At 35.8% G+C, this 72,089-nt stretch overlaps 1 protein-coding gene across 1 annotated transcript; it reads left to right on the plus strand.

The window, feature by feature from the left end:
* Window positions 1-2,252: 2,252 nt before the first annotated feature.
* LOC149797996 (uncharacterized) lies at window positions 2,253-40,996 on the plus strand. Its single transcript, XM_089960824.1, has 24 exons — window positions 2,253-2,344; window positions 2,636-2,938; window positions 3,968-4,116; window positions 4,815-4,967; window positions 5,796-5,954; window positions 6,456-6,569; window positions 6,888-6,992; window positions 9,327-9,525; window positions 10,194-10,283; window positions 10,865-10,978; window positions 11,483-11,760; window positions 12,035-12,111; window positions 16,514-16,921; window positions 22,912-23,219; window positions 24,040-24,179; window positions 24,589-24,726; window positions 25,188-25,292; window positions 25,629-25,736; window positions 29,946-30,050; window positions 30,556-30,687; window positions 31,643-31,865; window positions 35,029-35,124; window positions 35,846-35,962; window positions 36,598-40,996. Exons 2-24 carry the CDS (start codon window positions 2,654-2,656, stop codon window positions 36,871-36,873), a joined length of 3,879 nt encoding a protein of 1,292 aa, XP_089816950.1. The 5' UTR covers window positions 2,253-2,344; window positions 2,636-2,653; the 3' UTR covers window positions 36,874-40,996.
* Window positions 40,997-72,089: the final 31,093 nt, after the last annotated feature.

Below are 72,089 nucleotides of genomic sequence, written 5' to 3' on the forward strand. Positions count from 1 at the left end.
AGGTTTATTCTATTTTTGTAACTTTAACTTGTAAAACGCATCACCATTAGATACAGTGTTAGAAAATTACAGATATTTATACCTACAAACTTTTATATAAAAAATATCTTCTGTACCTAATTATTTCACAAAACTAGAAATTAGTGAAATTGAATTAGAAAAACACACACACACACATCATGGCGTCCAGCTGACAGACACGAGAGATTTCCGATTCCGCATTTCCCGTCTAATGGTTAAGGAAGTATCACGCGTGGTCCGCTCCTTACAGCCTGCCAAAGGATCCCTTGAGAACCTCCTTATCCCACAGACTCGCAGGCCCAGAACCTTTGGATCCTCACACGCAGCATCCGGGTTATACAAAATCCCGCGTGATCAATGACTCCCCGTGAAAAGCTCAGCTTAAGAACGTGTCCGTTAAGTGCAGATATTCCCGACAAAACTCTTCTGCCTTGTGACCGTACAGAGAAATGTTTGGGCTATAAAAGCGCTCGTGATGGTCAAATCCATGACCAGAGAACTCGAGGTAATCGGGTTTCTAACTAATGGCACTTTGTCCGTGCAGTAAAGGGGAACCGAACTCAGTATTTTGAAATACCAAAGGCTTCAAGAATACACCCCAGGGCAATGCTATACGCAGTATAACATCTCATGCACAATTCCGTTCACATAATATGCAAACTTATATTCTTGAAAATATTTGCTAAACATTCAATAGTGTTTCAGACTCGTCTCGTTATACAATGGTTGCGAGCTCGATACCCAAGCCAGCCTATGTCGGTTGCCTCAGTGTTTATTTGGTAACGGTACTTAGCTCCCATATCCCCAGCATGATAAACTCACGTGGGTTTTAAATGCTTGTTAAACCAAGCACCCCAAAAAGGTAATAATAAACAACATTCAATAAAGAAATAATCATTCTTGTTTGTTGAGTTACCTCCCTTCCTTCACTTTATCTGGCGACATTTTGTAGCTAGAAAAAGGTTAGCATTTTATTCATTCCGTATTTGTATGCAGATGTAAATTCCTAGACAAAGCACAGGCAGTACAATTGTTTCTTTATTTTATGCCTGTGGCAACCTTAAAAGGAATTTCTTGCAATTATTATTCTTATTATTAGTAGTAGTAGTAGTAGTAGTAGTAGTAGTCGTAGTAGTACTAGCAACAGTAGCATTAGTACTAGTAGTAGCAGCAGTAGTAGTACTAGTAGTACCTATTTTAAGACTTCACAAACAATGCAATTTCCTCACTTTTTGTTTCAGATATCCACGTAAAGAACAAGAACAGCTAAATCTGGATGGGATTATGCATATCTGCAACACCAAAATACCTGTATCAAATCTCCTCTTTTGAGATCAATATGCATGAATAGATAGTTTCTTTTGATATTAAATGTAGCCCACAAAGTAAAACTTAACGAAATCCCAGATTTTTTACATTCATATTTTCCCTACACCAATGAAAGATTTCAGTCATACTTGGCTGTTGGAATTGCCCTCTCTTACAATGTGCAACCATGAAATGGTAACACAATTATAGCGAAAATACCAATAATTTCTATCATGATATAAGCACGTCTGGTAAGTTTTGAATTTCACTTCCGTCAAATTGACTTTTTGTATCAAACTTTAAACGCTGATTTATTACCCACCTCCCTTAATCACACATCTCTCTCTCTCTCTCTCTCTCTCTCTCTCTCTCTCTCTCTCTCTCTACAGGACAAAACAAAATTCAGATGAGGATGGCTGGGTGGACACAGCTTCAACATAGAAGTAGAATTTGTCAAGACGTGATTGAAATACTCGAGGGGAATCGTTGGCTGACACCTTTGTATTATCAAAGGGTCTGTGCTATTCATACACATTCACGTTTTGTGCTACTAAACATATTTGTATTTTTGTTTTATTTACTTTTAAATTTTTCGTCATCAACAAGTACAGTCTTTGTAATAGATAACTAATAATACGGGTTTTGCAGAAAGTGACATTACCATATTAAATATTGAGAAAACTCATCGCGGGGAGGTATCTTTACAGGGAATTCACGTATTCATGCTGTACGCCAATATCTATTCAATGCCTCCTCATATCAGTCCATTGTTTGTGTGTACACTTCGTTACTCAAGTCACAAAGTAAGTGAAAAACCATTAAGATTTATTCAAGAATATACAACGGAAACAAAGGACCCACATAGCATACCTCCAAAAGAATGCAAACAAATATCGATCTTTCAGTTACCTTACTTCAATCAATATGGCGATATATGTCGAAGAAAAATAGTCGTCTTTTTAATATGGCGCAAGTATAGTCTGGGATATGGCTACGTGATTACATCACATCTAAGGTAAAATTACTTTCTAATTAAATTAAAGAGTAGGCTCTTGCACCTAACAAATGCTTAATTTGTATGCCATAAAATGCAGGTAGCTAAATGATGTATAAAATAGAAAATATAATTAGTGCAGTGATCACGTATTCAATGCAGTGTGATGTTCATATCAGTTTACAGTACTTTATGTTTTTATTGATACTTCATTAAAGCAAAGTATATTCATGATTATCCTCGGCATAAGTAGAATATGCATTCTAAAATAAGCAAATATTAAGCATTTGGTTCATACTACCTTTGTTTCAGTTCAGTTGCTTGGAGACTATGGAGGACAGAATAAAAGAAATAGACGGTATTTTAACTGACCTGGAAAAGAATGACTTCTCAAATTTGACTTCATTTCGAGTCGCCAAAGCCAAAAAGGGATTACAGTTCATTTCAAAACCTGATATTCTACCCCAAACGGAAAACGTTACCTTTATTGTGGATTTCTTGCAAGAACATTTGAAAAAGAATGGGTGGAAAGACGAAACGGAAACTATTAATCATGTAAAATTTGATTTTCTGGAAGGAGCACGGCAAGAAATAGATGCATGTAAACTTAGATTGGTATGTTATGTTTATGTAAAGAGCTTTTCTCAGGATAATTATGACAAACACGAAAATGACAGCATTGTTCTGACTGCCATTCAGGCCAGATTTTAAAAAATATATATATTGAACTTATATCAAATGTTAAATCCAATTGAGAAGTACATTCAATACATTTTTATCTTAAATACACAACTACACTGAATACACAATTACTTCGAATATAAAAGTACCTTGAATACACAAGTACTTGGAATATACAATTACCTTAAATACACAAGTACCTTGAATACATAAGTATTTTGAATACACAATTATTTTGAATACAAAGTACCTTGAATCCACAAGTACATTGAATACACAATTACTTTGAATACACAAGTACACTGAATACACAAGTACCTTCAACGCACAATTACCTTGAATACACATGTACCTTAAATAAACAATTACTTTGAATACACAAGTACATTAAATACACACTTACCTTGAACACACAAACTAATTACAACAATGCGATAGGTGACATATAAAAGAGAAACAGTGATTCAAAATTATCAAACCTCGATTCCATTTTGTACATCTCTATTTAACTTTTGAATTCAGGATTTCGTGTTATCATAAAATGCAATTGCCTGGAATTAATTGTTATTCAGCAGCTAGACCGATAGATTAACCGAGAGAGAAAATGAGAGAGAGAGAGGAATTAATGATGCTATAAACAAACGGACGACTAAATGAATAAATAGAGACCTCGATACATTGCAAACTATTAATGAATTCATTTGTCCATCCTTGATTCTATTCAATATATATATATATATATATATATATATATATATATATATATATATATATATATATATATATATATATATATATATATATATATATATATATGTATGTATGTATGTATATATATATATATATATATATATATATATATATATATATATATATATATATATATATATATATATATATATATATATATATATATATATGCATGTTAAGAATTATATAGTCAGCGCTTTGAATTTAACGCAGAAAGAGCTGAAGGAGCAGGGCTTTTCTTCGTTTGACAAAGGGGACACTTCCTGGCGATCGTCAGTTGAGAGTCTCAGTCAGTTTCCGACACCTTCCATGCTAAACCAAACAATTACAGAAGATGAGGGAGATTCAGTGGGAAGAAACAGGTAAATTATTAAGAACATGGTTGTTTGAAAAATTATTACAATAAAAATCATAAAGCAATGATTTTAAACATCTGTCATGGGTTCAATTCCAGGTAGAATAATATTTTCGACCAGAGAGAGAGAGAGAGACAGAGATAGAGGGAGAGAGAGAATATATTTATTCCATGTTCGTTGTCACATAGACGAGGGAAGGGTGGAGGGGTGAGGAGAAATGGGAGAAGGGGATCTGAAAGGGAAATTAATTTGAAATGGTCTTTTTCCAAACGACTTTTTTGTTATCCATACTAGGTTTTAGGAGCTACATTTTGATTAAATGTATAGTAAGTACCATCCTCTATATCTAAAGTACAACTGAAAATAGGACGTTATCTGTGGGAAAGAATTAAAGACGTAAATAGCCAACGCCTGAAGAAGCAGGATATATAATATTGTTCAATTACATGTATATTTATTTCTACATGTTTAAAATAATTCCATCTCAAATAGTTTCGTTAATCCTTTCCAAATCTTACCATGTCAGTCTTTTGAAACAAATGTTAATATAAGAACATAACATAATGCGGCGAGTGTGTTGTCCAAAGCCAAGTTGGGTTTGACTGAAATGTCCAAACTTTTGACCCTATAACTTGTCACCAGAAAGTATTGCTAAGAACGCAAGTTTGATATTGAACATTCTGATTTTCAATTATCTCTTGCAGCATAAGAGCACAGCAAGGCATATCCCCGTCTAACAACGTTGAGGAAACTACAGAAGAACTTAAAAGAACGATTCGGGAAAGAGATCAAACTATTAAACATTTGGATAAGAAGCTAAAGAAGTACGAGGAACAAGTGACACTAATGAATGGAGAGTGAGTATACTCTCTTTGTACAACATTCTTAAAGCTTGTCATCTCATATCAACACAAAGTTTTAAATATCACATTTTAATTCACAAAATATCTGTATATGCATCTATATGACCGTGATGTGTTGTGTTATGTGTATGCTTGTGTGCAGTGACATCGACTGTACAGAAAATACAAATAATACATAAATACGGTACCCAGTGCTTATTTTGAGCACATAAATTGCAGTCACATAATGAATTCTACTTAAGAATTTACAATGTTCTTTGTTCCACTACAACTCAGTCTAACTCAGCTGTGTATTTTCCTTACATATTGTTGTTTTGAAAGCTGGGACTGCAATGCTACATGTTAGAATATACTCGAATCTCTAGCTGTAACACAGATGCTAAGCAGTCTACTGCGTACATAAGTAAAGTCTGGATAAATAAAGCCAGACTTCAGTATTTGTGAACATTTTAAAAATTGTTCTCTTAGTAAATCTTTTCGTATATATATATATATATATATATATATATATATATATATATATATATATATATATATATACCGCTCCGGTGGCCTAGTGGTCAGAGCGTCCGCCTCGGATGCGGGAGTTCGTGGGTTTGATCCCCGGCCGAGTCATACCAGAGACTTAAAAATGGTACTAACAGCTGCCTCGCTTGGCGTTCAGCATTAAAAGGTTAGTGTTAGGACTGGTCGGCCTGGTGTCAGGAAAATGTGACTGGGTGGGACATCATGCTACATTTCTATATTGAGATAGACAGAAAGAAAATCAAGGATGAAAGAAGGAAATCAGGGGTTTTGAACTCCGTTATGCTCTGTTAACAGCCAAGACAATACGAAGTCGACGCCACTTTCGAGCTACTCGAAAGAAAACGAAACAGTGAACGAGCTGAAGAGGTTGCTGGCGGAAAGAGATGAAACAATTCGACAGCAAGACAATAAAATTCACAACTATGAGGATCAAGTGCTACAAATGACTAAAACGTGAGCATTGAGATCAATACTATTTGACTTCTGCATTATTATATAAACACAAATAAATATTTACAATAGCTAGACCTGATTATTCGTTTACTATGGGCCAATTGGTCATAATAGCTTACAATCTATATCATAACTTTTTCAGAACAAAATTGATTTTATTTAATAATTTTCGGTATCTCATAAGGCATTAAATTACATTAATTTTCATTACAATTTCTATATTAATTGTCTTCCCGTCTCTCCCCCCCCCCTCTCTCCATATGCAGTGAGTACTTTGCAATTCCTTCCATAAACTAAATTAAATACAGTCCTCTCGGAAGTGGCAAAACGTAAATCAGCATCTTGCTTAGAAAAAACTATATTTATGCAATATTAAGACCTCACATAAAAATGGGCGGTTTTGATATGTGTCACCAAAATAGGGATTGCTTTTAATGCAGGTTTCGATTAAGATCCTGTTACAACTGACTTTCTCACTAATATTGTCTATCGTTACTTCAGAAATGAGGGAGCTATTCAAACTTTGATGAAGAATGTTAAGGACAGAGACGAGAAGATCGCGCAACTAGAGAAGAAACTAAACACCTACGACCAGTTTGAAACTGTAGCCAGAAGGTAAGATAAAGTACAAACAGATAGAGTAACATACAAACAAACATTAGGGCGAATAGTTTCACGAACAAACGGACGGACAAACATACACACCAACTAAGATCGATTCCAAGCTATGTTAAACTGATAGTGTGACTTCTTTTCTCAATATGATCACCTAGTTGAAATCAAGATGCTATGCCGATATGCGTGTTCTTGAATGACACACTGTCAGGGTACCAATATAAAATTGTTTTTTAAAGCAAATTTACATGACAGACTACATATAAAGTAGAATGCACAATTTGACATCTGCATAAGATAGTATTAATCATTTTTCAGTACAGTTAGCATGCGTGCAACGGTTGAAGAGGTTGAGAAAACAGAACAAGACCTCAGAGAGGACAATAAAAGACTACAGGAAAAGGTCGAAGAACTGAGTACAAGGTACAACAGAATAAATGATTTCCATCATCATATTAAACGAATAAATATTCCCTTAGTTCATAAAACTTTTTTGAACATCATTAAACGTTTATGAACATATGTCCAAACGGTCATTATTTGGATTCTTGTACAAGAATCAGATACTTAATATTAGACTAACAAATCTGATTATATCCAATGAATAAAACTGTCGTTTATAATGAGGATTTATCATCAACGCCCAGTTGGTGTTTACATGCATTAGGAATCACCGGCAGGTCTGTGATACGACCGGATACATTGCATTTTCAGCCAATACGACAAAACACGTTCACATGGATGGTAACATGTGTAGCTATGTCTGTTTTATACAATTTTGCTCAGAGAACTGAAACAAGTGAGGCTTTTTTCTCCATTTTGCGAGCAAATATAATTTTACATAAAAGTTAAAAAACAAATAGAACATATGAACTTGGACGGATTCGAGACCTTTGATATATTATCCGTTCACTCTTTCTGGCATGTAAAACTGAAATTACGGCAACTTTCCAACCCCATATCTTTATTATTAAACAGGTACTTTTTCAGGTATAACAATACAACAATACAATAGTGCTTCTCTAGTTTATCCATAAAATAAAAACGTGTAGCTATCTTATTATCCGAGTCTTCAGAACCGAATATATATATATATATATATATATATATATATATATATATATATATATATATATATATGATATGGAGAATAACAGTCCTTTCAAGTGCACTGGATCCAGTGAAGGATCACGTGTGTCAGAGATTGATTAAGATAATGCAATAAACTGACAACGAACATTGCAGAACTAGTTTCTAACTAGCCCGAGTGATTTTGACAACAAATGAGTCTTTTTCAAAGGTACACACAAAACAGAGACATGACAAACAAAAATCAGAATATTCGTTGAGGTTACAAAGTTTTACATTACTATTTGTATAGGAATATAAGAATTCAGTTTGTAATCTTTCAACTAGTTTACTTCAACTTGATGCGGATGCTGAAAAAATATTTTACATTGACCAAGAAATCGATGAGCCATATCGCCATCTGTTATTTTATGTTAATTTCTGTAAGCGGAAACTATATCCTGGATATTTATATTGGGTGACTAACAAATTTTTTTAGATAATTATTTAAAAGAAAATGTGCCGCTTCCAAAAAGATGATTTTATTTGTCCGTGGCTGTCTTTTTTTTAGTCTTGTGTGTGTGTGTGTGTGTGTGTGTGTGTGTGGTTTGGATTTTTAACGTAGCTTTAACAATTTTTCAGTCATATCGCTACGTTGTCTGCAGTGTGTCAATTTATAGTGATGTCTAGCAGTGGTGCATCATGTAGCATGATATCCCACCCAGTCACATTTTCCTGACACCTGGCCGACCAGTCCTAACACTAAACTCTTAATGCTGAGTGCCAAGCGAGGCAGCCGTTAGTACCATTTTTGTAAGTCTTTGGTATGACTCGGTCGGGGATCGAACCCACGAACTTCCGCATCCGAGGTGGACGCTCTAACCACTAGGCTACCGGAGCGGTTTTCTAGTCTTATTATACAATTTCAACTCAAACTGGTCACAATAAAACACCTTTAAGTGTCAATGGTTTATAGCCCAACTGACTAAAGTCTCTATGGTAAAAAAATATACACTAATTTAAGACGCAAAACAGATTCCCGTATGAGGATCACATGATCTTGTTTCTAGAACAAGATAGAAGCTTTTAACATGCCTAATATCACGTATTCCCTTTATGGCTTCGACTAAAACCAATGAATTTATTCTGAGAAAGAATAATAATGAATATAGAAAAAGTTGTTTACTTCTTCCCTTACTGAATCTGGATCAAGGTCAGGAACTAGGTCAGCCTTAGATACAATGTTCTATTATTAGTGTTTATGAAAAAAAAAAACAGACAGGTCAACCTGAACTGAATATATGGAAAATGTCAAATCCAGTAAATTAAGTTACATTACAATAGCATGTAATGGAAATTATATTTTAAAAAAATAACAAACGAACAATTAAATCAAACCAAATATAAATTAAATCAAATTAAATCAAATATACATACATACATATATATATATATATATATATATATATATATATATATATATATATATATATATATATATATATATATATATATATATATATATATTCTCAAGATTAAATCTGCAATCACACTATTATTAAAAATATAATTTTATCTCCAGCATATTGGGTAATGAGAACAAAAACAAACACAAGTATGCCTTAAACATAAATCGACGACAACCTTCTTAATGTATTCGGATATGCACAAAGTTAATTATCTTCGCAGATTGAGCAAAATTTCGAACGAAGTTATGAAGTTTGAGAACCCGCACATAACAGACCTAATAGATCCAAACAGGCCTCAGATTCTGGTCGAAAAGTTCACCGACCTTTTCCACCATGAGTGGCAGAATGCACGTGAGAAGTGCATGAAGCAGAAGTCATCCGAGGAGGAGGTCATTTCATCTCTTCTAAAGATCCTCATGGTATTTAACCTCATCTTTCATATGTATATCTTTCTGTCTGTCTGTCTTTCTGTATGTCTGTCTATCTGTATGTATGTATGTGTATGTATGTATGTATGTATGTATGTATGTATGCTTGACAACCTGAGTCACTATATCTATGAGATTACTTCTTTCAAATGAGATATTGCTACATGTTTCTAAGTGGCAAGTAAATTAATCTATTTAGTCTCTGTGTATATACGTCTGCCATTCTTTCTGTCAGATTTGGCATTCATTTGTGCTTATGCTACCGGACTAGGACTAAGGGACACATTTTGACAAACTTTAGACTTCGAGGACACACTACTCTTAAGAAACTATCATTTTCGTCCTTAGAATGATGCCAAAAAGACTGTTCTCCTACTCGTAATTAGATTTTTTTTCAAAATATCTTCTAGTTTTTATAATTGTTCTCACTCTCACATGTCTATAAGAAAGAGACCCGCCCCAAACAATGTGTAATAAAATAAAGCAAACATGAAACTGAACACTTCATAATCCAAATATCATAATTGCTCTGAAAACGATGTTTATTTTCTCAATAGTTTGTCCAAGGCAATCATTCGTTTTCAATGTGTAACTTTTTCATGAAACCTTTCAGTAGGTTGAAGTTCATTAAACATTATCTTCTTCCTATATATTTTCAGATCTCATACACAACATGTCTTGAAGCGTCGGAAACACAGCTAAAACATTTGAAGACTACCCTGGAGAAAGAGATGATTTACTTACATAAGGTAAGTGGACTACTTTGCCTTGAGTTGAACTATTTGGTATCAAACATGAGGCCTTAGGTCCACAATATGAGACATGAATATAACAATGTTGTGTATCTGTCTGTACCTCCTGACTTGCATGTTTAATCAAATGGAATTGTTCTGGATTCTGCTCAATGCTTATTTTTTTTTACAGGCAATGACGGCTACATTATTCTAGCATAACATGCCAAAATATCGTGATCACGGTTAAATGGAAAGAAATGGAAAATGATCATTGTAGTAAAATCGAAATTTTATACCATTAAATTTCATAGCCAATGGACAGTTGTTATCTGCATATGATATTTACCCAAGGAGTCTGAATTCTCAAATGTCTCATGAGCTTGATAAAAATCCCAAAATTCCAGTCATGGACACCCCTACGATGGAAATAGCTAATACCGATATTCTAATTTTCGAACAATATTCATATGTTAGGAGTTTAATGCTTATTTGTTTCTTGGTATTTTCATTTGATTGAATCTCAAGACTTAAATCGAGTGCTTTATAATCAAAGTTTCAAATGTCATGTAAATGCGTAAACACATTTGCACTTTCAGGACATAGAGATGAGCCCTGTCCCACACCAGCAGACAATCCTAAATGATGCCTCTCAGAATGTGCACGAGCTACGGAAGCGCGTTGCAGTTGTGTCCATTCCTATGTTGAAAATGGTTGATATACGTTTCCATTAATTTTCCAGCTCATATTAATGGGTGTGCGCGTGTATGGCTGTATACGAGAGAGAGAAAGATAAATACACCCATACATGTACTGAAATACACATCGTTTGAATTCTTATGGTAAATTCCACCCAAGCTGTGTACCTTAATATGCCGTGTATTTGTATAGTTCTCAATCTTTGGGATACTTCAATTTTAGATTCTCTCTCTCTCTCTCTCTCTCTCCCTCTCTCTCTCTCAAACACACACACACACACACACACACACACACACACATACAATGGGTAAATAGCCAAGTAGATATATACGATTTCTCCTAAGTTCATATAAGTAAATCATCATTATCGACATCATCATCTTCGTTTTAGTCAAAATCATTTTCATCATTATGCACGTCATCTTTGTTAAAGTCATTGTATCATCATCATCGTCGTCGTCGTCATCATCATCATTATTATTATTATCATTATTATTATTATTATTATTATTATACAGTCCATAAAGAAGCAAATAGAAGGAGACCCGAAACTGTCGTTTGTACCTGACAACAAGGTTACAGATTATTTGGACCGGTGCATAGAAGTTACTTGGATGATGTGTATACTGAACCCGCCGATAACGCTCACAGTCTGTGAACCAGGCACAACACTCGATACTGAAATATTTCAACCTTATGGAAATTCCGGGACTGTCGTTCGGTGCTGTGTTTGGCCAGCCGTGCATCTTAGCAAGAAAGGACAATTAATAACAAAAGGTTTTGCACAAATGAAATAGTTCTCGTTCAATGCAGCTGCGACAGACAATAACGGGATTCTGTGTAGTGTGGAGCAATTGTGTACATATTAGATTTAGAATCCAGACCAGGATTTCTACGTAAAACACACACCGTCTATACTCGCTTATTAGTCGAGTCAAACTGCAAACGACAAAGATCCTGACCTGCTCTAGCATAATGCTCATGCATTAATGTTGCTTGTTCTACCTAACAAACTGTACCGACTCAGATCTGCCGGCGCATTATGCAACAACAGATCTGGGTCTTTGCAGTTTGCAGTTGGACTCCACTAACGAACGAGTAGAGACGGTTAAAGGTTTACAAGCCTTGAATGATCAGTTTGAGCTCCGTGCTTAGTAGAAAACGAGACATATGATTCTAGAATTTCAAATACAAGAAACAATACTCAATAACATATTGATTTTCACTAAGTACGATGACAGGCAAGCAAATGGTTTGTGACAACTTCAACATTTCATGCTTAGAGAAGTACAATTTATGTTTATGTGTGCATATATACATATGTGTGTGTGTGCATATATATATATATATATATATATATATATATATATATATATATATATATATATATATATATATATATATATATATATATATAAAGAGAGAGAGAGAAACGCTTCTCCTGTTTGAAAATACTGACAGTATTTTCAGATTTATATTTTCAAAAAACACAGATGTATTAAAAATGTAATAGAGTGGATATTTCGCTTGCGCCTCTTTTCAAAATAACTAAATAAAATGAATCCAGTGCAATTGTTTTTTTCTTTCCCAAAGACACACCGAGGCAGCCGGCCAAAGAACCCCAACCCTTAAATTACGAATCAGTCACTCATCTAACTGTTTTTGCACGAAATACAAATTGAGCATTGTTGAACTTTACTTACTGGCATAATATTTGCTGACTTTGAAGAGGACACTTTGGTAAAGACCAGGATAGTTCGATGGTAATGCGCTCTCTTTTTACCTTTGTGGTTACACGTTTGATGCCCTGTGCAGATAAGTGAAATTGTACTTGTCGTTTATCCAAACGCAGTTCTTTCCACTTGTATTTTCCAGTTTTCTCCACCATGAACGTCTACATCATCCTAAAATCTGATTCGTAAAGAACAAGTCTCTATAAATGTTGTCCTGTCGACGTGCTTAATTTTTTATAAAGTCAGAAAGTTTGCCTTAAAGACAATTTGGATGATGTCATATCATTAATTAATTAAATTTCTGTGTTTGTAAGACACGTATGCGCGCGAGTAGTGTTATGTTGATCGATTCTGGGACACTTAATCTTATTTGTTTGTTTCTTTTGTGGGTTTAAGGTCATTTGAAGCATGTGATAGACTATTTACGGCGGCCAGTATAACTGGTGAATGAATAATCTTGGAAACTCCTCGAATAACCACCGACCCTTGGGAAGTTACTAGAGATCTTCCCTACATACCCACCTTAGTGACTTGAACCTACGAGGTCAGAAATAAGATGTCAGCGGTCGCTGAAGGAGAGCGCATTATATCAATTGTCCATCCTAGGCCTCTCATCTAACTGCATTACTTGACCTTTGATTTTAGCCAAATGTTAGCCTTTACCACTAAAGGTAGACCTTCCCCCGACTTCTGACCTTAACCCAGTCATAGAACGTTAAATTTCCATGACAAAAGCACGTTTAAATAATTTTACTACCTCTGGGTCACTTCACGCCTGGCGTGTTCTGTGAGCCTGGCCTTCGTCATTTTATTATTCACGTGTCACTTACCTAACGACCGGGTTTTTGGCAACTTCAATTCTGATCTTCATTCTAGACGGCTGTACTTCAAAATGTTGTGCGATAATCCTGGGCCGCGAACGCTATTTACCTTCAAAATGTGTTGAGAAAATCCGGGCCATTACTACTCATTTACTTGGAAAGTTTGGACACATGTCCTCATAAAAAGCTTTTCATAACAATACAGTACGTCAGGACTGCTTCGTGGGTTCCACCGACCTACCAAACGTATAGGAAATAAAGCAAAACCCTATCTACACTTTCATTATTTTAAATTTATATGAATACAAGTATGGCACAATTTATATCAGTAAATCATATAATTCAGATTTAGAAAACTAACGAGTAACTCACCTGAATCATGGCCTGCAATCCAGTTTAATGCAAAAGATGATAAAACATATATCACATATTTAGCAAGATCATAATAGATTACGCCAGAAAACGTCATTTGATCCCGTAAAAATTGAAAGTTGTCTTTCAGTAGACAGGTATAGGGCACAGCGTGAAATGAAACTTTGGCCAACAAATCAATTAAACTGGGCAGTATGGATAACAATATAATGATATACAATATTATATTGGCATTTATCAGACAGAGCTAGGAGGATCAGTATATAGGGTTCACATTTACATTCATGTCGGAAAACTGTTATATTAATGCTCAGTACAATTATCATATGATCAAACATTTAATTCGACAAACAACATTATAGAGCTGAGAAGATTTGAACTAATTTGCAATAATTTTTATTATAATATCTCCGCATATCATGATTGGACATATTTAATAGGGAAGAGGTTTGGAACATTTTACAAAATTAAGAGGGAGATTACTGAAGATGAGACAATGAACTAAACAACTAGACAGATTGCAAAAATGAAGGATGGTAGAAACGATACACCCCTAGTCAATAGAATGGAAAAAGTACCAGAAGATGGAATAACAGGGACACATTTATTTCTTCAAGATTGCAACGGACAGAAGAATGAAGGAACAGAGTGTCTAAACAAGAGTATTATATCACGTGTGCCGTTTACGTTAAGTGCTCAAATACAGAAAGAGCAATTATTATAAGATCTGTTTCGATTGTTCTAGACAGCGTAAAGAAGTCGTTTGCATATTCAAATTTTAGGCGAACAATGTTATAATTCAGACGAAAACATGACAACGAGATTTCAACGATATATTTCAGAGTGAAACTTTATCGTTGTCAGTCTATGATCGACATTATGACCATTGATTAACTTATAGATTGAGGAAAATCAATGAAATTAAGAACGAGTTATATAAACAGATACCCTATAATAGAGATGCAAGAAAAATGTATATAACAGCATATAAGTTTAATAACTTTGCACAGTCTGGTATGGCAAAGTTCTTCTTTAAAGCGGGTGTTGAGGCTACTAGTATAGGTGTTGCGGACATCTATTTCATTCTGCCTCTAGTTTTATTTACGAGTTTTTGGTGCAACTTAATGACAAAAACTGTAAATTATATATTTCGATATAGAGAATATATTTGATAACGTTTTTAATCTTTAGAGAAAGAGCTACAGACAGCATCAACAAAATTAAAGCAAGATAGTATATTTAATGCCGTAATTACCACATGCAATACGGAACTACAATATTTAATGCTGAACTACCAGGAAAAATATTACCTTTTAATTTTCTTTGTACACAGAAAGTCACTTTTTGTTATAACAGATGGCCAAGCAACTATTTGTGGTATATGATAAAGAATATAGAAGATCATAAGGAAAGGGTGTATATTTCAGTTTGCATCTATTTAATGCTAAGACACCAGAAACACAAGTCAAGAGCAACTTGGTCGAATACGTGATTGTGTTACACAAACACCAAGTTGAATTAAACATGAGCAGAACTTTAAAAAAATGCTGTAATAATACCGAGGCTAGGATAAAATGCTGCAATTGTACCAGGGAGCTTTTCTTATCACTCGACGGAAAGATTATCGGGCATGTAAATAATTCGGTGGTATCTTGAAATAATGATGGTTGAGGACATAAGCGGTTCTTACTGGATCGATGATATCTTCGATCGAAAGATAACAACATTTACATAAGGTTTGAAATCTTGTGAATACACCGTGTAACAAATTTTGTTTGTTTGTTCCTGGATAGTAAGTGTTATTTCATAATTGCGTATGCCTGAAATGATTAGAAAATGGCTATAACTCCCTACAAACTTTGTTTTTGTGACCAGGTTAGTGATATTTTGAAATTTACCTATTTTCCAGAACGTTCCAGATATATTCAGTGCTGAGTAAGTTTGGAGTAACTTCTAGATCTTTCTAGAGTTTCCAGTAATATAAATAGTAGTATGAATACAGGGGCCTTAAGCCCATCAGTTCAGTTTAGTTCCAGCTGCCTAAGTGGATACCTATCTGTATTTTTCTGAAATGGCATCAAGAGGCTGCAAGTATCCGGCAGACGCATTTTGATATGTCTGCGGCTAAGGGATCAAGACGAACCCTGGGCAACTCATTTCACCTGCGAGCATTGCAAAAAAATCTGGAAGGTAAGATAGACTAGTGCTGCTCGGAATTTGATGTTTTAAAATTTGTTAAAAATTTTAAATCTATAAAAAAAAAATTAAAACAATTTTCAATGTTGTTCCAAAAATATATCATATATGATAAATGTTGCGAGAATCTCTTACACATTAGTCATGGGAAAAGAAAGCCATGAATTTCGCTATCGCCAGAATTAGGCGGGAACCCACCTACCACGCAAGCAACTGCTACTTCTGCATGGTGGACCCTTCCAAACGTCGGACTGACAAGAATGCACCTGCTATCACGTATCCGGACCTTCCTTCATCCATTGCTTCTGGTGCCACACTGCCCTGAGCTCCCGGTACCAACTCATCCGGAGAAAGAGCAGCCGTATTTAGAAAAGAGCAGCAGGTCAGAGAGCGAGGAAGACGTTGTAGATCCAGATGACAATTTCAGAGGTGGAGATGAGGAGAGAAACCATTACTAACCCAAAGGACCTCAACGCCTTGATCAGAGATCTTGGTCACGCCAAGTCCAATTACAACCTGCAGATGTCTGTGCTCAAGCATTGGAACTTGCTGGATGAAAGTGTGCAAGTCGCAGATCAGAGGAAGCGTCACCAAGCTTTTTCCAGCTTTTTCACCCATCTAGACGGGCTCTGCTTCTGCCACAATGTGACCAGTCGGTTCGAGGCAATCGGAATCGCCTGTATCCAGAATGACAGTTCATCCACGAGCCTCAAAGCCATGCTGTTCCATAATGGGAACAAGTACCCATCTCTTCCCCTGGCTCACTGGGTGCACCTCAAAGAGGATTGCAACAGCATCAAGACCTTACCAGACACCTTGAAGTATGATGAGAAAGGCAGGGAGGTTATCTGAGACTTCAAAATGGTGACAATTCCTGATGGGTCTCCAATGCGGTTTTACCAAGTTTCTGTGCTGTCTTTGCCTTTGGGACATCAGAGACACCAAGGCGCACTACCACAGGTGGCACTGGCCACAGCGGACCTAGTTCTCTGTGGGGAGGAACAACGTAAAGCGGGAGACACTAATGTAGCCCTGGAAGGTGTTGATGCCACCACTGCACATTGGGCCTTACGAAACAATTGGTCAGAGCTTTAGATAAGGAGTCGGCAACCTTCAAGTACCTTCACGACTTCTTCCCTAAGCTCTCTAAGACAAAGATCAAAGCTGGTGTCTTCGTCGGGGTGCTACGAATTCCCCAAGAAGATTACTAGTAAGGAGAAAGCGGCTTGGAACAGCTTTGTCGCAGTGGTTCGGGGCAATCACAAGGCCGAAAACTATGTGGAGTTGGTTGAGATTCTGGTGACGAACTACGGCACAAAGGGCTGCAGGATGTCCCTCAAAATCCATATCCTTGACGCATATCTCGATTAATTCAAGCAGAACACGGAAGCGTACCCTGAGGAGTAAGGCAAGCGCTTCCACGAGGATATACTGGGCTTTTAACGCCGCTACCAAGGACTGTATAACGAGAACATGATGGGACAATGCATTTGGGTGCTGATTCGTGAAAGTGATTTACAGTATAAATCTCGAAAAACTACTCCCTTTTAAATCTTTTGTGGTCATTTTTGTATTACTTTAGTATAAATACATGTTAATTTTGATTCATATGTTGCTTTTTGACATACAATCTGCTAGATCCACCGCAACAATCGCCGCAATCTATCACATTCCACTACAAGAACCACACTCGGAAGCAAGTACAAACGTACCCTAAAATTCAACATACACAAACCAAGTCAAACCGTACTGATATCAGAACGTATCCAAGTCAAAACGTACTCAGATTTAAGCAAGATCCAACAATAGGTTCGGACATTTAGTAAGGTAGTAAAACATATCTTTACTAAGCTAGTAAAAGAAACACAACAATTAACATGTAAATTTTCATGTTAAAATGTATTCGAGTCGCTAGCATTTCTTTGGAGAAAATAAAATCTTTTTGGGGTGTGTGTGATCATGAAGATTAAACTGGATAATTCCTCCTCTCTCTCTCTCTCTCTCTCTCTCTCAGAAATCAGTGACTTGAACATATACATGTCCACATGTTGCTTTTTGACATACAATCACTTTTATAGTGATCCCTGTATTAGAATTTCTTCTGTTTAGAACAATCTACGCGACTTGATGGACGATGAATAGACGAACTACTATCGAGTATCACCTAACCACGATTTATAGGAACTTTTTATGTGGAAATCAAAGTCTTAGAATTTGCATATATTTTTAATGACTTGTGGACGGACAGCTCAACTACTTTAGAAGTTAGAGACTAGTTAACACAGACTCACTGACAGTAGCTCACAGTTTCAAATTTCTGGAGTGGAAAAAATCAGATGTTAAAATATGAAAGAGAGTAAATACATGACATCTACAGATGGAAAGGCAGAATTGTGGAACGGGGGACACAAGAGAAGACACCAGGACAAATGAAAAGGAAAATAAACAAAGGGACAGTGACAAACAATGTATAAGAGAAAGAAATAATGAGATATCAATTAAAGACGTACGCCGCGAAACTCTATTGCATTATCGTTATTTTATTTAATTGGTATATTTCCGTAAACACATTTATTGTGACATGGTTATTTCTGTGATGCAGTGGATACATATGCATTTACTAGTAATCTGTCAAATCTGCTGCACACACTATTGTGTTGTTTTCACGCTTGATTTTGAAGAAGAGTTTGGTCGATTGCAGTATTTTTATAATAGATTGCAGTAGATTGTGGTAGATACTGGTCCGTTGTGTTATTGCCATGCCTGATTTTAGAAGATTCTGGTCGATTGCATTATTTTTATAGTAGATTATGGTAGATTGTAGTAGATTGTGGTAGACTGTAGTGGATTGTGGTTGATTCTGGTGGACTGTGGTAGATTGTAGTCGATTGTGGTAGATTGTAGTAGATTGTGGTATATACTGGTCCGTTGTGTTATTTTCAGGCCTGATTTTGGAAAATCGTGGTCAATTGATGTATATTCTTGTGGTAAATTGTGTTACCGTATAAAGCTGTATGTTCGTGTCCAATACGTTCGTATAAAGTTATAGGTGGACATTTCTATAGTTAGGGATTAGTTAATGTGGCAGGACACATTGGTAATGGGTGATGTTCTTGAAAAGACCCTGTAGACATGACCCATATATTTTGGTCTAATTTATGTTGGTATACATTGATCACACAGACCTGTTATCAAATTGTAAGATAAACCACTCCAGATGCATCCTGTCATGGTCGACATACAAATTCCAAACGTTCTGGCATAATGTTTATCCATATACTTTGTGACGATTGTAATGGGTTGGGCGTGGTACTCCCAATATTTTGTTTAAACTATTATAGAAGTCCCACTAAGGATCTATGTTTTTTGGAAGTTAAATTTAGTGAAAGCTATATGTAAAGCTCTGAGCCCCCAGTTAGCAATAGATGGTTAAAGATACAAAAAGGTTGAAATTCAGCGAAAAACAATTGAATAACAATTCAATAATCAAATGATTCAAATTTCCAATTTTAATCCTTCCGCTCCACCCTTTACTTAGCCTATTGCATCACTTGATTAGCAGTGTGAGATTGATTTCCATCTGTCCTTGTATTTCTACTCATCTGTTGTATCCTTTCTCTTTCCTAATTCCCCCAATTCCTTCTCCTCTTCCTCCCCGATCTTCCTGAAAATTCCTTCTCCTCCTCGACCTCGATTTTTTTGACCCCTTGTCCTCCTCCACTTTCTTCGCCCCCCTCCCCCCGACTGCACTTCTGTCGACTTCGACTGTTTCGGCTAGTCTCAATTCTGTCTCCAACTCCTGAAGACTCGGAACTTAATGGAACCGGAAGTTCTGTGTCTACTAAAATGCCTCCTGTGAAAACACAATGATGGTACAGTCTTTTTCCTTAGCCCTCTCATCTCATACTACACACAGCCTATCATCATATAACGGCTATTAAGTTTCTTCGGTCACGCATTCGTTCACATCGAGATACCCATATGTCCTTGTATGGTAAAACAAACATCATAATACAGCACGGTATCAATTACTTCTTATACATACATCAATAAATTGCGTAACATCAGTACATATTCCTTATCCCGTTATACTAAACAATATCACAATAATCAGGCACATTTCTTTACATTACAACTCACACAAAGTACTCAAATATTCAAATATCCTTGTTCTGATATATACATACGTCCATAGGAATTAATCGTACATACTTCAACCATTTTCCAGTTTCACAATTCAAGCATGTGTAAACTCTAACATAAATTATTAATAAATGCACTGGTTAGCTACGAAGTAACCTAATAGTGAATTACAAAATTCTCGACGTAAGGCTCTAGACCATTTCTCCAATACGCATGTAAATGAAACGCTACAAAGTAAATTCGACATACTAAACGATCCTAGAAATTAAGTGTACATACTACAAATAATTACAATTATGATGACGTAACATTCTGCAAAATTGAGCAAATAACTTACTGACCTTCTCGAAGCTTTGTCTTTCCTTAGAATCTTCCTGTATGTTTTGTTGCCAAATTACGAATGACATCGTCTCGGAGTAAACCATATTGATCAACATTCCGTGTAGGCGAATACTAAATTTTATTTTACAAGTCCAACGGTGTCATCCGGGTCTGAGTTGTAATCACACCCTGTATCTAAATTTTTGATTGGATATCGCTGTGTACCGATTCAATAAAACTTAGAGGACAATGTCCCCCTCGCTGTCTGTCAGCGTAGGGACGGATAAGAACACGCCTCCTTCACCTTGTGGACTTTTCCTTTAATCCATGAACAAACTTTTAGCATCAAGGTGTAATAACGGCAAGCCTTTGTTAAATGATGCGAATGTCTCCTTTGCAAACTCAAGTTTCCGGTCTCTGGCTGGTCATGGTAACCTTGCGTAAGTGTTCATCACTGACCCCGCGGCAATGTTGAGAGATCAAACACAACGCCGCGCAATATTCACAAGAGAGGTAGATTATAACTTATACATGACTTTATAGCTGAAGCTTAGCAAATGTGACAGAAATAATGACCGTTGCTTCATGGGTATAGCTGTAACAGTGTATAGTGAATTCAATGTCATTACACGCACCACGCACGTACCTATGTGTATACGGACTGATGATCAAAAAAAAAAAAACAATGTCCTCAAGCTTCTTTTTAAGCCCGGGGATAAATGTTCATGATTGAACCAGTTTAAGAAACTGAATCTGAGACGTCATCCTTGAACATGGGCCAAAAGTATATGCTTATTGTTCAGGTAGTGCCCTTTTCGGAGAGTGTTGAAATATATGTGCAGTGTGCTTAAGAAAATAACGTGTCCATATTTAATTGTAGCGTGCCCTGATCCACTGCCTTCAATGAATACCCCTATTGTCATTGTTCAGATTCACTTTTCTCAGATTACTTCGCCAATATCTCCATTGTCATGTTTCGTTACTCTCCCCGTGTTTACCTGGCAATTGTTTTCGAGATATAAACTATATTCGTTTCTGTACAGTTGTTAAAAAATTATGCAATTTGTGGTAACTCTACAGATATAAACGACGAAAAGAGTTGAAGAGAAGCTTTTCTGGTGGACATATAATGTGTTATATTCTAATTGGCAATGAAAAGTGCACTTCGATCGGATTCGAACAACATTATCAGGGGCCATCATGCAACGAAAAATGAATAGTTGTAAGTTACACTGTTTCATTACATTTTTAAATGACTATGAAAAGTATTCTCTTGAATTGTTTAATTTGTTCCACCCTAACATTTCAGCAAAACGAACTCATGAAGGAAGATGTGATTTTTATTGTGACGAAAGGAGTTATTATAGACATGGTTATGCAGACAGTACACACCCACCCATCAATGTATTAAGAGATGAGTCTTCGTTCTATCTGAGTTGTTTGTAGAATGTAGTTTCGAGGTGGGGGGTTGTATATCTGTGGTGAATATATATATTTATATTTACCTATTTGCCTCCATGCTTTCCAACCTATCTATTTATCTTCTTAATGAGTAATATCAGCCCTTGAAAGTGTAGCATATGATATGATAATTTGCATCACAGTTTTGTAAGTATTTCCAGATTGTGTTATAAACCATTTTGCTTATTTTACCTCATGTAATAAAAACTATTTTAAAGTTTATCCTAATTACCTTTTGTTCTATAAATTGTTTATACCTAAGTAATAGCAGCTTAAGGTAGAAGTGCGTACGAAATTTATCTCCATAATCGTCAGCGATTATCATCACACGTGCACTGCAGTTTTGCAAATTAATTCAATCACACTGCATAATTATTCTATTATCGTGCATTTTTTCTTCTTTTCCTTGTTTTATTTCAATTGTCATCGATCATATCTATTTCTGTCATATTTAATCCGAAGCGGCTGAAAAAAGAAAAGCCACCTACTTTACTTTTCTAGATTGTAGCAATATCGCAACCGGTGTCCTCCATTAAGCTTCCCTCACGCATAACGTTGTACAGCCAAGTCAGCTAGTAGCGTTGGTCCTTATCAATCCATCTTGATTAATTTATTGGATACACGACGATAAGAAGATATTACACCCCGAACTTATTTTAATTTTGCATAATGTCACATTATTCATTGCTTTAGACTTTTGTCAAATCTGTTTTCATGAGCTATTTCTGGGAAGAGAAAAAAAGGTCTCCTTAAAGCGGCAATTAGCCAAAAAAGCATATTTTTACAGCAATTTAATGTAAGCTGCTGAACTAAAGGCTGTTTAAGACAGATTACTACTTAATATAGATGAACATGTTATGCTAGGTTCACAGTAAAAACAAAAACGTTTATTTTTCTTAGTTACGGCATTGAAAATGCACATGGATAAAGGGTTGACTGATATTGAGGCCATCATTGATGAATCCGCACGGAAAAATATCACACATTTCACAGCCTCACGAATAAACAGAGCAAAGACCACATTACAAGATGTGACTGATTTTATCGGCGAGGAGAGCGGAGCTGGCTTCAAAACCAGGAGCATCAGTAAGCTGTTTGATATCATAGAGAATGAAGATTGGCGCACTTTGGTGAAGGCAGTCAACGATGGAACTATAAAAGAGGCAAAGCGAGAACTTGTTACCTGTCAAACACAGCTCCATCATCTTGTACGTTTCTGTTTATTTCTTTTTATGATTAGTCAGCTATATTAAATTAAATGACTGAGTTATTGCCGTATATTCATCATGGTGCATTGGCATAGAATTGATTATTACTCTTTGTTATAGTTCATGTAGTAACACGTAAAACCCATTTCAACGACGTCGGTGGATTCAGCTCAAATTAACGAACTACTACTGTCATGGTAGACTGAATATTACCAATGTCACGGTTGATTGAATATTACCAGCTTCTACTATCATGGTTGCTTGAAATTTACCAAGTGGTGAAGTGTAAATGCATACTGTATAACCTTACGAATAAAGGTAGATGTGGCCAATATTTACTATTACTCTATGTCATATCACATGATGTTAAGTTATTCGGAACACAGCGTTCTGTTTTTAAGTTCCTTAGGAAGATCACAGAAATACCTCAACTAGAAATTACAGTCGTTTTTATAAACAAAGAGGCTTAAATTTAAATTTTGTTTCGTTGCGAAAAAAATATCTTCTTTTATTTGGATCATATTTTCAAATGTGCTGACTACGTAACATAACCTAATGCAGGTTTTAGATTGTACATTTATTAATGATAATCAAATGTCATACAATATGCGTCTCACCGAATATGTTTCCAGATTAGGCAAGTGGTAAATATAAACATGTTTTTCATGCAGTTAAAATACTCACAATACAATAATAATAGTAGATATTTCAGGCCGTATTTGAAACTCATTGACAGGAATAAACCAATGGATGCCTTGGGTGTAATGATACTTGTGTTTGAAAATATTATTTTAACTTTATCTTAATTTATCATATGTAGAAAGAAGAGCAGGGACCAGACGGGAGACCCAAAATAAATAGGACCCAATCTGTTATTCAACCGAAGAAGGCGGAAACGGTTATATATCTCAAGAAGACGAACAAACCACCGTCCAGGGCCGACAGTAAGGTCATTACCGGGTAAGACCTACATTGTATTCAAGAGGTTGTGTGTGTGTGTGTGTGTGTGTGTGTGTGTGTGTGATCCTTCTATTCAATGTATTTATTGATTCAATAATTTAATCATATTTGTATCGACTATAGGTTTCAGATCGGACTTATCGCTTCTTGGTGTATCACTCAGCTGGGATATAGGATATAATGAGTTGTCTTTGAGTCTCATCCTGGCCGTTGGTTATAATCCTCATTCTTACTGCATTGCTTAAGTTAGTGTAATTCTCTTCAGAGCACTGTCCTTGCATACGTTCCTTTTCTTCAAGAGCAGCATCTCTTAAACAATCGAATTATTTCCCTACTAGTGGTGATTGCCTATGATCGGTTGTACCATATAAAATACAGGTTAAACAAAATGTGTTTCTTCCAAGTTCAGGTCCGATACACCACGAGTAAAGCAAACTGAGACCCAGACAGAACCGGAGAAATATGAGTTAATCAAAGTTATCGACAACAGGCCGGAAAAATCTGACGGTTTGCTGCCAGAACCACTGCAGGAAAAGAAGAAAGAAATGTGAGAGTAAAATAACACAACATACACGAAAATCAAATCTTCAAATATAACATTTTAGTATTGTATAACATATCACATCCAGTTTCAATATCGAATATATTGTACTTAATGGATGATCTTTTAAACATTTCTAAGTCAATATCTAGAATAGTTTTGTTTTGTATCCATTGTTTGTTGTAATCTTTACTATTTCTATCAAACTGCAATTTCCTTCTCTTTTTCTTCACAGCAGGACATTTCATGTAAAATGTTAAATAACAATTATATGTTATGGAACCTAATTTAGCAATGGAAAATTGGAGGTTATTCATGAAAAAATAATAGCCCACAACTTAGAAACAACGGATAAAAAAGTGCGTCAAAAGTGCATTTTTCGTTTAAAAAAATACAACAACATATGGTTAATCCGAAAATTTTAATGTAAAATAGAGAAATGAGCTTTAGGTGCAATTCTTTTGCAGAATTGAAGAAGAAAATGGCAAATCATCCAAGGAAAACACGCGAATATATGACTTGGAGCAGAAAATTGAATTTCTACAGAGTGAAATTCAAAACTTAACTGAAAGGTAACATAAACTACTCGAAACATCTCTTTTGAAGGAATTATTTGCTTTACATCGTCTCTTCTTCTGATTTTGATTAGATTGTTCTCTTCTTCTGATTTTGTTTAGATTGTTCTTAGGTATTTTTATAGAGATGGTCAGGCCAGATATGATAGATATTAGAACGACGAATCGTCATATATTGATTGATACATGCATGTATATAAAACTGAATAAACAAATTATTGACAATAACGAGACTCACTCTTTCAGCCTTTTCATATCAGATGACGAGGATGAATATACAGCCATGAGTTGCTTATGCATGCTTCTTTATAAATGTTTGCATTGAATCTGTAGAAACTATCATACGCAGAAAGCTGAGGAAGAGAAAGATAACCAGAGAGTCAAAGAACTAGAACAGCTGGTGAAGGACCAAAAACAAGAAATTGAGACACTCTCCAACACGTATGTATACAAATTTACAATCTTGCTTAAATTGGCGACTCCTATGTTTTCATAACAAGTTGTATTCATGGAATGATTCCGTTTCATCAGTTAATTTATCTACTGACACAAAGACCACTCTGGTGGCCTAGTGGTTATAGAGCGTCCGCCTTGGATGCGGGATGTCGTGGGTTCGATCCCCGGCAGAGTCATACCAAAGACTTACACAAATGGTATTAACAGCTGCCTCGCTTGGCGCTCAGCATTAAGAGTTTAGTGTTAGGACTGGTCGGCCAGGTGTCAGGAAAATGTGACTGGGTGGAATATCATGCTACATGTCTGCGGCATGATGCACCACTGCTAGACATCACTATAAATTGACACACTGCAGACAACGTAGCGATATGACTGAAAAATTGTTAAAGCTACGTTAAAAATCCAAATCACACACACACACGCATACTGACACAAACACCATGTTTCGATTAGAATGACGGCATTAGATTATCACTATTGCCTCGTACGCCTGAATCAATTGTAAGTAAATATAGTGACCTGTCTAAAATGTCACCTGTATTAAGCAATCAACTGTCTTAACCGGCCAACTGTTTACTATCCATTGTTTACAACTACTGTACGAATAAATCTCTTTTCAACTTCCGCCTGTCTTCAAAGGTCAGTTGTCTGTCAGATGTACACTTATGACGGTAATGACAGGTTTCACTGTAAATATTAGATTTTCGACGAAGTTTCATACTGCATTGATAGCGTCTTCCTAAGATCAAATATACTGCGCACATTTTAGCAAAATTACAAAAACAAAAGTGTATCTTTCCGGAACTTAAGGAAACAACGGAAACATGCTTTTTCTGGGTCCATTTGAGTTTAGGGGTTCATGGTTGTCATGCAGTACATATGTAATAACCCCTTTTTGTTTGGTACATTAAAATATGTTGAACAACGTATCAATGAAATCATACGACTTGGTATGATGATGACCTGTTTGTTTTAAACTATTGACGCGTTAGGTATTCACATGAACCAAACTACGTCCCGTAATCCTTATTGACATCTACTTGACTGCGTAGAAACGTGGACTATTACAACATTATACCTGCTGCTATATATACTTTTATGTGTGTGTAAATGTGGGCGATAACAGCATCATCCTTTCTATATACTATTATCTGCTCCCCGGGTGGGCGAGTGGTCTAAAGTGTGGGCCTTTACCGATCGCTGCAATCTCACTTCTGTCCGCGTGGGTTCGAGTCTCTGGCTCGACCAGTTTTGATATGCCAGAAAGTTTGCCAGTAGCTTACTGTGGGTAGGTCGTTCTTACCAGGATTGTCCTGGGTTCTTTTTCTATCATTTATACTGCTGGCCTTGATAGCCTACCATGTACTGAAAAATGGCGTTAAACCCAAACATGAAACTTCATATACTTTTATGTTGGTATAAACGTGGGATATGAAGAAACGTAACCTTACTGACATATGCTTGTCTGTTTTTCACTTGGGATATAAAAACATTTTGATACTTGACATGTATTTGTGTGAAGTTCTATATGACTCCCTGTTATGCGTTGGGGTGGGGTGCTCCCAATATTTATTTGAATTGCTGTGGAATTCCCACCCTGGCTCGTTTTTGTAGGAAGTGAAATTAGTGATAGAGAGAGGTAAAGCTCCGAGCCCCCAGTCAGCAATACCGACAATTAAATTATTAAGAACACAAAGGTGAAATCCAAAAGAATAACAATTTAATACAAATTAAACGATATTAATTTCTCAACCAATCTACTTCCTCTCGACCGTGTGACAACCTATTTCATCACGCGATTTTAGTGTGAGATGGCTTTCCCCTGTACTTCGTTTCTACTCATCTGTGTTTACTACGTCAATTGCTTTCCTCCTTCCGGCGTTCTCCGATTCTTCCTGTCCTCTTCCCCTTTTGTCTTCTTTTCTCCTCCTCCTTTCTTTCTCTCTTTCTCTTTCAACGAGGCTTGTTCCCCGCCTACTTCTATTCTCTATTTCTCCTTCAACGAAGCTTGTTCTCCGCCTACTTCTATCCTCTATTTCTCCTTCAACGAGGCTTGTTCCCCGCCTACTTCTATTCTGTCTCTCTGAGACTAGGGACTTGACTACTCTGTCCCCAAAAGCTTCCTACGAAAAACACAAGGACGTTAGCATTTGTGTTAGCCATCTCGCTCACACTAAATCAACAATCAATCAATCATCAGATCAAGGTTATCTACATCTTTGGTCACGTATTCGTGCACATCGAAAAACACACACGTTCTTATAAAACAACGTTGCAATAAGAGCGGTATCCTACTTATGATACAGAAATCACTAAATTGCGTCACATCAATATATATATTTTCTTAATCTCATTATTCTCAACAATGACACAATAATCCGACGCATTACTGTACATTACACTCCCACAAGTGTACACAAATATTCAAATATTCATATTATTTAAATTTACACAATGCAGCCATTTTACAAGCTACCATTTAATTCACAATGGCAAAATCTAGAATATCACATGAATAAATACACTAGTTTACTACGAAGTAACTAAATAGCGAAATACAATATTAATTCTAACGAGCGAGCAATCCACATAATCATAGCTCATTTCTCAAATACGCATGTAAATTAAATAATCAAAGGGTAATTCTACGTCCTAACGATCTAGTAAGTAAATATACATACTGCACTTAATTACAATTACAATGCCGTAACATTCTGCAACAATCGAGCAAATAACTCACTGATCTTTACGAAGCTTTCTGTCCTTAGAATGTACTAAGAGTTTTCCCGCCAAATCACGAGTGGCTCCCTCGGAGTGAATATATTCTGCTTTACCAGTACGACGGCTTACAAATCACTAATTCGTTATTAGTTCAAATGACTGTTAAGTTCTGGTTCGAATTGATGGCCCCACCCTTCCTCAGTTCTGATTGGATATCAATTCTACCCCCAGTCGGTTTAACTTAACAGACGAGCCTCAGGCCATCTGTCAAAGCGGGGAGATTTACAATAGCGTTGAGGGTCCTTTGTTCTTAGAACAAAGCTTCTAACATCTATATGCTAGTGTTAACACCTACGGGGGGGGGGGGGTCTTGTACAAACAAAATCGCCGTAACAGTGCAGGGTCGACATACTCATTGCGCTAACGCATTCCTTTGTTCCTGACTTACGTAATCGCGGGCAGGCAAACGTGACAATTTGTCTGTGTATAAACGTCCACTTTAAGAACAATATCGCTTTGTAAACGTAAATTGTCGCCGTCAAAAGATTTATTGAGTAATTCGCTTGTCAGTATGAATAGTGTTAGTGTGGACAAAGCATCGAATTATTGATGATTTGCCAAACTGGGCAGACTCTCCGCACACTATGATATACCACACGGAGCATAATCTCCATTTACTATGATATCCCATACAGAGAAAACTCTCTGTACACTATGATATGCCACACGGGGCAGAGTCTCCGTACACTATGATATGCCATACGGAGCGGACTCTCCGTGCACTATAAGGTTACTGATACTTCAAGAGTTCGTCCAACTCATTCGTGCGTCACGCAAAGGATGTTGGGGCAAAGTTATATCATGATGATGTAATCTGACCGAAGCCAAGAAAGTGTAACAATACTTGGACGTTACTTTAATCTGCATTTTGCCTAACATGTTTATTATATCAATTTAGATTAATACAATTTCTTTAATTACAAATTATTACGGTGTGAATAATATTGTATATAGAAAGAAAAGTCACCAATTGATGAAAAAACGAATATTTTTTTTATTCCAACTTCAGTGGTGTTAATTCAAAATTTTGCCTCCTCCTTCAGCTCTGCTGCAAAGAAAACAAACAAGAAAAAAAAGAAAAATAAAACAACAAAGAAACAAAAAGGGCCGCTAGTGCAACAAAACATGGGATTTTGGAACATCGTTGAAATCCCAGCAGACACACACACACACACACACACACACTTATACACACAAAAACACACATACACACACGAACAAACACATACAACAACATTAATAGTTACGTCTCTAACACGCATGACTATAAACTTCCTATACCACTTGTTTAGTTAGGTTTTATTTTCTTCATTTGTTCATTTATGTTTTGTCTCATTTTTCTAACTTAAAATGGTAAAATGGGCTTAAAATGTTATATTGTACATTTTGTATTAACTGTTTGTCCTCTTTTAGAGCTAGGGAACTTCAGGACAAGCTTGTGGCTGTTGAGGCTGAAAACACAAAGGGATCGTTTGATGACGTCAATCTCAATCTTAGTTTAATAGAAGAGGAAACGAGGTAAGAAAAAGCCGTGATTTAAAAAGAGCTTAGCATTCCAATAAAACTTTCAAATTTGATACTATTCGTTGCATATGAAACCAAACTGAATCAAATCTGCAATAAGGTGATGCATTAGTGCCACGTTACAACTACAGTTGTTTAAGATATTAACGGTCGTTATTGCATCAAGGAAATTTCGTAACCAGTTTAAAGGTTGTATCAAGACCATTTCTGGACCAGGCAATGGGTTGTATTGAGGCCATTACAAGGCCAGGTAATGCGTTGTCTCGAGTATATTTCTGGTCTTCGTAATAGGGTGCATCAAGAACTTTTCTGGTCTAGCTAATTGGTTGTATCAAGACCATTTCGGGTCAGGTAATGGGTTGTATCAAGACCATTTCGAACCAGGTGATGGGTTGTATCAAGACCATACATACATACTGTTAATTCTTTGTAAGAGTGCATATATGACACGTTTCATGAATTCAGATAGTTCTTGTTTGTTCTCTTGCTGTTCTTGCAGTACTCCAACAGATCAGGGAAGCAGACATGACGATGGCAAATTATACACCAAGACCCAGCTGGATAGGAAAGAGTTTGAGTTTGAAAAGGATTTGAAGAGAAAATTTAGCCTCAGAGAGCCAATGACTGATAGGTGCTTGATTTTTTCATAACTTTATCTTTCTCTGCACAGCTACCATGGAAAGGTGACATTTTCCTTACTGTTGACTACTTGTAGATCTGTAGTTTATTTTGTCCATGTATGAATCATAGTTGAGGTAATTGTTTAGGGCACTTTGGATATTTGACCTTATCACAGGATATATATATATATATATATATATATATATATATATATATATATATATATATATGCAGTTTCGTAGGAAGTGTACTTAAAAATGGAGAGAAAGACTATAAGCGTGCATCTTTTTAAAATCAAGTCTACAAACTAATAGAAGCACGCTAATTATATACACTACCTGACAGGTATTTTTCGAGGTCGGAAAACCAGTGGGCACTTTCAATTAAAAAAACTAATACAATTTATTGACCATTTTAAAAATAATTATGGGCCATTGGTGGAAATTCATGGGCCAAAAAATTCTTCACGTTTCATTTTGTGCAAAACGAATACCATATTTGAACTGGTCGTGTACTCATCAATTAACTAATGAGTATAACTACAGGTGTCGTAATACTTTTCTGTCCTACATATACCACTGTATTCAGTCTAAATTATTTATCCACTTTGATCTGCTCATGCTATGGTTTGAGGCCCACCCAACTATCTCGTCTTTTTCTTCTTCTTCTTCTTCATCTATCAATTGAAACTATTTTCATTTTGTGGTTGCCAAAGGTAACAAGATGTTGAGTCCAAAATAACGTTCTTTCAGCTGTTGTCAAATTTTCCCATTTTTCAAAATACCTTTTCGATATTATATTATTTCTTTGCGCCTAATATTTTACTTAAGAATTTTGGAAAATCTAAATATAAATAAAGAAGTCTCTAATAGTCCATATCTACCATAGTTGAACCTAGAATTCCATGCCCGCTATACTTTACTGCAGTATCATACATTTTCTGCTTTTCGTTGACAAAATAATAGAACTGAGAGAACAAATAGGACGTATAAAAAAACAGAAAACAGCAAAAGAGAGTCTGGGACCTTTCTCAGTATGACAGATTTTGGTGTTGTGTCCGAACCCCGATCTTTACTGGAACTTTTCTGGGGGTTGCATACCAAGGAATGGAAGAAAGCTTTCGACGATCTTGTCAGGTCAGCAAAAGATGAAGAGAAAGTTATAGCTAAACTCCTCAAAGTTACAAAGGTGAGTACCCATTAAATTTCCCTCCTCATACGATAAACATGTACAGGTATGTGTTTCTTTTGTTTGTTTTCACGAACAGTAAATAAATATTTAGTCCTTAAGTTTAATTTTTCAACAATCCCATTATGAAGCAGATCTTGTCTACCATAATATCCATCAGTATCAGTTTAACCAATTTAAGTATTACAACCTCATCTGTCCCCAAAATATGAAAAACTGCAAACGTAACTCATATTCACAAATCTGGTTCTAAGGATGACGCTGATAACTACCGACCAATCTCAATACTACCAAACTTGTCAAAATTGATTGAAAAACATTTCCATGACTCATTCAGGTCATATTTAACCAAACACTTGATGTTACACTCTAATCAGATTAATCAGGCTTTTGACAGAAACATTCCTGTGAGACTGCCTTGATATCCCTAACTGATAAATCGCTTCAAGCACTTGACTAAGGTAGAATAATAGGATCTGTATTTGTAGATTTCAGGAAAGCTTTTGACATAGTGGATCATGAAATCCTTTTGAAGAAACTGAAAATCTACCAATGTGATGAAAGAACAATTAGATGGTTTACTTCATACTTAATGAGAGAACACAACATGTTTACATAAATAATGTTCTGTCTGAACCTGGAACAACTATATATGGAGTACCACAAGGCTCAATTCTAGGTCCATTACTATTTATTTTATTTATTAATGACCTACAACTTTTACTAAGAGACCCAGTATCATCTACAGAACTCTATGCAGATGACACAACGTTGTCAGACATCCAAAACATCAAAGCATGAACTCGAAATTTCTTTACAGAATGCCCTAAACAAACTGGAAAACTGGTGCACATGCAATGGCATGGTGGTAAATATTGGTAAAACTAAAAGATTACTTATCTCAACACGGCAAAAATGGACAAATCTTGATAGTGATGAACTGTGTCTGACATTTTAGGATAAAAATCTGCAAATGGTCTGTGATAATAGACTACATGGTGTTCTGTAGATAATAACCTATCATGGACTGAACATATCAAAGATATCAGTAAAAAATTCAGTTCAATTTTATGGCTTCTCAGTAAGATAAGACAGTTTCTCCCTGAAAGGCACATGAAACTATCTTACAACAGTTATATACAACCCTATTTAGACTACTGTAATATAGTATGGGGTAATTCAACTGTTAAAAACATAGCAATGCTGGCACATTTTCAAAAAAGAGCATTAGGGCTAATATCAATCCAGAAGGGAAGCAAGGAAAATTTAGCTGGTAAGTTAAAAATGTTACCTATTAAAGACCGAATCTGTTTAAAAAAAGCCAAATTAATGTACAGGATATTCCATAATAGTGCTCCTGAATATTTACAATCACTCTTCCAGTATAGGCTACCTGGTAATACTCCCCACCTGCGATCCATGTCTACCAAACAGTATAAAATTTCCAAACCAAATAAGAAGTTTTTTGTTTTTTTAAAGTTTCCAGTACTCTGGAACTCTGCTCTGGAACAGTATTTCAGTTGAGATTAGAAATGCCCACTCTGTTTCCTTCTTGCAAACCCAATATATCCAGTTGCTTCAGAGACACAGCTAAAATAAATTCCTTTGTATGAGGGCCTAACGGTACATTAGTTCTTAGCTAATTGTGTTACCCTCTTTAAATAAGGTCATTATTATTATTATTATTATTAGTAGTAGTAGTAGTAATAGTAGTACACAGGTTATATTCACTTTTAAGTCTAGTCCAACTGCAACATTGCACAGACCCACGTCTGCTGACAGATCGGATCAATTCAATTTGTTAGAAGTAGGCAGAGGAATCAACGTCATAGACTCTGATCTGCCCGTGCATTGTGCGACACCAGATCATGATCTATGTTGTTTGTGGTTGGATTAGACGTAGAAGCGATCATTTACGGTAACTAAACCTAACACTAAGTTTAAAGTACTATGTGTTAATCTCCGCTATTGATTCTTACAAACTGGCGTCTGAACAGTTCACGATATGTAAATATCTGTTATTGATTTTGTATAATATAGTGTCTGAGCAGTTTGCGAAATAAAAGTTTCTGGATAAGAATTTATCACGTTTCACAAGCCCCAGGGGCCCCGAGTGGCCGAGTGGTCTAAAGCGCTCTCCGTTACGGATCACTGCCATCTCACCTCTGTCTACGTGGGTTCGAGTCTCAGATTCGGCCAATGTGGGTATGTAAGAAAGCTTGCCAGTAGCTTCTCGAGGGTCGGTGGTTCTTTCCGGGGATTTCCCGGGTTCTTCCTCCACCATTAATACTGGCCACCATGTATAGCCTATCGTGTGCTGAAAAATGGCGTTAAACCCTACAACAACAACAATCACAAGCCCCATTAGACGAGTGTGCACAAAATACGTCATTCTGTAATGATTTGCAGGGTTGTTGATATTCGGCAGTATGTGTAATATTCTGTCACGACATCTGCTATATTCTGTGAATGTCACTGATTGTATGTCACTGTCACTATTGGATTGTCGTGAATTGTATGTCACTGTCAGATTATCACAGAACTGTATGTCACTATCACTGTTGGGTTATCACGAAATTTATGAGACTGTCAGATTGTCACGAAATTATATGTCACTGTCACTGTTGGATTGTCACTGACTGTCTGTCACTGTCACTGTTGGATTGTCACGGAATTGTATGTCACTGTCAGATTATCACAGAATTTTTGTATGTCACTGTCACTGTTGGAATGTCACTGAATCGTATGTCACTGTCAAATTGTCAAGGAACTGTATGTCACTATAACTGTTGGATTGTCACTGACTGTATATCACTGTCAATATTGGATTGTCACGGAATTGTATGTCACTGTCAGATTGTCAGGGAATTGTATGTCACTGTCACTGTTGGTTTGTCACAGAATTGCATCTCACTGTCAGATTGTCACGGAACTGTATGTCATTGTAACTGTTGGATTTTCACTGACTGTATGTCACCTCACTGTTGCATTGTCACGGAATTGTATGTCACTGTCACTGTCGGATTGTTGTATAAACATGGAGATGACCTGAGATGGTTTTCATTTTGTCAAATTGATAAAGAAAGTATTATAATAATCCAATTTGTTTAATGTTTCCAAACTGTTATAGTTAGACAAGAAATAAAATATATCAATTTTTCAGCATGCTCACCATTTTTGCCTCACCACGTCAGACAACCAGCTAGACACCCTAAAAAAAGTCATCAAAGATGAGCTCTTTTGTCCAAATATAACGACGGTAAATAATCTAAAACTCTTCCAGTCATGTGTGAGTTCTAGCTATGAAACAAACTTTGTAAATGAGAGAACAAATTGATGGATATGTACTCTTAACTCAGAGAAATACATAGATGTGTGTGTAAGAGAGAGAGAGAGAGAGAGAGAGAGAGAGAGAGAGAGAGAGAATGTAAAATTATGTTTCAACTTTCCTATAATATATGAAAATCTTAATTTTTCAAATAACTTATCGTAAAAAGAAATTATTGGATCATGCTTTATACACGGGGTTATGTAAGGTCAGAATACGCCCATTCAATTTCAACTCGCTCAGTTATAGAACAGTTATAATATGGATCCCTCCTATAGATTAGACTTGATATAAGCATTTTTAACTTACACGTATTTAAATTATTGCACGTTGAATTTTATATCTGATATGGTATAGAAATTTCACGAAATCTGCATATAATTTGTGTCGCGTACTTCAAAAATTATTCCTTTGACCTTAGACCAATAAGCATATCGATCATCTGGATTCCTCATCCCATTTGCAAATCGATAAGATGATTTTGCTGGCAGTGCAATTTAGAAAATAGAGGGCATATATGTCTGTATTAGTAAAGAAAGGAAAATGTAACGTCTGAGGCCGAATGAATGGCAGTTAACATCACAACATATTTGTCTTACTCTGTCATAGGACCCAAAGCAGTCTTTTCACGCCTTTTATAAATTAACTTCAGGACATGGTCGAGTTCCTGCCCGACCGTCAAATGGTGGACATATTTCACGAGGCAGATCCTGCTATTGTGGAAATGAGGAAGAAATGTGCCGTCGTCTCCGTCCCCTGGCTCAAAAGGGTAAGATGCCCCTACCGTGTGTATATTTGGTGTAGGACAATTTCGTCAGAATCACTCTTTATTTCTAACATCTTTGTTCTGTTTGTTTAAGCTTATTATAGAAATCCTGGTAGAATACATTCGGGTTTAATTGTAGAGGAAACATGTAGGACCTAATTCTTTGGTGAAAAGTTTATATGTCAAACAAAGTCAAAATCAACCTCACGCCTTAAGTATCCGATATGTGTATGGGGTGTTTACCACAGGTAATATCCAAAAATCCTTTACAGACAAAACAATTATTGAACTAAGTATATGCACCTTTTCAATTGCTGATGCTTTTTTCATGATATATAGCTTCGAGTCTCTGCCTGTCGTATGCAGTCTCTGCCCTCTCCTTCATGTCTGCCTGAATGTCCGTCCAATACGCACATAAACAGAACAGTATCAAAGCTAATTTAATAAAAAAAAGCAACTTCAGAAGGGACAACAGATGCCTAAATTTCATTTTCAAAAGAGTTTAAAACCGTCTAAAAATATCAACGTGACCAATAAATTAAAAGCATAGAGAGGCGAAATAAATATTGATGTTATTTTCGAGTTCAATAGCCACACTTTATCATTGTTATTATTATTATTATTATTATTATTATTAGATATTTCTGAAGCAAGTTAATGACGACCTTGGAATTTACGTTGAGACTAATTCACCTCTCCACCAGTTCACCGACAGATGCGTTGAGATCGCATGGTTAATGTGTCTCCAAGACCCTCCCATGTTCATGGAAACTTGTCGACCAGGTGATGTCAAATCTGACAAGTACAAAAGTTATACTCGATCCGGGCGCATTGTCCAGTACTGCGTCTGGCCCTGTGTGCTTCAATACAGAGATGGTCCACTTATGATGAAAGGCGTGGCGCAGATGCGATAGACGTTTGCAATAATATTTAATTCGATACGTTAATGACTGACCTGTAGATTAACCTGGTAAAGTTCGTTAGAATATCAACTTCTATAAATTGTGAATACTCCAGCTCATCAGAATATCAACCTTTACCAAATGTGGCTACTCATTTGATTATCAGCTTCTATAAATTGTGGCTACTCCTGCTCATTAGAATATAATCTTTTTGCACAAGGTGGCTACTCCTACTCATTAAAATATAAAGTTATATAAAATGTGGTTACTCCTGCTCATTAAAATATCAACTTCTATAAAATGTGACTACTCATTAGAATATCAACTTCTAAAATGTGACTACTCCTCCTACTCATTAAAATATCAACTTCTATAAAATGTGACTACTCTTACTCATTAAAATATCAGCTTCTTTAAAATGTGACTACTCATTAGAATATCAACTTCTAAAATGTGATTATTCCTACTCATTAAAATATCAACTTCAATAAATGTGACTACTCATTAGAATATCAACTTCAATAAATGTGACTACTCATTAGAATATCAACTTCTAAAATGTGACTACTCCTGCTCATTAAAATATTAACTTCTATAAAATGTGACTACTCATTAGAATATCAACTTCTAAAATGTGACTACTCATTAGAATATCAACTTCTAAAATGTGACTACTCATTAGAATATCAACTTCTAAACTGTGATTACTCCTACTCATTACAATATCAACTTCTATAAAATGTGACTACTCCTACTCATTAAAATATCAACGTCTATAAAATGTGGCTACTCCTACTCGTTAAAATATCAACTTCTGTAAAATGTGGCTACTCCTACTCGTTAAAATATCAACTTCTATAAAATGTGACTACTCATTCAAATATTATTTTCTGTAAAATTTGACTACTCATGCTCATTAAAATATCAACTTTTATAAAATGTCTCTAATCCTACTCATTAAAATATGAACTTCTATAAAATGTGTCCACTCCTACTCATTAAAATGAAAGCTTCTATAAAATGTTGCTTCTCCTTCTCATTAAAATATCAACTGCTATAAAATGTGGTTACCCTTACTCATTATAAGATCAACTTTTACCAAATGTGGCTACTCATTAGAATATCAAATTCTATAAAATGTGGCTGCTTATACTCATTAGAATATCAGCTTTTACCAAATGTAGCTACTCGTTTAAATATCAACTTCTATAAAATGTGGCTGCTAATTAGAATACAAATTTCTAAAAACTGTGGCTGCTCTTGCTTTTCCAATTTCAAGGCTACATAGCTTAGGATTATGTCATAAAACAATACGTAAATATAACGATTGCAGTGCTAAGTATAAATGTTACAAATTTTACATAAATGGGATTTTATAAAACGCCATATTGTTAAATACCTACTTCCTTCGTGCTGAGTGGAGAAAACTTTCCAGCTCCATGACAGTGTGTCTGAGTTTTTGACAGATTTCATGTAAACTGTATATTATGCAATAAATGTACACGTGAAGGCAAATTGACATGGTCAGCGGTATACTATCTCAGATAAGTAGTAGTTAAACGACATTTTGTCGTTTGGTAATTTAACTTTGTAAATTGCATTATTTCTTCTTTTTTTTAAAAAGAAACAAACTTGGAATTTTATGACAATATTAAATATGTGAAAATGATGCTATAAACATCATACCATATACAATTAACTAATGACCCCATGCGTTTGTATGATGTATAATGTAATTTTTACAATCTGTACTTTTGGGTGATAATGATTGTGTTTTGAAAGTCTTGGTTTGCCATGTATAAAGTCTAAAGACTGCAAAAAACTATTCAGAAAACTGAAGGATGAAAACAAATATATGGCATATGGGTTTTTATACATCTATGACTGGTCTAGTGATTATTATCTCGAGTAAGGTAATAAAAACTTACTTTTACATTAAAATGTTAGGTACATTCATGTTGATGATATGTTTACTTTTTTCTTATTTTGATCGATAAAAGGGTTTCAGTTTAATGAAATAAACTTTCAGGATGATACAGTAGAGAATTGTTTCAATACGAAAATATTTCACATCAACGTTTGCTCTACCTACTAGATTTGAAAATGCAACCGTGTATTTAGTACAGTTTTCATTTAAGATCAATTTGTGATTTTAATAACAATGGTGGCACAAAACGTTTTCGCATCATATAAGGACCCCCAAGAGACAGTAATGTTCCTTCATTATCAGTGGAAGTGCTGCAAAGCCGTTATTTGTGTATTGATTTGCCTAAATAAAAATGGACTCAGCGTATTAAGCCTTTATACACTGGTGGGTATATAGTAAGTAGATCTATATTGTCTGTCAAAAAATTACTGTGATATCATCATGATGTGTCATGTAAATACATTACTGTTTTACATATTTTTCACGTACATATATATATATATATATATATATATATATATATATATATATATATATATATATATATATATATATATATATATATATATATTGTGAAGTGTCGAAGTTTTAATTGCAGCGAACTTTAAAGTTGAATGCATTAAGAATTAAAATTTTGTCGCATTTAAGCCAGTAAAGTTTTTGTGAAGGGTCACTTCAACATTTCTTCGTTCATCTCCCCCCATGTCGGAGCAAACTTCAAAGGGGCAGCATTCCAACTGAGTGAAATTGACCGGCGTATCTTAACACGGTCCTTAGAAAGTAAATATTTGAGCTACCAACAATAACCGCTTGGTAGGAACCTATGTCCACTTATAATTTTTCCAAAGGGAGATTGTTACGCACCGTCGTTCACAGATTTCGAGCTGTCTAAAGCTGATGAAAGGAATAATTTCTTTGGGAAAAATTAGGAACCGCTGCCTACGATAGGGCAGAATAAATTAAGGCGTACACTTTAGAAGAAATCAGACTTTAAAGTGACGACCTTACTCAAAATTATTGAGTTTGAAATTTCTTGAAAGAGGAAGTGGAGTCTTGACTCCTGGGGAAACCTAAAGAGAATAGTGATTTCCTCGTTAAACCAGAAAAGGACCAGGTGGCCGTCTTGTAAAAGACAAAGATAGGTTTTAGTGCTAGGACGCACAAGTTCTGAAAGAGAACAGAAATAAGGTACGCAATTTTAGTTTCTATTCTATTATTTGATTGTTTGTTTTATGCAAATGTGTTTTCTATGAATAGGTTTCCATATTATGTGTCGTTTATTCAATTTCAGTTGTTATGCAATTTATGTTACTCAATTTCATGGAAAGTGTTGATGCTAGAATTGTTATGCAATTTACCTTTTAATTTTACAGTTATTAATTCATTGGTAGAATTGATTGCATGCGATCCAAATGTTCATATGTGTAGGATTTCATATGGCTATATGAAATAACTTCCTTCGTTTTTTCAGGACGATACAGATCATCGTGAGTTAACGATACTTACCTAATTATATCTGATTTTGTAATGTCTGAATAATCTTGTAGATTAAGGATTACTGTGAGTTTCGATTTGTGAATTTCATGCAATAGTAATCGTACATGTAGTAGCATTTTTAAAAGAATACGGTAATATTCGATAAACGCTCACGTGGTAATTTAAGACCTGCCGTTGGAAGCGGTGTCTATGTCCTACCGTACTAAGTCAAAATTTACGCAGTGTGTGGATAGCCAACATGCTCTGAGTAACGTGAGGAAATTTTATGTACGTCTAGAGAGTAGGGCATACAGAAATTTAGGGGTAATTTTTTCCTTTAAGGAACAGCGTTCTGGGAGAGAGACGAGACAGTCTGAAGACATAAGTCCGAGGAAAAGAAGGGCCGGGTCAGAATAAAAGGACCATGAAGTCCATGAATGGGCAAAGCATAGAGCTTAGGAGGGATGAACTAGAAAACGTTGACATACGGTCAAGAGAGGAAGGGGATGCAAATCAATCGTGGACATCGCGCTCTTTTCATCTCTCGTTATGATGATGAAACAAATCCAAATTGGACACTCCTGATAAATTCTATTGATATAATATAACTTGAATTGGAATTGCCGTTATTAATTTGTTCTGATTAAACAAAAACATTTCTCGCCCAGTGGGCTCGTATTGCTTTTCTTCTTCCCAGTATTCTCGCTCAGTTCTCTGTTGAAATGCTATTCTTCTTTCGAGGGAGGTCATCCTCTAGATAACGCCAGCCAAATCCAATTAATCACCCTTCTTACTAAGAAGGCGATGTTACACACACACACACTCATATATATATATATATATATATATATATATATATATATATATATATATATATATATATATATATATATATATATATATTAAAACTGGTTAACTTCGCATTCGAGACATGCTTGTCCAAGTGAATGAGATAGATACATGTTGACTTGTTGCCAGTTTAACTTTAGCAAATGAAAATAAAATAATTTTATATTAATTAAAGTGGCTGTCGTTTTCATTATTTCTTTTATTATTATTATTATTATTATTATTATTATTATTGTTGTTGTTGTTGTTGTTGTTGTTGTTGTTGTTAGTATTATTATTGGAGGGGTGTAATTGCATGATCTGGTGTTTCAACTTCTCATGAAAACTAACCAAAACATGTTTGCTTTTTATTTCCAAACATTTTTGAAAAGAATCGGATCGAATAAATCAATAATAGGTCAATGTAATCTGATAGTCCTATTTGTTGTATACTGACAGATTTAAATACTTCAAACATACGCTCAGGCGTACACTTTACTCGTAGAAACTCGACTTGTATCCCACCAACACTGCCGCAGAGTGAATACATCAATAAACATGATCTTGCCTGTTTTGTCCTCTGTCTGTGCATGAATGATTGGAATTCTCATTTGTCCAGTGCAAATGTAACCACTATTACTCTTGTTGTATGTCTTAAGTGTGCAGAAAGAAAGATGGTTATTTGTGTAGAAACCACGCACTTAATGCACTTTCCCCCGCTATTACTACATTAATTTTATGAGGTAGAAATATAAGTCTGCCAGACAGTTGTATCCATGTTTCTCTTCGAATACTCTCCTGCAAAATATTCGGTGGGCAATGGGGGTTGGCGTGAGGCTCACACTTTGTAAGCTGGAGGCATGGTCACCAATTTACCATGGTTTAGATGTGTAATACAAAGAAATACGGACACGATGTTTAGAGTAGATTAAATTATTCGGCATCGGAGTACCTTCGAGGTAATACTGGGTGGGTGGGGTTAATTCTGCAAGTACATGGTGTATGCCTGCTCATATCCAGATTAGTTTCCTTTACCAAGCCAGCCTAGACGATAACCGCCATCCACGTGGAGCTGTGTGTGACTTGCGAATAGTTCTAACGAGATTTATTATCATGCTGCTGCTGATGATGATATCAATTATGATTATTATTATTATTATTATTATTATTATTATTATTTACTGTCGTCGTTGTTGTTGTTGCAATTTCCCCACATTTGTTCATACACGAACAAGAACTACACACTAATCCATACTTAAAATAAATATATAATGCAACGGGTAGCACAACATCTTCGTCTAAAGCAATACAAACTTTGGATAAACCTGAAGTATACGCGTAAGACTCATATAGAGTTATCTATGTCTTCGGCAATTTACAACTACTGGAGCTTGCTGGAAAAAACTATTTCTTTTTTACAGGAAGACTCCTGAGAATCAGAAAACATGATCTGCTATAGCTGTCAGTGTTTACGATAATCCGAACACAGAAAAAGGAACTCGCAGCGCTTTGGATTATAATTGCATATTTTTACCTCTGTATCTAGAAAGAGTTTAGTTCGAAATAACTCCTGTTGTCATAGAAACTATTAAAAAATATAGGACGATTCATACATCGATTATCGCACTATTCAGGCCTGCCTTAAAACAGTCAATAAACTTGAATTCTAAGTTCATTTTTGAGGCAACTACGGTGAAAGGCCCAGATGTGTTCCGAATACGAGCCAGGAAAGAGAGTAATATTCGTCTATCCCATATTGATTCGTAAAACAGATTCCAACCTTATCAGATTTATATATCCACAGACTCGATGCTAAGACGGAAAAAATGTATAAATTCATAATTATTTTGGCATGTTACTGGAGAAAATCTATATCCATTGAGATTCGTACCCGGGTCATCCGGTTACTATACCCATAACCTTGTCTGCGACCACTAGCTTCAATAAGTCTTCGACTAAGCATACGTCCCCATAAAAGGATCGACAAGATTACTGATATAAGCATTCGTGCGTAGCAGACATACCCACGTATTGACACAATAGTGAATTATGATGAGATTTATTACGCAGTATAATTCGAAAATTCGAATGAAAAGTTCTCTAGCCTACAAGATAATATTCTTTCACCATATTTAAAACCTGTACTTCATATCAGCAGACGCTTCCTCCTGTAGATTCCAGGGACAGCACTTACTTCTCTGGATGTTACACACACATACTATATAAATATACGTTACATTTGGGTTCAAAGGACACACAAACACCAAGTAAACCAGTGTTGCTTACAGTACCAAGCCCAACTAGAAACTGCCTGCTCTACCTCACCTTTCTGCTCTTGTTTTAGTAAGGATTAGAGATAAAGGATCTTAATTAATTTAACATTTGTGCCTTATCCATGGGCAGGAGGAATTCAACGCTCAGTTAGCCGTGGGAAGATAAACCACAGAACCGGACTTGTTGACAGTCTCTGGTATCAAATATCCAGAATGCTGGGATTAATGTTCTGGCCAACTGTCTCTACTAACAATTAGAATCTGCTAGAATCTGATACAGGCACTGGGCGTCAAATTATACTTATAACACCTCCCTTCTTAAGAGGAAACTTTATGTTTTCGATACAATATTTTTTTTAAAAAATAACTTGCTTTGCTTGGTACATCATTAAAATGATAAAACTCGCATAAAGCTTACCTTACTACTAAAATGCATAAAGCTTAGGTTCACTATTAACCTCTGTAAAAGAGTCTTGAATTCCATTAGTGACCATCCAGAATAGGGGAAATCAAACAAATTGGTCACCGTCTATATCCGCATAAAAATCCCTTGCAATACCAAAAACAAAACACACTGAAGTTCGAAAAATCCAGGAATCCTGAGCTATTCCAGTAGGTTTCTCGGCACCTTTTAAGAGTATTAAGCACGCCAGTATATTTTGTCGTTTAATTCCTACATACTACAGTTACATGCGCGAAAAACCTTCTGCATTCTCCTGTAGATTGCCGCTCCTGCGCTTTATAATGAAGTTGCAAAGCTGGAGTGCCAAACACCATCTAAGTAGACGCTTATTCTTGTTTTACATTTGATTTAACCATATCAATGGGTTGTGGTCAGTCACAATTTCAAATGTTGTCCATGACAGGTAATACCTTAACGAATCAATCGCCCACACGATCGCATGACATTCCTTCTCGATAGGGGGCCGTCCATTTAGTACGATGCATGGAGCGGGGAGCGGGGGTTAACCCAAATGCATACGCTTGAGTATGGAGGGGTCTACTGATAATGTACGTACGAACAGGAAACGGGGAGATGGGGTGAAACCTCGATAATAATTTGTCTAATACGTAACCTGTTCGACTGGGTTCAGTCGGCGTTTGAATTTTAGCGGACACTAGACAAACTTTTTAAAGTTACGCAGCTTATTTCTTTGATGCAGCCAGATATTCAACGTTGGTGGACTATCTGTTTTATTAAACACGTTAATTATTATTCCTTAATCTTTTCTGCGTGGATTAAATATAGGCCGTTTAATAGACTTCGGGGCTGGGGGTACGTCAAGCGTACGTACGCAGATGGGATGTGTAAAAAAGTACGCATGTGTACAGGGAGGGGGGAGGAGTCAAGCTTTGCCAGATTTGTGTGTACGTATTTAATGGATGGCCCCTATCGGCATATTTCTTCTCTCGCGGAAGAAGATTCCGGCTTAGACAGGCCACAGCATTTTCTTCACCGTCCATTGTCTGGCTTAGCTCAGCACCAATTGCTGTGTCACTAGCATCCGTGTGCACGATGAATTCCCTGATGAAATCCGGTGCATTAAGGACTAGGATCTTAGTAAGAGCGTCTTTCTACATTTGCAACAGTCCTACAACTATATTTGGTCTTCCTTTCTGTGTCATGGAGGTTAATGGTACTCCTACTTCGGCAAAGTTCTTAGTGAATTTTCTGTAGCAGCCAACAATTCCCTTTTGCGTTGTGGGTAATGGAAATTCACGCATTGTTTTATTTTTATTGTCGTCTGTTTTAATTTTTCCTCCTTTAATGTTATGTCCGATGCATTCGACCTCAACTGCTACGAACTCGCACTTTGACGGCTTTCTTGTAAGGCCTTTTTCCCGTATACGTTGCAGCAAGGCACACAGACTTTCTATAAGTTCTGACCAAGTTTTGCTTGACACAATGTCAAAATATGCTGCGACATTATGTAGTCCGGACAGCAGTAAGTCGATGAGTCGGGTGAAGCTGGCGGGCGCCGTTTTCATACCGAAGGGCATAACGTTAAATTCTTAGAGCCCAAACGGAGTCACAAATGCAGACTTTTGCCTCGAATCTTCAGCTAGAGGAACTTGCTAGTAACCATTATTTCGATTTTTTTGACTCGAGTAACTTCCATAACCAATTTTCTCAAATAGATCGTATATTTGTGGGGCTTGATATGCGTCGAATAAGGTGATAGTATTAAGCTTGCGGTAGTCTACACACAGCCGAAGAGTTCCATCTTTCTTGTCAACTAATACACAAGGCGAACTCCATGGATTGATTGAGGGCCGAATGAGGCCTTGCTCCAGCATTTCATCCAATATTGCTTTCACCTCTTTCCATTGCACGAAAGGTATTCTATATGTTTAATTGGTGTCTCCGAAAGTTATTTACAAAATATATTGTATAGAAAACATAAAGTTCCTTCTTAAGAAGGGTGGTGTTATAAGTAGCCTGTATCAGATTCTAGAAGTCAGTAGTGACAGTTGGTCAGATCATTAGTCCCAGTTTTCTTGATATTTGATATCAGAGACTGTCAACGGGTTCCGTTCTGTTGTTTTTCGTCCCATAGCTAACTGAGTCTTAGTCCGTTCATGCCCTTGGATAAGGCACAAATGTTAAATTAATTAAGATCCCTTATTTCTAACCCTTACTAAAACCAGAGCAGAGTTGTAAAGCAGGCATTTTTTAGCTGGGCTTTGTGCTGTAAGCAACACTGGTTTTAAGTTTTTGTGAAGATTTTAGCTTTGATTTTGTATAAAGTTGTAGGACACTTACTTGGTGTTTGTGTGTGCTTTGAACCAGAATGCAACACCCCAGTATGTTGGATGACCGTTTGTTTTCGGCGAGAGTTCTGCGTGTTTTTAAGATTTATGAGGTAATTTTACATCTGATTGGCCGAGTGTGTTTTTGATACGATTTTCATCAAGCTTGGTACTTAGGATTTTGTGATCATGATCTCGTTTAGTTATGATTAAATCTGACAGACCAACCGTGCCAGTTTTATATTATTTTGATGTTGGATGAGTGAATATCAGCCAGATATATGCACGTTAATGAGATATCTTGCATCTGATTAACTGAGATTGTTACCTGGAGACAGAACTTCAACCTTACTTAGCACCTACCTTGTAAATAAGCTTCAATTATCATCATATTACAACTCCATAGTCATAAAAAAAAGTAATAAAAAGAGTGAATGTCAGTGTTTTCTGGTGGGTGTCTCGCTTAATTTGGTTTTCGTTATCTAGAGGTTCACCGCCCTCGATGTTATTGCCTGGTTCGAGCAAATATAAATATAAGTGGTGAAACCTATAGGTGAAATAGATAGAGATCTGGGCAGATATATAGAACAAACCAACACGAGCCCCCGTAATGTAAACAAACAATTTAATCAATGACATAAAACAACTGTGAGAATTCATTACATCAGGAATATACTCTGCTTTTAGAAATAAAACTTTCACCGAATTACAAAGAAACACAAAGAGATTTAAATAAAATAGCCGATCTGTTTACTGATAGATTTAGTTCATCATAGGATCGAGTGAACAATCGAAGTCAACGTCTTGTACGATTGCATAACCTGCTCATCCCCAGTTTGCTCTGCTTCCACTGTAGCTGTTCAGACCCTTGGATCTCAGGATACTCTCAGAATACGTTTCAGAAATTAATAAGTCGCAGGATTACGTCACAGGATTGTACGTCCCACTGCACTTCTCTCTATACTTCTCAGTATACGTCTCAGGATAACGTCACAGTATACGTCTCAGGATAACGTCACAGTATACGTCTCAGGAGCTATTTTCTCCCTTTTAAATAAATATAAATAGAGACAACCTAAATTTCCTGTTATTTATGATACAGCGGATTTTGCATTATTCTCCCTCGTTATCAGATTTTACTATCAGTGCTAGACAGATGCTAAGGCTATCAATCGACTCCACATGTATTATCATGACCCTAGTTAGTCAAATGGCTAATTCGTTATGCATTAACATCACACATTAACACACCACAGGAGGCCTGGGGTTCTGAGCCAGCCTCAATTTACACAGCGAATAAATGGAATACATTACATCAATTACTACATCGTTTCAGTCAATACACACTTACTCTTAATCATACGTGAAATCTTCTAAATTCAGTGAATTCACACGGATTCTCGTAATCATATTAACTAATGTAATGCATTAAATTCTTAAAACCTGATTCTTATGCAAAGAAGACGACAAAATTCAAACAATTCGTCAAACATATCTAAAGAAGATTAATGTACGACTTCCTATGCATAAACTCAACACAGTTATACTTCATAAAGCAAATTATTATTCGAACGTAGAAAAAGATTCATGCAAATACAAGTAAATAAATTCAGTAAAGCATTATATATGGCATCAACAAATTACATGGAATTGTCACACTACCTTTGCTTTCAACGTTACTCCCTCTAATCGCCAAATTAGTTTGTCGGTTTCTTTCGATAACAGTCCCCTTTGGACAAAAGTTCTTTTACGAGGAAATTTCTTGCAAATCCCCGGGACCTACTAATGGGTTTCCTCTTGCAGGAAAAGCTTAGACTGATTAAAATTTTCGCTGTGGCGATATTAAAACCTAGAAAATTTTGTGTGGGAAACAAGCCCCTTATTTAACGTAAGCAATCAGAATCAAATACCTCTGCTGCCTTTTCCAGAGGCGCCAAAGTCGGGGTCAGCTTGACCTGGTAGTTTGAGTAACAGAGTTTCTGCGATTTTTCAATTGTGACAACTTTACCATGAAAATAAAGTTTACCTTATCTCTAATAGTCCGTCTGGCTGCTGTATAAACAAATGCTTAATTAAGAATAAAATTCTCCCTCTAAAGGACATTACCGACAACGGTAGTATGGCGATTTGATAAATAAATCTAAATAATGGTTCTCTAGTCTCAACTAATGTATTCTTCTGAGATCGCCAGAAATTTGCCCCTTCACAGTCAGTATTTTTTTAAATTTAAAAAATAATGTATTTCTCTAGAAAATGAAACATGTAATAAGGACATACGATACTGAGAAATAAAGCATAATAATCCTAGAATTTCTAACCCAGATCCTAATGATGACGTCAATACTTAACAAAAGAATATTCATATCAAGTTTGCCTTACTTTGAACATATTTTTTTTCAGATAATGGTAAAACATGTTAAAACAACAGCCTGTGAAGTTTTGAAAGTAGTTTGCATTGGTTTGGTTCTTGAAACATTACATTAGTCAAGGACGGATCATAGGAGGGGTTGCGGCAGCATCCACCCAAATATGAGCCCAAACATGAACGTAGCGCTACCTCAACGTTTCTTTAGCACATTTTTTACAATTGTGAGAGGTAACGACCTGTTTCTACAAACACATGCTTATTCCATGCTATACATACCATATCTGACCCACTTGTCACACCGATATCTAGCACCCTATATATCAGCCTTATCTCTTGTTTCTAAAATGTTCATTTACAAGAGAAAAACTTTTATATTGCATATAGCACTTCTTCTAAAACAGTACATCCATTCTTTCCTTTCGGACTTGTACAGTTTTAAACTGAAAATCAGAATATTTAAGTGAACCATAATGACAATGTACATTTTCTAACAACTGAAATTCACAGAAAAAAAATATCATGAAAGTGATCACTTAGCTTCTTCTTTTTCTGATATGGTACAAAATTGTCAACTTGAATAGGGTAAAGCAGGTTTACAGTTCTCAGGGTTGAGCACCGATAACGTTCTGGGTTTTAACTGACGGAAGAGTCCACCTTATTAAGCTGAAGTGCCATTTGATGCGAGACACATGTTGCTGTTATTAACTATCTCTATCTACACTACCGTTTAGAGTTGCATGATCATACGCTATTTACAAGCTAAACACCAGATCATCATATATACGGAAAGGCTTCTAAACGTTTTACTTTATTGTACACGCACATAATCCCATAGGTATTCTGATGATTTTCTTACTCGTGTTGCTCTTCTCAATGCTAAGTCCGATGCTGGATTTGCTTCACATACATCTCCATCCGTATATAGATATATTGTAGCAAATGTCTGGTCATCTGATGCTGGAATATGTGGTGAGTTCTTTACTGTCTTAAATAATGATAAATTTATGATGAACTGAGGGTCTCCTCTTCTCGCTGTTATCATGGATCCCTTTTTGTTGCCAATTTCATATGTTTTGGGGTTGAAAGTTGTTGATAACTCGTCTCGCTTTTCTTGTTTAACTAGAACGCGTATTCAAACTTGAACTCGACTTAGCCGCTTGTCTACTTAGATCTGTATAGCTAGTCATCTAGATCTGCATAGCTAGTCATCTTTTCCTTTATCTCATTGTCGGTTTTCCAAGCTGTGTCGTCCTATAATTTGATGTGTGTACTTGGACGTCGTCCTGTAATTTGATGTGTATACTTGGACGTTTTGTTCGCACTTTCCTCCCATTAGCATATCGGCGGCCACATTAACGCTGTTGTTACGCAAAAAAACTGTACATTGTTTGCTTCCGACTTTTTTGTTCTACACGAGCCCCTCTTTGGCCTGTCCAATTGTCCTCAAACCTTTCTGTTTTGCCGTTGGCTTGATGCCATACTGGTGTGAATTTCCTATGCCTAAATCCCTATATTTTGCAAACTTTGTACAAACTCGTTTTCATGGAATGGAGGTCCATTATCCGTTTTGACAACTTCTGGCATTCCAGACAGTGAAACTATCTTGTTTAATTGCAGGATGACAGCTTTTGTAGATGTGTAATTAATAATTTCAACGACTGGTTACCATGAGTACAGTACCGGATTAAACCCTGTGCAGGCCCTTAGGCCCTTAGGCAGTCGCAATCTTTGCCCCCCCCCCCGCAAACTATCTCCTAATACGTTTTATCAATATTATTTTGATCTGTTGTCGCGAGGCCCCTAGGCCTACTCTGCCTTTTTGGTAATCCGGCGATGCTTAAGTAGTCGTCAGAAAGTAAAATTCAGCAGTCTACAAATGAAAGAGTACCAACGAAGTCCATACTAATTTGGCGCGAATTGATTTGTGGACACGTCCTCGACCTGTAGCTATGATAAGCTGGAGGATTCGCTCGTGTCCCCCCACCCCACTGCCACTTTCCGAAACAGTTAAAGTATTTTATGTGCTATTGTGCCATCCAGCAATGTTATATATTGTTCTTCCGTAAAAAATCAAAACGAATTTTGTAAGAAAATTTATTTTATATAAATTTAGTTCCTGGGGTTATCCTTTTTTTCTCACCTTTTTTGAGACGGTTACATCTTTCTCAGGTAGGTCATACCTCAGGGCCCCTAGATTATCAGGCCCCGTATCTCTGTCCTTAAATCCGATAATTGAATAAACCTGCATATATGCTCTGTACTCCCACTCACTGACATAAAGTCCTTGGATAGTTTCCATTGCATAGTTGGTACTTCAAGTGACCTTGGCGAGAAGTCGTCCTACTGTCACATGTGTGAATTGTGTATACTATAATGTATTTGGCGCCAAGAGTTTGCTGATATAATTGTTAGTTTCAGCGTCTCAACTTTATGCTTTGGCATCGATGTAATTTGTGGTATACAACTTTTACAGACATTCTCTACATGTTTGTCAATACCAGGAAACCATACTATCTCACGAAGAAGCTATTTTGTTTTGACTATGCTCTGACGGTTTTCATGTGCTAGCCATATATAGCTCATGGTTGCATTCTGTAGCGGTTTCTACTGGTGGTGGTGTTGTGAGGTTGTACCTTCTTACAAGGTGTTCGCTTTATTTTGTCTATCGTTATCTAGAGGGTGATCGCCCTCGGTATTGTTGCCCGGATGGAGTCAATATTAAAATAGTGTGAAAATGTAGATGGAATAAATAGAGATCTGAGCAGATATATAGAACAGAATGACACGAGCCCCGTACATGGAAAATCAAAAAAAAAAAAAAAAAAAAAAAAAAAAAAAAAAAAATTAATCAATTACATAAACAAATGTGATCATACATTACATTTGGAAGATACACTTCTTTTTGGAATAAATCTTTCACCGAATTTCAAACAAATATATTTATCGAAATAGCCGATCTGTTTAAATGATATAATTGGTTCATCATATAATCGAGTGAACGATCGAAGTCATTGCCTGATACAACTTCATAACCTGCTTATTCCGGTTGACTCAAACTTCACTATGGTGGTCATTCTAGGTATTTTCTCTTTGTTTCCTTTTCCATCCTTCCTACTGTCTCGCCTCTTTTTGGCCCTCAAACTTAGTGTGGGTAGGTGAATACGTACATACGTAGATACGAAGATACTTGGATAAGTAGGTATGTAGATACTTCAGTGGATACGTATGTGGATACGTCCGTAGAGCTATTTTCCCTTTCAACATAAACATAAGCAACCTTAATCTTCTCTCAGTTGTCATAGTAGGAAAAGATCGTTACTCCCTCTCGTTACGTCAGATATCGTTCTATCGGAATTCAAACAGACCTAAGGCTATCTGGTCAAGCTAAACATGGCAGACCATAAACAAACCTAGTTTCACAAGATTAATGTACTTTCTAATGGCTATTTCATCCCTGATTCCCATTAACATTACGCGAGACATAACGGTTCCGTTCTAGTCTCAATTACTCAAATGAATGAAGTTCATTACATGGCTTAACTAGTTTATTTTCAGATTCCTATAACAATCAAGACGACAAATTCAAACAATTAGTCAAACTTATATAAAGAAGATCATTGTACGGAGTCAGATAGATTAACTCAAACAGAGTTACACTAGAATTGACCTACGGATGTAAACAAATAAATTCAAGCAAATCATCGTATTGGTATCAACGAACTACGTGAAATTGACGCAGATATCTTGTGCTTTCAAGCTTTGTTCGCTATTACCGCCAAAATTGTGTCCGTTGAATTTTTAGACATCCGGTCCCTTTGACCAATGTTTTACGAGAGAAATTCTTCCAAATTTAGTCTCGGAGTCCCTTATTTTCACTCTTGCAGGAAAATGGCAGACTGACTAGACATTTGAATGAAGGCAATTTAACCCTAAGAATTTTCCTGTGGGAACCACGCCTCTTATTTAGCGTAACCAATAAGAATATAAAATATTTGCCGCCTTTTATAACTAAGCGCCAAAATTGCGGTCAGCATGACATATAGAATTACAAACAACTGATCTGTAAAAACTCAGCTTCTGACAGTTTCGATATAAAATCGAAGTTAACCGTCCCTTTTCACCGGTCATATTCCAACATTTTTCTTTTTACATCAGATTTGCAGTACATGATTAAAAGTAGTTATACTTATCAAGTGTAAAGAAGAAATAATAATTTAATTACTCGAAATAGAAGTATACAACACTGTTACTTCCCCTTAGTTACGATTTCCCACCTATAGAGGACGCCAACCGGAAATGATGTACCTTTATCCCTACACGACGAAGTGCATGCTTCTTGTTGTCGAAAAATAAAACACTATAAACTATGAATAGGGAATATTTAGATGAAACTAATGAAAACTAATTTACTGTTCAGCCTTATATAGGTATGTGTGCACGACGTACTAGATTGTGTCGCTTTCAAAACTGTTCCATTGTTTCAATTTGTTTTGAAAATTCCCTTTCATACAGGAAAACAGAATCAATGCTGGTTTCCCTGTATCGGCAGATTATTAAAAAAGAAAAGAAATCGGCACAAATAAAGGGCAACTTCACCCTCTAAGTAAGAGGGGTGGTTAATTGGGTTTGGCTGGTATTATCCAGAGGAAGACCTCCTTCGAGATTATAGCCCGGCTGGAGTGAAAGAAGAATGGAATTTCAACAGAGAACTGAGCGAGAATATTGGGAAGAAATAAACAATACGAGCCCCTTTTTTACAAGAAAATAGCAAATTTAATCAGAACAAATTAATAACGGCAATTCCAATTCAAGATATGTCTTTAAATTTGGTAAATAAAACAATGCCAATTGCAGTAGTAATTGTCAAAAGATAAGAGAAACATGCAAAAAGAAATTAAAGACCATGTGGCTTCTTATAGAACATATCCTAGTAACTTCTAAATTTCAATCAAAAGGAAAAAGAGAATCGCCACACTATAAGTGCATAGGTTTTATTTACCTCTATATAAGGCACCGATTGTCTTAGAACTTATTGATTCCAAAACTTAATTAAATATCTATAACTCAATAAAAATTGTCTTTCTTTAATAATAATAATAATAATAATAATAACAAAAATAATAATAAAATAAAAAAAGGAATATAGAAGATGAAAACTTCAGGGGAGATTTGACTCAAATGCTACCCTAACATATACATCTATAGCACACACACAATATAGCAAATACTCGCATAGTATACACAGGACTTAGGGGACCCTGGCAAACGTCACCACTACCAAACAAGGGAAGAGACCCCGAATAGGATAAAAACTTAGATCGGACGAACAACCCTTTAGATAACACTAAGGGAAAAAAATAACCCATCAAAAAATTTGCAGAAAAATAAATTTTTGGTATAAATTCCTTTTTAAAAGAAAACACTCGAACCTTAGAGGGAAACACAAAAAAAACACTTTTATCCTTTTTGGAAATTATGGGGGGATCTGTCTGGTGCCCCCCCCCCCCCCCCAAAATAATAATAATAATAATAATAATAATAATACATTTGTAACCCATGTTAGCGAAGAGATTGTTATTTGCACTAACAGTGAATGTATTTTAAAATAATGATTTTTTATTTGAGAGATACCGTCTGATAGTTAGCTTGGATATAATACAGTCTGGGTCAATTTTCAACAAGTAACTTATCATGCATAAATGGCAGGTGCCTTGAAGCAATTGGGTGATATTTTCGTCTCATTTGCGATTTTGTTATTTGGCATAAGCGATACACATTACATTAAGGATACATACGCAAGCTGGTATCCGCTACATATACGGAGTTCATGGATATATATATTTTTTTAAAAATAATTTTCGCATGATGAAAAAAGAAGGAATATATGATAACAATGCAGGGTTAATATCTTTCATTTATTTTCAAACAAGTGTATGTTTATCAATTTCTTTTGTTGGGGGGGGGCACAAATTCAAAACAAAATTACAAAATTATTTCCTTACTAATTTGTACGGAATAATGGAAAAAATATGATTGACGATATTGACCAGTAATGACACAAACACGACTTGAAAAATAAAAACAATAAAATTAACTGGTATGAGCTTCATATTGTAGCAACTTAATACTGACAAAATGCTCAACATTATTCTCTCTCTCTCTCTCTCTCTCTCTCATGTGTAATCGAGCGTGTATTGTATGCAGCAGTGTTACAACGTGAAGCCTAAAATCAAGTATAATTGTTATAATATCCCATGTACGCTACCCTTGGAAAAATGTATACCTATTATGTAGAATATTATATGTTATGTATTATTGTTTTATAAATGATTATTGATAATATATATATATATATATATATATATATATATATATATATATATATATATATATATATATATATTAATTAGAACGAGCAAGATATGTCAGTTAGTGTTTTCTTTCCTAAATATGCACGTTACGAAGTATGATTATTTTCTTTCGAAGAATATCAAAATAGTTTGTTTAAATTTAGTGTTTTCCTAAAACCTATCTTACATAGCATCTACTTGTTTGTTGAAGAAAAAGAACGTACAAACTATTATTAAGTTTGGCCGAATTGACTTTCAAGTTGGGCCGAATTGTCTTTGGGCCAAATTCACTATAATCTGGCATAAATTATACAACTTTCCCATCCCTCCCCATTTCGATCCCACAGATTAAATCCACCTTTTATATGGTAAACATGGTCTTTCACAAATAAAAAAGAACCCTTTTTCCCATCATCACTCTTTTGGTTACATCCGTATGCAACACAGTGCACCACAACTGACCTATCGCCAGTTGTCAATCATTCTGCTCGATTGACCAATCAGCGAGCGCTATTATACACACCTCCATGCACTGTTTACGTCCGCCATTTTCCACCGACAAGGTGCTTCTGTCGATATCGACTCAGCTATTGTAAATCAATAATTTTTTTCAGTTCTTCAGTTGAATGCTTCCAGATCATAAATATGTCATCTAAAAATCTGAACCAAAGAGACGGATTAAACTTTTCGTTTTGAATAAAATCCTTTTCTAATTCACCCATGAAAGGGAAGGGTATGAAGGAGAAATATTAATACCCATTGCCGTACCCATTATTTGTATGTAATTCCTATTATTAAATTGAAAATAATTATTTTCCAAGATAAGTTTTTATTATTTTACAACTATATTCGCTAGATAGTGTGCTATTATTAGGATTGTTATCAAGAAAATATTTGCACGCTTCAAAACCATCTGTATGCGGAATGTTGGTATATAGTGATGTTACATCTAATGATACCAGGATTAAAATTATCAGATAGATGTGGAATAGACTTCGACTTTTTAATGAAAGTAGTTGTATCTTTAATGTATGAAGGAAGTGATTTCATTAAAGGTTGTAAAACACTATCAATAAATTTATATAGGTTTTCAATATATGAATTACAACCTGGTATAATGGGTCGTCCTGGAAAATGTAAAGGTAAATTATGGTCAGGATTTGTACGAGTTTTGGGTAATATGTAGAACTGAGGTGTAAGAGGGAGAGTATCAAATTCCTCGTATACGGAATTATTATTTTTGAGGTGTACGTATGTTAAGAGGGAAAGTATCAAATTCCTCACATACGGAATTATTATTTTTAGCGATCTCATTAATGCATGTTGAAAATTTTTATTTAATTTCTAATTGACGTTCAACTTCTTTGACATAATCATCTTGATTCACAATAATAATAGTGTTTGACTTATCATCCTTTTTAATTACTATAATGTCGTCATTCATTAGATTATATACAGACTTAATTTCGTCATTATAAATATTACTATGATATTGCTTTGATTTAGTTAATATCTCTTTTGTGATCCCGTATATATATAAATATATATATATGAATCACGTAAAATATGACTTAATTCTGTTATGAAAAGATTATTTGGGTGACAAGTTTTGGGATGACTTCTACAACCAATTGGGGCGACTTCTCCAACCACTCTGGGGCTACTTCTTGGGGGCGAGTTCTCCATGGGGCGAGTTCTCCGCATACCGACGTAACTTAGAGAAGTGCAAGCGATGGATAAATGCTCTCGCTTTCTGTCTCTGTCTCAATGTTGTTTCATATGGCAAATATTGGTCACCAATATCGTCTGGTATATCTTTTAATGTTATCACGCCCGCCATTTTCACAGAATGTTTGTCGGAGGTTAAGAGGTTGTCAAGTCACGTGTTCGGTAGGCGGAGCGATCTACCTTCTGGAGTAAGGTCAACTGCTGTACAAAAGCACGATCGTACGATATATAACATAGATATTTACGTGGGGAAATTAAACACTTGAATGACTAGGTTGAATAGAAGGGATAAATTTACGTTATATCCGGTTCTGGCGCGCGGAAACTACCGATTGTTTACGGAGATTGCCGAATAATTTGCTCATTTAAAAAAGCGGAGTTTTAAGTCTAATTAAACATTTTTATGGCGTGCATACATAACCAATGTGTTTTGTTTATAACTATAATAATATCACACGTTTGTATAATATAGGTGGCCAGTGACCTTTAAGTAAACGAAGGCTTAATTAAGGATCACTTCCTCTCCCAACACATATTAGAAATCATTGCAGTATAGCGATTTAACAAGCACCTGTCCCCATAAATCTAATTAATTGTTCTCTGGCCCAAATTAATGTGCTCTTCATATATCAACTGAAATTTGCATCCTTACATATTCCCTTTGTTATAACTATTCTTCTGTCACACAGCAGGACACCATTTGTAATAGAGCGATTATCAGGAATCGGTTCACAATTAATACTTCCAGTTCAGTACCCACGAATGTAGTTCTAGTCTATTTTTAGAACATTTTTTCCTCTCATTTTGGTGGTGATAGAAGAGTTTTATTTATGCATTTTTGGTAGGGATTTAAAGGTAACTGTTTATTCTTGATAATATGAGCTCAGGGTGTTGTTGTCTGTGTGTATTACGGCGACAGTACACAGTGAGTAATAAGGCCTTGGTGATGATCCGGAAGTGAAATCTTTGTTCTGTTTACATGCTGCTATGTTGACAGTTCAGCATCTAAAAAAAGAGCAAGTCAACCTTTGACGAGAACTTCACCATGAAGTCATCTTTGAAGGTATTTTAGATTAACATATGATTGGTATTGATTGTCACACAGTGGAAAGGTCAGTACTGAGAAACAAATGTAGAGAACATATAGTAAAATTAATTATGTCTTATGTCCTGTCAGGGAAGCATTGATTCAATTTTAAATTGCTATAAAAAAAAATTATTATTAATGATAGACACATGAGATTTTCACTCCGTATGTATATTGACTGTAGAAATCAGAAAATATAATTAAAATTTTAAAAAATTAATTAATTTTTTTAAAATTAATTTATGAAATTAAAAATTTAAAAATAATTTTTTCCCTATAAATTCACAGAAATGGTATCTGTTGGAGATGACACTCATTATTATTAGCAGCAATGTATTCCTACACCATACAGAAGTTGCTATGGAGGATTTTTTTCAAAGCCTGTCAGCAAAAATTTCATTGAATTCTGTAATAGCACATAATAGTGTTTGTAAAATATGGACAGGAAATGTAACAGCCTATGGATTATATGGCCTACTGTCATATAAGGATCCCGTGACAAACACATGGAAGAAAAAACATGTTCACAGACTGGCACTGATGGTGAAGTTGAAAAGTCTGACTATACCAAAGGAGCTAGATGCATCCCATTTATGCCACAATAGTTTGTGTGTGAATGTCGATCATCTGGTTCTAGAGCGTCATTCCATTAATAATAATAGACAGTATTGCAAAGGTTATGGTCATTGCATTGGCCATGGACTATACAGACTGCATGATAAAGTTGAAATTGTAATATGGAATAAATTCAGGTATCATGATATATCCTTTACACCCACCCACATCCATATCAATTTATGTCTGGCATGGAAGGAAGGATGGATGGATGGATGTGTTGAGTAACAAGGAGATGGAAAGAGTGTGGTCTTTATTTTAGTAGACCATGCTGGTATGACAGTGCTTTCTTAAATACATTCCTCCCTCCCTCCCTCCCTCCCTCCCTCCCTTCCTTCCTTCCTTCCTTCCTTCCTTCATTCATTCATTCATTCATTCAGCTAGTCTAGTAAGTCATGTCTTGTCATGTCATGTTGTTTTAATTTTGATTTTTTTAATCTTTATTTTGCTTTTTAATTTCTTTATTTGTGTCTTCATATTCAGAGAAAACTGTTTCGACCTCTCCATAGGTTTCATCAGGTGGTAGTAAGTAACACAACTCCACATAACATGCGTTGTGTTACCTACGGATTTCCCACTACAGTTTTCCCTTCTGCACAATGTGTTCTTCATGGTGTATTTGAACACTTTCATTTTGCACATGGAATTAAGATAACTTTTTCTGTCTGCAGTGTCCATTGGCTCCTGCTAAACCTTTGCATAGGAGTGATCGCCCTTGGTATCTAGCAGTCCTTTTCAGTAGGCAGACTTCCTATTGCCTTGCTGTGTCCTGTACCTCAGATGGGCCTGTATCATATTTCCTCGTCTTGCTAGAATACGTTTCCTGGTTTGGGGATGCTTTTGATACAACTGATGGTAAGTGCAGTCTTTATCCATTGTCTCCAGTGATCTCAAAGTCCTTGTTGAAAGTTTACCTCCCAAGTGTGTCAGTACTGAGAAACAAATGTAGAGAACATATAGTAAAATTAATTGTGTCCTATGTCCATCAGTTGATGTCTAAGTCTTGATCTGTGTTTTGTTGGAATTAATGTTTCCAATCGCTACTGATTTGATAACACGTTCAAGCTCTTGGCCCTCCAAAGTAGCTATCTGAATTTCTTTGTCTTTGTCTTGCGTACGGCATTAACATTTATAAATTGACCATAACCTTCTGCAACTTCAGAATGCTTACAGCATTATTCCCAGCCTTGGAATGTTTTACCTGGCTTGTAAACCACTTGTATGTTTGTATCCTCAATCGCTTTCTCTCGATTCTTGCAGGCGTATTGACTTTGAATTATTGACAATGACTTACAGTTGCGTATAGTCACTGATTTGCGTATATATATGACAAAGCAGGTGCAGATGGAAGTGTTCACAACTCTTGCTAGTGCTTCTCGTTCCGTATGTGAACACCGCTTGCCCATGTGCCTGCATCGGAAAGTGCTCAACTGGCGCAGGAAATAACCTTTGCAGCCTAAGTTAATAACGCCCCAAGACCAAAAGGACTTGCATCTACATTGGGTTTCCTTATAAAGCTCGAAATGGCAACTATTGCGTTACTTTCTAAATCTGGATTGGGTTTTTCAAACCTTTTCTTGTGTTTGTCAATCCATTCCCATTGTTGGTTTTTACTGGTTAAGGCGCGATGGGGCAATTTGATGTGGAATAATTTTAAAAAAAAAGTTTCACCTAGTTCGTCAGGCCTACGAAACTGCGTACTTCTGACATGTTTGATGGAATACTGGCACCCTTAGTTGCATCCACTTTTGTTTAGATCTAGAGAAAGTTCCTGTTTGTTGAAAATGTATCCAAAGAACTCGATAATGTCTTTGCTGCAATCGCATTTTTATGTTTATTTAGTGTCGATCAGTTTTCCTTTATGCGAGTGATTGTAGATCCTCGATTTTGTCCTCTTCTTCCTGGGAGCGACCAAATACTAGGCCATCGATATTATCTCTTGCGCCTTGTAGTCCTTTGAAATAGTGTGGTTTGAAATATATCCGCTGCTCATGTTCTTATATTCTGAAAATGAGGCGTTTGTATCTCTATAGTCCATTTCACACCGAATTTAACCGAGTTGCTCCGTAATTATCTGAATAACCTCCCGAGTTACTTTATACTCCAGCCAATCAAACGCTGGTGGGCACATGTACATAACAAAATGGCGTCCATTGTTGTTTATAAATATTTCAGAAATAAAATTAGTTAAATGATTGAAATTTATATGAAAATTATCCATAGACTTTCAAAAACAAATCTGATAAACTCATATGAAACGCATTTTATTATAGTGACGTTTCGGACGCACAGAAATAGTTTGAACAACTTGCTCTTTGCCTGTCAGGATTAAATTTGTTTACTTCGACACCGTTTCCTTACTTACATGTACATGTCCAGATGTAAACAGCTCAAAGTTACTCTCTCGGATGGGTTTGAAATCCGCCCTGGTTTCCAGAAAATAAGACAGGATGGTTCCAATATTAAATTTCGTCAATATCTGCGGTAGCATCGCTGTTGAATATGCATTTTTCAACTCGATAAACGATGTTGAAGTAGTTACAGAAGTTGATGCTGATGCTGAAGCGTCCGCCATATTTTGCCCACCACCTATCGAGTGCCTATTACGGTCAGCTGACCAACCGCCACGTGATCAAAATTCCGAGCAAATTACGAGTTCACGGAAGTCTGCATGAAATGGGCTATAGTCGTTTACAAACCTAGAATGATCTAATGCCCCTTGATTTTTCATCCTATTCCAGTTGTTTATGGCGCGAATTTAGATTAATAATTAATCTGTTCTGGTTGCGGGCATACACTGAGTTTTAATTAGCGGCCCAGTTGTTTACGTGAGGTCATAGCGATAAACTGTCCAGACTTTATTTAATCCAGAGAATATTTTGGGAAATTGCAGTCCATTTGAAATAGGCGTCATGCAATGATATATTTGGAGAATAATTATTAATACAGGCGGACTGGGACGAATTTTCTTACTTCAGTGGGACTCATAAGACTTTTGTCGGGTAAAGTAGTAATCCTGATTGGACACGCTGATGAGGGGGAGTGTTTCCAGACGGAATTAAGAGGTTTTAGAACAGCTTCCGTCGTAGAACTAATCAGTCCAAGGAAAGTCTGAGGGACTCCGAGAAAAATTACTAAGTAATTTTCTCTCGTTATAGAAATTCTCGAACGGAAAAGGGGGTATTGAAATTAGTGAGACTCGTATCTTGAGAAAGGACAGATGGAATTTTCTGATGATAGCAAGCGAAGGGACCGGAAATGCACAATGGTATTTCTCAATGTCTGTTTAATGATGTAAGTTTGTAATTATTGTTGAATTTATTCATTTGAAACTAATGCTTCTTTGTTCCTTGAGTTCAGAAATAGTAGTGCATGTTTTATGATTTGTGTTGCATGTCATGTGATATTTCGTTATATATGAATGAGTTCGGATTTGTTTATTTGTATGTAAAAGAAATCATATGCAGCTAGATGTAATGTATTTCTTCTGACGCATTATTGTACGGATATGTAAGTTTATCTGTCTTAAATGATTTGTATCATTTAAGCTGAAGATTTACTATCCTACATCCGGAAAAGTATGTCAATGAATCGCAAATTAGCAAATTAACATAGTAAGACAAAGAGTGAAGTCTATTAATTCGTGTACAATTATGTTGTGAATTCATTAAAACTGAAACGATAGTGTATCATTAGGAATGATTGTCGGCTGATAGATCATCTGATAAATTTATAACTCAGCGAGATAATGATAGGTCAGACTAGGCTAATTTTATTATGGTACTCAGTTAAGAATTTATTAGCGGTTAACGGGACTTCGATTTATGATAATAGTTGTTTGTTTATTAGGCGAATGATATTAGCCAGTTCTGTTGATTTCCGACAGAACAGATCTGTTGAGAGTGGAAATGTTTCTCATCTCCGAAGAAGGAAATCCTGACTTATATTTAGGCTGGACATATTATCTTTATTTATAGGGAATAGCTGTACACACACCTGACTGCACAGTGGGGAAGACAGCACAATCCGTAGCTAATTAAGATCGGATGACCCGGAGAGGCTAGGAGTAGAGAGAGAGAGAGAGAAGGCAAGAAATACGGAAAGACCGACCGATCACCAGCAGTGATATGGGAAAGGTCGGAAGAACCAGGTGATTTGGTCATGCCAGGCAGTCTGAGTTCGATTCACTACTCAATCATATGATGAAATATTTTCTGTCAGTAACAAAACGGATAAATGGAATTCGCCTAATTTTGTAACTTTGTTTCTGAGAGAAAGCGAATCATTCACCTGTCGTTTTGTTGTGTAATTGATTAAAGTGTTGCATTTCACATACGGAGGTTCGTGTTATTCTATTGTATACCTCCGCTCAGTTCTGTGTTATTTCCATCACTTAATTCCCCATTTCATTTTAATGTTTACTAGATCCGGTTTTAAGCTACAAACTTCTCCAAGATAGTTTTTCTTATGCAGAAATTAAATGCAGCTTCCCTTAGCAGGGCACTGCCTATCTATGTGTGGATGGATACTGGCCATCACAAGTTTTACATGTTTGATTTCTGTTGTGTCGCTCGTTGTTGACTTTTGCTTTCTCCATGAAACGTGGCTTGTTTCTGCGACGACTCCGTGTTCTTCCCTTTGTTATGGCATTGTCATGCTCAGTCTCAGATTTTTCTATTTCTGTGGTTAGCCTGTCCAGGAGATTCAAGGCTCGGGCAAATGTAGATGGATATGTTAGGTCCATCTCTTCACGAAGTGAACAACGTATAAGACATGTAGACAAACACCCCTGGATTACCTGACACTCTGTTTTCTTATTCAGCATCAGGGAATGCACAGGTAGCTGAAAACTATCGTAACTTGGTGTTGAAATTATCAACTGATTTCAAACTTTGTTGGGTTTTATTTTTTAGGTGGGGGTCTTTGTGTTTGTGGTGTGTGTGTGTGTGTGTGTGTGTGTGTGTGTGTGTTTGTATGTTTTTATAAAATATTTTTTTGACTAAATTTGTTGATGTCAATTTCATGGGAATTATTTTGGGCAAAATAGCTTGTCATCTTTTCTATACCAGATGGGTTATCATCGCCGGTATTATTGAGGGTTTCGAAAATATAATTTACTTCCTGTCCGGAATAGTGCAAAAGCAGCGTAAGCCGAAGCCGAAGTTTTGTGTCTCAGTTGTCCATGCCGATCACAAGGTTATCAAGTCGTTTCACTAAACTTCTTCCATCATACATTAGACGTGTTTCCGTGTAATGAGAATGGCGGAAATCAGGCAAACTATCTGTCATTATCAAAGATGAAGACTTTTAACGCAAGTGTTAACCACGGTATCAGGTCTGCAACACATGGTCTGAGTAGATGGGCAGAACTCTATCCTATTTTTCCCTTATTATCCTCGGCTCTATCAGCTATATGTTCTTCGCTATTGTACTGTTTTCCGTTTCTAGTGAGAGGCAAAGACCTATTTCTTCAGACACGGACACATTTTTATTCAATGGAATATATACTACATTTGATCTACTTGTCAGACCTAATATCTATCACCCTTTTGGTAAGCCATATCTCTGGTCTCTAGGTGATTGATGGAAAGTTTATATTACTTTATAGCACTGCTTCTAAAACACTAAAAACGTTACACGGTTTAAAGTATGCAAAATCATTCCAGGGGCTTCGCTACCGGACCTCAGTGGAGAGATCCGTCCGACAGTCTCGTGCCTACTTGTTTAGGCCACCCTGACCCATAAAAATATTTCTGGATCCGTCATTGTTAATCTACTGTGCGAAATGGTCAACTGACACATTATTTAGAACCATTATCAGGCATCTTGTTTCTTCTGAATTGCCATGTTTCACAACCCCGAAAATAAGGTCACCACGCTGTCATGGAGTACGACCAATAATTTCAGACCTAAAAAAGGTCATCATGCTATCATTAAGTATGACCAGTAATTTCAGACCCACTTGTTTCACAACGCAGAAAATAAGGTCACTACGCTATAATTTCAGACCCATTTTGATAACAGATTTTTCTACTCGGATACTGCAACCAGTGAAGACACTCAATCGATCATAAGTATAACATATTTACAATGCCACGCATTCACCTGACCAAATACACTTAAAAATAATAACCCAAACTACATGACAATTTATATTGTATGTATTCATGGTCAATTTTGTCATCTAATATTGAACATAATATTAGAAAGAAGCATATGTTATTTTGTCAAATTCATTATTGTTCATTTCTTTACTCTTAGTGTTGGTTTGACAACCATGAGACAAGAATGATAACTCCTCCTAATATAGGACATGACATGTAACAAGCAAAATTAATTACTGACGTAAAATTGACCCAGCTGGAACTTGGTCATTTGTAATGAGAGAATGCATTCGGAGTGGTCCATTATTTTTCTATAAATCAAACTCCATCTCATTCATCTTCTATCATATTTGAAATAATTTCCATACTTTGGGCTTTGAGTCCGTTTGAAAAAATCGGATGATTTATAAACAAAACGTTTTAAACCCGTTTGTAAACATATATCAAGCGTACTTGTCTTTGAAATCCAACGAAGCCAGATGTAAGTCAATATAAATATACTGGCTTGTTTTTTTTTTTTTTTGTCAATCAAAATATGACTCCAATATCTGTTACTTTTCAGATATATCACTTTATAAAACCCATTATTATGGCTTTCAAGCAAAATTATTCATGGACGCCAAAACACAGCTAAAACAAGCTCCTCTGTTCCATTAATGTTATATTATATTTTGTTTAAATGAAAAATCCATCTTGAAGTTTTTGTCAGTTCTTTCAAGCGCATAATAAAGTAGCCGACCATTTTAATTTCATTTCTGTTTGATAAAGGTACATTGCAATACGGCATGCTTGAGAAAGATATATAACAATACCGCATGTTTCGGGGGTCTGTCTGAGTTACAATACAGTGTACTCTTTGAACGGCTCAGTTCAATAGATACCCGACAAATTCAATATACGCTTTACTTATGCTCCATAATTGATCTTTGTTTATCGCCAGTATACAAAAGAAAGATGTGTCAGGGTGTTATAAATGGCAAAAGACTTAAGGAGATACCCCTTAAGGAGATACCCCCATATTGCGTTTGAATTCTTGCCTCACCATTCAAACTGTGCTTTCTTCACTGTGAAATGAAAATTAATATGTAACCTCTGAGGTAAGCCGAATTAACAGTTCAAAGATGAATAGTGCTTAGTTCTTTGCCAGGTAAGTAACCTACTTTATATCTAAAAACAAAACTTTATTGGGCATCAAAATGGATTCAAAATGACCTCCCCAAACAGTCGAAAGGTACGGAGAGAAGTGTACGATAACGAGACACCACCTCTATTGAGGGAGAGCACAGAGAATGCCAAAATCTGGGATATGGAGAGAAAATTGAAAGAACAGGAAGGCCTGATTGCAAGCCTTTCAAACAGGTATCAAGTTTGCTTTGGAGGTTGTCCTTCGTTGTTAGTTTTAGAGTCTCGATTGCTTAATATGCTATCTCGTTTGCAGGCCAATGGCCAGATTTCAACCCTACTCTCGACTACGGCAGTATGAAATCTGATATATTTTATGTGAAGACGTAAAAATATACTATTTAACCTGCATGACATACTTGTCCTAACAATTTATGAAGAATGTAAAACTGTCCTTTTGAACATGCGAAACATACCTGTCCTAAATCGTTTTCAAGAATACCAAAATATTGCATCGAATAAAAAAAATATCAGATTGAACATCCATAATATACTTGCCCTAGAGCGTGTTGAAGAATATGAAATATCTCACTGAACATCCATAACATACTTGTTCTAAAGGGTTTTGAAGAATATAGAAATATCCTTTTAAACATCCATAATATGCTTTTCTTGGAGCGTGTTGAAGAATATGAAATAATCCCATTGAACATCCATAATATACTTGTCATAATGCGTGTTGAAGAAAATGAAAGCATATAATTATCCCTCTCCGTGTGTGCATACATATTAGTAAGTGCGTATGAAATGTCTTGTTACGAGCCTGTATACTTATTATGTGGCGGCGCCTTTGGTTTGATTCTCGTTATCTAGGAGAAGCTAAACCACGGTGTTATTGCCCGGACCGAGTAATAAATAAAATAAATATGAAATTAATGGATAGAATAACAGAGATCTGAGCAGAGATATATAATAGAGCTCCCATGTGTAAAATATAGCAATTTAATCAATTACATAGAATGCAATTGAACATGTCATTTGAACGATACACATTCTCTTATACATATAATTATAAAATGTACACGAAATGCAATAAGCAGTTCTGTTATACCGATAAAACGAATTTCTTCACAGAATTGAGTGAATGGTCGAACTCAGTGATCAGCATGTCGGCATAACCTGGTTGCTTCCGGTCCTCTCAAATTCAATAATGGCGACAGGTCAGATTCGCCGTATTCCTTTTCCTATTATCTCTATCTCTACATCAGCCTCTTCCGGTCATCAACCATAACGTTGCTGTATGTTGTCTTTTCCCACTGCGTGGTGGACATATGGAGCTATTTTTCCTTCAAATAAATAAACCTAAATATTTTGTTCATATTTTTTTTCTGGCACCAAACGATATTCCCACTATGTCAAATATCGTCTTATAGTAACTCAACAGGCTACGGCTATTATATCGTCTAATCATAATTTAACCGAATAAGGCTAATATGGGTCAGTTAGCAACCTGATGCTGGCACACAATTATGTATTGTGTATTAACATGAAATTGGTGTATTTTTCCTAGCTGCTAACCGGAACCATGACATAACTAGACCTCTTTGATAACTGTTACGTCACACCCCACTGTAAGCTATAAATACATAGCTAAACACTCTTGGTCGATATACGTTCCTAATATTAGCACCATCGATTTTCTGTTGAAAAGAATTCACAACATTATTATTCAAATGAGTTAATGGATTTTACTCCTTGTCCTAACTACTTTACTTGCTAATTAGCAATTCATTGGCATTCATTCCAGACATAGAAAAATTAATTCTTAGCATACATCACTCCTATTACTTCTCAACGATATAATTCGAAGAAATTTGTATCAGTGGAATATTGTAGGTGAATGAGACCATACCATGTGCTTTTTCCGACTTGCTTTCTTTTCTATGAAACCGATTCTCTATTTTCCGTGTCCTAAAATTTCCAGGTAATAGTCCCTTCGACAATTGAAAGAGAAAATTGCTTTTTACTGATCTCGGACTCAAGATCTACCCCTTCCACAGAAAAACTTGGAGCGAATAATTTCGCGAGGGAGATTACTTCAGACCTTGAATTTCGTCCCCCACCCCCACCCCTCCCCACCCCCCGTTTAGCCTAGCCAGTCATGGCATGAATCAAGGTAGCTGTGGGATACTGTGTAGTTACCTTTACATGTTTTCTATCAGACGACTTAATGCACAGTGAAACATTTCCAGCGACAACACTATATTTTTCCATAATCGTGTATGTATCAATATCATAGGGGTCTCCAGCCTAGGTCTAAGATGATTAGCTCAAACGCTATTTAGTCAAAGAATATTCAAGTCTTAAAAAAAATAAAAAAAATAACAACAAATACACAAACAAACAAACAAAGAACGAGTTCCATAATTAGCGGCAAGACAAGGACACGAAGAAAAACCCTAGATTTTATACATATGTTTGGACACAGACAGACTGCTTGCCTTATTTTGTCCCCAAATTGTCTTTGTGTAATAATAAATATGCTTTCTAGACGTAGTGTGCATCAATTACCAAGTTTCCTGCCTACTTAATAAACTTGCAAAATACAACCAAAGACGATTTGTTCAACTGTCATCTACTTTCAGGTTAAGCCGACTGTCCATGGAGAGCGTGCGCAATGAAAGCCTCAATATAACGGATAGAAGCAGTCATCCGCGTACCATTTTGAGCCGGTTCTCAGATCTGTATACCTATCAGTGGAATACAGCATTCAAAGAGCTAAATAAATAGAAAAATGACGAAGAGGAGGCAACTTTAAATAAACTGTGTAAAATTGTAAAGGCAAGTCCGACGTATCTGAACACTAGTGCTAATAATCAGATTAAGTGACCACTGTTGTTGAGACAAGTGTACGTGTATTTATAGTTTAGACGAGTGTACACAAAGAAAAATGTACACTAGGCAAAGAATGCATAGTTAATTAAACCGACAAAAGAGCAATATAACGCATTACTCTTATCATTTTATTTATTTGTAATACATATATATATATATATATATATATATATATATATATATATATATATATATATATATATATATATATATATATATATATATATATATATATAAGGAGGAAAAGGTTAGCCAAATCCTCTTGTAGTTATATAAAATGATTAATTTCCTTTTCTCCCTGTTTAAGTGCTCGTAATACAGCATAAAACTGTATTAAATGGCATTTACTTGCAGCATGCCTACAACTTTTGCCGTGTCACGTCTGTGAATCAGCTTTCGGATCTGACAAATAGCGTGAAAGATCAGCTATTGTTTCCAAATATTATCAAAGTACCAAAGGTAGTAAAACAGCTATAATCTAATGATATTATTTCAAGGTATTTAGACATCAAAAGCTTTTTCAATCGAGGATTTATTATTTCCGACTTAATTAAATGTTTATGCACGGGTATTTCTATTATAGAGTTTCTACGTATCCTTAACGCGGTTTTTGTTAATTACATTTTTTGCGGTGGAACTGATATTAAAATATGTTTTAACAAGTACATTGAACTTACGATTTTCAAAGTAAATAGAATTTTGACTAAAGACACATGTATTGGAGAAAGAAAAGAAAAACTAATGTGTTATGTGACGATCACGGCCATCTTTGATTTTAAATGTCATCCAAATGTTCCTGTGCTTAAGAGCAAGTTCCGACATTTAATTACTTGGAAATAATGGAGTTGTCATTATTTACCACAGGACAATGGCAAGTTCCGACATTTAATTGCTTGGAAATAATGGAGTTGTCATTATTTACCACAGGACAATGGCAAGTTCCGACATTTAATTACTTGGAAATAACAGACCAAATGACAATGGTGAAGTTATGTGGGTGAGTCAAATTAGGCACTGGGGTATGCACAAAATTATCAACATGCCTCACCCCCATTTGAGTTGACGCATACTATCTTTTAAAACTATTCTTAACGTTATGGGTTTTTCTTTCCTTTTTTCAAAAAAAATGTTCTCATTATTGGTTACAATTTGTAATATTTTAATAATGATATTTGATTATGAAATCCAAAACATGAGAAGACACTGAACAATCAATTCAATAATGGCTACCTCTTACGAACTTTGCCTCTCCATAGTTTTGCGGTCGATAGTTAGTGATAGTTAATGATTAGCACCATAAATTGTCGAGCGCATGTCTCATATTCGACATGTGACAAATGTTTTGATGGCTAAGACTGGAATTATGACTCAAATCAAAACATAAAAGTAAGTCTCTTTTTGCAAATAGGGAATACTAGTCTTAGAAACCGTTCCGGACGACGCATGGCTTTCTATTTTAAACTAGATTGGTCCGGCAGTAAAGGAAATTAGAAAAAGAGCTGCCGTATCATCAATCCCATGTTTGAAAAAGGTAAATTTTTATCTGTTTTCAATATGAAGTGTTGAGTTGGCGGCTTTGGTTACCACCGGGGAAATCGCGCTCATGGCAGGTCTATGTGTCCATCTAGATCTCATGAAATCTCCAGGTATCCCAAAGGACCAGTCCAACCTGTATGCCTGTCTGTCTCTCCGTCTGTATGTATGTCTCTGTATACTTGCAAACAACGGTACAAAATTGGTGTGAGGCCCGAACGCTATCGGAACATAACGATTTATTTGTCCTGTCTAGGTGAAAAATCCAATTAGTGTTGCAAGCAAATAGATCGGTTATGATATTGGCCATCTCTATAGTTGTTTAACACATTCAGTTAAATAAGTATCTCGGATATGATATTTTATTTTGACTGGCGATTACCTTATAATAGTAAAAATTTTTCTGTCTTGTGACTGTATAAGTAATAACATGTATGGGGTTTAGTGTCATGTCAGCACAACGATGGTTATATGGTGCTGATGAATAGTAGGTCCTAAAAACGTAAGTATAGAAGACTGAGAGAAGGGAAAAAAATCATAGGAAGAACAGGTCTAAACAGTAATTACTAACAGATAAAGGTTAAAAATAAAATACATTTATATGCATCGTTAACATTTGATATAATATGTCCCGATAAAGAAAAGTTTAGATAAATGGGTCGGAGAAGAGAATTTGACATCAGTAAAATGTGAATTTGGTAACTGTTCGTCGAAGTATATGGATATTTACACGCGGCAATTAACCCGTTTTGATTCGTTTGAATTCAGCTGCTGGGTTTTAGTGTTAGCAGCCAGTGCACGTGACGCATCGTAACAGGCAGAATTGTGCAAACATGTTCGTTATTTTTTATTTTCGTTCATTTTGTTTGTAAACATCCGCAGGCAAGCATCAAGTAGCTTCTGCAAAGCAATTATGTTTTTTTTTGTTTTTTTTTTAAGAAAAGTAATTAGTCTTGTCGCGTTTGTGTTGTTGTTGGTATGTGTATTAAAACTAATCTCCGCAAAAAATGCTGAGAGTAGTTCTCTTTGGTTCCTTAGCAACGCATTGTTGTGCAATATAGTAGGTGTTTTACCACATTTACACGTTACATACATTCAGGAATATCGGTTTTATCCAAGGGCACTGATATTGCATGCAGCCTAAGACTATGCAATTGTCTAACAAAGTTAAAGGATAATCGAAACAATAACATGTATGAATTTGATTAATATTAAGAGCACGTAAATTATATTTTTTTTAAAATCCAAGCTAAAGGAAACCATTTCGAAAAATAAAGATATCAATTTATAATGATACATTTATTTGTTTTCTGTAGAATAAGTATCCAAAAATCATATTTGTTCATATTGTAGTACACGTATCCTGACATGATATGTACAGCGTATGTAGTACAAGTATCCTGACATGACATTTACAGCGTATTGTAGTAGTACATGTATAATAAAATCATATTTACAGCGAACAAGTATGCTATATCATATTTACAGCGTATATTAGGCATGCAATACTGAATATAAACATGATTTTATTTTGGCAACATTTCTGTGCAATCAAATTGACGTGTAAAGCCAATAAAATCTCTTGCGTTCTTGATCTTTTCAGTTATTTAGAAACTTCATCATGGTCGACCTTGACATATAAACTCAAAAGGATACACCCCTTTGCATCTATGCCGACAGGTGTGTAGAACTATGCTGGCTAATGGTTGTTCAAGAATCTCCGATGTACCTAGACTTTTGCCGACCTGGAGAAGTAAATCTGGGTAAATTCAAGCCTTATGTGAATACAGAAAGGACCAAAACTATAACACAAACATGTGTATGGCCGGCTTTATGTCAGCATGAAAATGGACCAGTTTTGATGCAAGGTGTGGCTATTATGAATTGACGACATTTTTGCATCAGTTTTTAATGGAAAATTTGTATTTATTTTTTTAAATTTTTTTAATTATCACATCACATAAAAGGACGTTGTACACATATGTATTTTTACAAACAATTTTGAGGCAATTACATTATTCAAGGACACACAAACCAACTTTTAAGTCAAGGTTCAAGGCATATGTCACGTTACCTGTACTGAAATAATTACATGACTTGATATATAACGTGGAAAATTCACAATTTTAATAAGCATTAACTTGAAGAGAATCAACTTGTATGTAAATCTG

This window comes from Sinohyriopsis cumingii, chromosome 6, assembly GCF_028554795.1.
Source record: "Sinohyriopsis cumingii isolate HCF-2022 chromosome 6, ASM2855479v2, whole genome shotgun sequence".
NCBI classification, from domain to species: Eukaryota; Metazoa; Mollusca; class Bivalvia; order Unionida; family Unionidae; genus Sinohyriopsis; species Sinohyriopsis cumingii.

Excerpts from the sequence above, each read along its gene's own strand:
- LOC149797996 (XM_089960824.1), top strand. The coding sequence starts at position 2,654 with ATGGAGGACAGAATAAAAGAAATAGACGGTATTTTAACTGACCTGGAA. Across the intron at positions 10,284-10,864 it reads AGATGATTTACTTACATAAG|GACATAGAGATGAGCCCTGT; the intron begins GTAAGTGGACTA and ends TTGCACTTTCAG. Across the intron at positions 24,727-25,187 it reads CAGGAAAAGAAGAAAGAAAT|AATTGAAGAAGAAAATGGCA; the intron begins GTGAGAGTAAAA and ends ATTCTTTTGCAG.